The 56497-nt window shown below is 38.6% G+C and overlaps 1 protein-coding gene and 1 non-coding gene across 2 annotated transcripts; both read left to right on the forward strand.

Annotated features, from left to right (window-relative positions):
• The first annotated feature begins 1309 nt into the window (after positions 1-1309).
• npr1b (natriuretic peptide receptor 1b) lies at positions 1310-53030 on the forward strand. Its single transcript, XM_053628584.1, has 23 exons — positions 1310-1720; positions 1904-2145; positions 3756-4553; positions 15416-15603; positions 16766-16879; positions 22892-23027; positions 33675-33769; positions 36004-36139; positions 36363-36447; positions 36577-36697; positions 36805-36879; positions 37024-37101; positions 37423-37527; positions 41904-41975; positions 42236-42395; positions 43457-43612; positions 46324-46492; positions 46736-46882; positions 49302-49425; positions 49660-49728; positions 49973-50147; positions 50391-50489; positions 51890-53030. Exons 3-23 carry the CDS (start codon positions 3791-3793, stop codon positions 52036-52038), a joined length of 3216 nt encoding a protein of 1071 aa, XP_053484559.1. The 5' UTR covers positions 1310-1720; positions 1904-2145; positions 3756-3790; the 3' UTR covers positions 52039-53030.
• Positions 53031-54540: 1510 nt separating this feature from the next.
• Positions 54541-54612, forward strand: trnaq-uug (transfer RNA glutamine (anticodon UUG)). The gene has a single exon. It is a non-coding gene; the product is annotated as a tRNA-Gln (tRNA).
• Positions 54613-56497: the final 1885 nt, after the last annotated feature.

Here is a 56497-nt window from a genome sequence, read left to right on the forward strand (position 1 = left end):
AGAATTCAGTCAATGTTAATATGAATTAATAACATTCAATAAGTTAAGAAATCTTACTTTAATCTTCAGAATGTAGTTCATGTGTTAATGTTAATGTGAGTAATGTGTTTTCTGTTTATGAGACCAGTTACTGTGAAACAACTTGTTGAAATGGTGAGAATAAAGATTTTATTTGCATTATTTCAGAATTGTGGAATTAATTATTATTAATTTAAAAGAAGGCAGGACTATCGGTATCAGTTATCGGCTGATATCACTCTAAATAATCGGTTATTGGTATCGGCTGAGAAATTTAGTATCGGTGCATCTCTGCTTTGTATTGTTTATTGCATGTAGGTGTCACAAAGGTATATCGGGTTTAGGGGTGCAGTAGAAGGAGCAATCGAGTAATATATACAATTTTTACCGTGCCACTACAAATTTAATATATTGTTTCTCTCATTTGTTTCTCTAATGTACATGGAGGAGAGGAGAGGAGGAGCGTATTTGTGCACAAAGATCATCATTTAATAGTAGAGCAAACACATTAAACACTCTCAACCAGAGATCGTAACTATGCTTTCAGGAAACTGCGCCCTGTTCGGCTACAGTAAATGAGGACGTTTACCAAGTATTGTTTGTGTGCCTTTTGGTCTGGAGAAATATATGAGCTCAGGTCAATGTCAGTTTAGAATCTAAGGAGATTTAGTGCAAGGATCTGACCCTAGGGTTATGCCATCTTTCCACTGTAACTGCTCTCACAAATGAATGGTTTTATGGCTCACTAGTTATTACTTAATTGATTCGTAAATGCCATGTGTAGTGGCTAACAGCAGAGCAAGAGGGAAGGATTTCGATGGAAAGAATGACAACACCTTCCGGGTAAAAGAAAAATATTTTGCATTTTACTGACCGAGAAAGCTTGAGTTTACATATATAACATCTCTTAAAACACTTGCACATACACAACACGGGCTTACTTTATTTTACACAATTCAGACTTGCATACAGAGGAGTAAAGAAAACATAACCACAGTGGGAAATTTAAAAAATTGCAATGAGAATTCTTTTTTTTTTTTGTCCTAGAGTGTTTAGCTGATGTGAAAGATACAGAGCAGAAGCATAGAGAATGCTCATTTATCATTCTCTTTCACAACCTCTCTCCCTTTTCCTCTCCCTCCCTCTTGTGGAAAGAGAGAGAGGACATTAGAGGGAAAGATATGTGGACTTAGGTGAACACACACACACACACACACACACACACACACACACACACACACACACAGCGTGTGCGCGTTCTCTCAGTCTTACAGTATTACTCAGGCATCTCTTTCTCAGTCTGACGCCAGGCTGCTGTTCAGTCAGGATGCTCCAGCTTGTAGCAGAGCCAACATTTCACTGCATCACTATAGTATATAGCCGTGTTGAAGATTTTGCCCCAGGTCTTTACTGCAGGTGATGAAGTGTTCTCAACGCTGTTACTTCAACTCTGGAGCTACAGGAATGATATCAGCATGAGAGAGCATTTAGCCCAGATCTTCCATGATCATAATGAATGATTGACTCTTTGGCTCTCAGTATGTCTTGTGTGGATGTATGGATTTACTGGCTCCTGTGGATGATTTAGAGGCATATTCTTACACTGTTTGGAGGTGTTTGTCATTGTGCGAGCCACCGGAGTGCTTTACTACCAAAGGAACACACTCAGTTTTGTTCTTTCCAGCTTACTTGAATGCTACAGGTGAAACCTCACTATGGATCATTTACTTGATTCTTCAGTCTCTTATGTGTCTGAGGAGGATTCTCCTGACAACTGTGTATACTTCTGAAATGTGGGACCACTCCCCCGCTGTGATTCACTGACTCATCTGATCCTCTCTCTCTCTCTCTCTCTCTCTCTCTCTCTCTCTCTCTCCTTCACCAGCTGTAGTGACAGCAGCAGTGGAGAGCCATAACCCCCCCAGCTGCTGCACAGAGTACAGCCTGACATGGAGATAACCTGTGCTTTATTTTAGGTAATGTAGTTTGAAGAAATCAAGCCTGGTTTAAGAGCTCTGCCTGGGCAGGACACACACACACATACACACACAGAGCAATAGAACAGTCTGAAAGTTAGTGAGAAGCTGTAATGTGCTGTGTACACTCTCCTCAGAGCTGCCCATGCGGGTAAGTGGTACACTGTAATTGGATTGAATTGGCTGATGGATAAAAGGCTAAGATGATGGAAACTGTAGTGATAGGGAAGTGCTTTTGGACATTCTTCTACACCATTACTTCAGGACATTACTATTCAAAGTCATTTACAGTTGTTTGGTTTGATTAGTGATCACATTTTGCATTTCTTTCGCATGCATCCTTGGCTTTAGAATGTTGTTTTTTGATTAGAAATGATACTGTGAGGTTTTCTACATTAAGTTGTTAATTTGTCCAGCAAATCTTTAACCCTGAATGACAGATGTACAAAAAGAACAACTGCAGCTTAAGATTAGTGCAGCTATTTTTTTCCTGTAATATTTTTTAATGTACCTTAAAAATATTGCATATAAGCTAACTGAAATTTAAATATTAAAAAACAGAAGTTATTTATCAATAGCCATGATGCTTTTCACTTTTGTTTCACATATGTCACATTTTGTTGGCTGAACTCAGTAAAGCTTTTCTTGGAGCAATCCCTCTAAAGAGCCTGTTAGTGTAGAAGTTGCATTCGACAATAAATCTTGTGTCGTTGTGCCCCTGAGAAGCGACAGTCAGTCACAGTTGCAGGAATCCGTTATAGTCAGCTTGAGAATTTTACAGTCACATTTAGGGAATAGCTTATTAACTAATATGCTGTATTTGTATTATTTTATTTACTGATACTTGCAATAACAGATAGGGACAGTAAGGAAAACTGAAACAAACATAGCTATGGTAAATGAATTTTTGCACAAATCCATCAAATTCTTTTTGGTTTACAAGATTAACCTAGCTTGTTATTTGCCAAAAGGATATTCTTCACAGGGAATAAATATGTAATGAGGTAGTCAAGCTTGAGCCATTATCAACAGTGAATAATTAGTGTGGCTTTGTGTTTACTATTAAAATTTTATAGCATGTGTAATTATTATGGGCTCTGTTCAGACATCTGTCTGATTCAGTCACAAGCTGGAGAGCAGACATGGATAACTGTTCTCACCTCGAGTTTCCGTGTGTTAAAAAAGCATGACTGCTTGTGACCGGATTTCAGGACTAGCCGTGTTGCTAGGTTTGCTTCATAACACATGCAAAATTCAAAACAAATATAGTGTACCCTATTTTCAATATACATGTTAAACTGTCCAGCATTCAGACTAGTCACTAAAAGCTAAATGTACAGCGTCAACTCACAGACTGCATCTTTACTGGCACTTTTTTCTTACCTGATCACGCGATTAAATTGCCTATGTATACTGGGAATTAAAATCAAGCAAATCAAATTCGGTTCAACTCTGACATTTATGGTTATTTTCACACACTTTTTGAATTCACAGCAAAGCAATTCCTTTTTCCATTTATTCACATTTCATTTCATTTTTTTTCCAGTTCATCTTTTGGCATAATTGTAAAATGAGGATTGAGAACACAGCATAAAATTAAGGAAAATTACATTCAAATACGTTCAGAATATTTCATGAAAGGAGCATTCATATGTGGAGATGTAGTGATTACCCCCTGTGTGCTGGCATAAAGATTTGTGTGTGTGTGTGTGTGTGTGTGTGTGTGTGTGTGTGTATGTGTGTGTGTGTGTGCGCGCACAGTGTTTCAGACTCTTAGGTAAGTGAAGTGTGGAGCCATGAGGCAGCTGTGCTGGTTAAAGGGAGGCAGGTTCTCTGTAACCCCGTTGCTGCTGCTCCTGCTCTGCTGTCCTTCTGTTTCTATCCATCCCAGATCTTCTCATCCCCACGAGCCTCACAAACCCATGCACAAACAGGAAAACATTACACTGGCTGTTATTCTGCCTAAGGACAATACCTCATACCCGTGGGCCTGGCCACGTGTCGGACCTGCCCTACTGCGTGCAATAGCACTCATCAACGCCGACTCTTTGCTCCTGCCTGGGTACAGACTGCGATACGTTTTTAACAACAGTGAGAATGCTGATGGTATTTGCTCTGAGTCTGTTGCGCCACAAATGGCTGTGTACCTGAAGTTCACTCATGAGCCATGGGCTTTCATTGGCCCAGGCTGTGACTACACAGCCTCTCCAGTGGGCCTCTTCACCACACATTGGGGTCTACCTATGATCACGGCAGGAGCACCAGCAGTAGGCTTCCTCCGCGCCGAGGTCTACACCTCTATTACTAACACAGGCCCTACACACAAAAAGCTGGGTGAGTTTGGCCTTCATGTGTGTAGACACTTTGGCTGGGTCCAGCATGCCCTGTTGATGTTTGGAGACAGCAAAATGAGTGAGCGCGAGTGCTATTTTGCCATCGAGGGTCTTTATGTGGAATTGCACGAAGCCAACATCACCACGGTGGACCTTGTGTTTGAGGAGGACAGCAAGTCCATTAACTACTCTGAGCATCTGCATAAGATAAAAGAAGAGGGCAGAGGTGAGTGGCTCTGATTTGTCTTCTGTAGCAGCAGATGTGAGGTGTTGTTAACTTCTTAATTTCTGGACACAATTCCATATGAATTACATGTTGACTCAACTGAAGTTATGTAATTACAAACCTAATATTGAATCATGATTTCCTCTCCAGTGGGATATGTTATCCTTCTTTATGTTTCTATACCTCATATGCAGTCAAGTAGTCTAATGGCTCATGTCAAACTTTTAGGAAAAGTATTTGTTTTACGGAATTTACCTAAATCTTTTAGATTGTTTTGTCCATCCTATTTCTTTAGAACAACATTTACTTTGTAGTCTGTTATCTATAATTACGGACTTGTTTTGTATTTCCTAGATAGAAAACTATAATGCAGTGCTTTACAGTGAGATTTGGTCATTCAGAATCGCAGAACACAAAGTTAATATCTGTCACCCCACAACAAACCGTACCTCTGGACAGTGATATAAGTGAGAGAGAGAGAGAGAGAGAGAGAGAGAGAGAGAGTGAGAGTGAGAGGGAGTGAGAGAGAGAGCGAATGAGTGGGAGAGAGAGACAGAGAGTGAGTGAGAGAATGAGAGTGTGAGAGAGTTAGAGAGAGAGTGAGAGAGAGAGAGAGTGGGAGAGAGAGAGAGTGGGAGAGAGAGAGAGATTCAAAGTTTGTACAGCATTTTTCTGTTATCCTTGATTATACAACTGAGTATGATTAATAAATACAATTTAGTTTTAGCATTGCCCCACACTACTCATCCTTAGATATCTTCTATTCATGTCCATAAAACTCTCTGTAGTTGTATAGAAACCAGGGCACAAATATGGCACAAAACACTATCCTTTCAACACATTTAACACTGCTCATTAAATCCTTCTTCCTCATCATACGCAAGAACATGCACTTTGCGTGTATCATTGACTATGAAGGGCAATCTGCAGAGTGAGCTGGTAGGACAGCTGTATAAATCAGGCATGCTGGACGATCTGCTCACTGAGTCAGAGGACATGGCACAGCGTGGCAAGGAGGTCACAGACATGCTGCAGGCCTTACAGAAAGCCAGTCAGGTCATTGCTGAGATCCGGGAGATGCACATGTGTTGAGGATTCGTACCCATTCCACAGCCTCGTCTCCCTCAGCCCCCTGTCTGCATCCAGCCTCTGGACCTTTCAGACAGGGAAACTTGAAAATGCACTGGTGTTAGCTTATGTGTATTCATAGTGTCAATAGTTTGATAGTCACACACACACAATAGTCACACACACACACATGCCATGCATCTGCATCGGATTGGCTTCATTAACCCTTTCATGCATAGTGGTCCCTACAGTGGACAGCTATTCAAAAGCCATTTTCTGGCTATTGGAAGGATTTCAGTAGAACAACTGCATAACAGTCGCTAGAGTGGGCACTAATTCTCCATTTGAACGCATGCATCAATAACTTTTTGAAAAATGTATAGTGTGTAAAAGTAAAATTATGTTTTTATGCTTAAAGAAGAGTGAAAAAACACAGAAAAAAAATCCATGATCATAATTTCATAATTCATGCCTGAAAGGGTTAAAATGCCCCTAGATGTGAACACGTGTTCACCCATCCAGGGTGTGTTCCTGCTTCAGACATGCATTTACTGAAGCTGAATAAATGAATTAACATATTATCCAATAACTACAAAGAACTTTGAGTAACTATACTGAAATTAAAATGAAAATGTATTTTAGACTGAAGACTGGCTGAACTCACTGGAAGTGAGTTTATGGGGTTATTTATAAGACTTTGTGACTCAAAGACTTGGATGTTTACATGAAGTTTTTAAAGAAAGGAATTTCCGTGATTTATTTGCCCTAATTCTAATGGTTGTAGGTTATAGTACAGTAGGAGGACCCAAGACTGCCCTCTGCAAAATCTGTAAGGCTGCCAGATCCACAAGGTCATGCCTATACGATGAGACAAAATGAAGCATTTTACACTGCCACACACACATTTGAAAAGAAAAACAGTAGATAGAAGATATGTTTTGAAGCCCCATTGTGTATTTTTACACACAGTCAATGCAGGACTAACTAGCAAGTTTTAAATCAGAGAAAGCAGAATACTGTATGTTCATAAAATGGTGGAGTCCTGTTTCGGAATTAAAACCAATATTTCAGACAATGAATTCATTAATTATAAGGAAGGGGTCCCTTTTGAATCTGGTTTTTCTCACCGTATCCTCCTCGAATGCTTTGTGCATTTCCATTTTTGGCATACAGTTACATTTTTATTCTGTTTATCTAATTTGTCACTTTTCTTGCTGTACAGCTGTACACTGGAATAGGATTTATTTCTCCACTGGGGAGAACACACTGCTCATGGAATCTTGGTTATCATATGATTAATGTATGATTCATATCATTTGCATAAAATATTGGCAACAAGGTTGTTTTTGCTTGCGATATATTGCGTAAAAGGATTTAATAATGAGATTTTTAAATGTAAATAATCTAAATACTTTTTTAAAAAACCAGTGTATTCTTATGAATGCTTCACATTATATCACTACCAGTCTTATTTACAATTCTATAATGAAAGTTTGTTTATATATATATATATATATATATATATATATATATATATATATATATATATATATAAAATATTTTAAACGTTTACATTTTTCACAATACAGTAAGGTGGTGCTATTCAAGGTCATCATGAGAAGAGAACTGACACAGACCCTACTCCAAATGGTGCTAGAACTCCAATTACGTACATTGATGATGTTGACAAAGTGAAGACCTGACCTGTACATAAGACCTGTACATAAATCCTAGACATGAATCAAAAGCAAAATCTTAACTAAACTTAAAGCCAGTGTCAGTTTCACCCCCTTTTTATTAGCCAGAATCAAAAGTAACCAGGCCAGCAATCCCCTGACGATCTGACAATCTAGGGTCTACATCTTGCAGGTACTTAGCTTAAGAAGCCTTGTCATTCTGCTAGGACCGTATACCGTAGCTTCCACAGTTGGTTTCAGTAAAGCTAAAAAGGCTAAACATGAAAAACTAGCTCCTGTGTAGCTTACATCTGTGAACCTTAGATGTTGTATTAGATTCATAACCCAAGAAGAGGATTTTTAATGATGACTGTGTAACTTTTGTTTAGGTCCCAAAAGAATATAAAAATATCCACTCAACCTTTATAATGAGAGGTCACCATATAAGGAAGTACAGCACTTTGTATCAGATCCATCGGCATTTCCTGTGAAAACAGACTTCGTAATTTGCCAACTTTATCCCACTTTTATGGCTATCTGCTTCATGCTGTAAAGGCAGAGCTGAATTACATACGGTAGAGCTCTGCCTTTAGACAGCGGTGTCAGAGTATTTGCTCTTTTTATTAAAAATTATATAGTTTAGTGAATTTGAAATTTACTACAGGCAAATCATGGACCTTCCATAAGAAATCATATTATTTCACGAAAGGTGATTTACTCTATAACACATACAAGCAATGCAACAGAACCTCAGCTAAGAACAGAATTCTCGGCTGACAAGAAACACTTCTCAATATGGCACATGAAATACATACAACATTCACATCTGCAGGAACAGGGCAAGAGATGCCCCGCCTTTCTGCTCCAAAATGTTCCATGTTCTCTGTTCTGTAAGCTATTCAGTCTTAAAACGTCAACTGTGGATTTCGCAGTTATTATTTTGTAAGACTTTACTTAACCTTTGTCTCAGGACAGTTTCGTTTTCTAGGTGTATAGAAGTGTTACAGTATATTGCCATTAATTGTGATGATAGCTGCCATAATGTATAATGTCATAACCGCTTACAAACTGTCACATGCTCATTTTTGGTAAGTGTGCCGCTAAGTAGTATATATTTTGTTACATGCTTTACGATCAGTTTTATGACATGCGTTATTAACAGCTGCCATAATACTTGAAGAAATCATATTCTCTGATATCATAAGAAATGCCACTTGACATACATGATTTCCTATAAGAGATTCTATAATGACAGACTATTGATGAGTCTATAGCTTCATAAAGGGCCTCTCATGCAGTTTTGTCCATTTTAAAGCATATTCACATACGCACACATACACACACACACACACACACACACACACACACACACACACACACAGGTCTCTTAGGTAGGTGTTATTTTATCTAACACATTCACACAGGTAGACTGGACCCTATGAAGTTCTGTAAACTATTCCTTTGTAAATTTGTTGTGGTTGCATTTCAACAATGTCGACAGTGATGGTGACAGTATCAGACACATTCATTTAGAACTGGATTTCATTTTTGATCAGTTCTCATGAGGAACTGTTTATAACTGTAAAAAAAATATATATATCACAAACCCGCAAGGTACAGATTTAATTTTTTACCAACAAACTTTTCAAAATATTTAAATGTGTACAGTGATATTTTGGCTATTTATTGCAGCCAAAGCTTTTTTTGTTTTCTAACGTTCCATCAATGAATTGTCATTAGATTCCAGTGTAATAATGGTGTAGTAATGGTGTAATAATGATGGGTTGTAATTTCCACAATTGTAACAATATTAAAAAATTATGGACCCCATGACTAAACTTCACTAAACATAGCACCAGAGTACACTTGGTAAAAATGATTCTGTGACATAACATGTCATGGCATCATTATGGTATCATGACAATTACAAGTACTGATCAAATATATTGGTCTTATAATATTGGTCTTATATCACTGAATGTATCACTGAGGAATGTGCTAATTAGAGGAAATCTGTTAAAAGAATTGCCTGTACTGGATTAAAGCAGGTGTTGAAACAGTTACTTCCCTCAGTGGAAACATCATGATGAAGATTGTCCCTTGCACTCAATGCCTGAATCAGCTAAATTTTCAGTCATGACCAAGAGTTGTTCTTCATTCATTCAGTGGATCAGTGTTTCATTCAGTAATTCTTTCACTCATGCTTGATGAAAGAAAGATTTACTTTTTTCTCATTTAGTGTTTCATTCTCATTCAGGTCGAGCTGGAGTTATATATCAGTTATTATATCATATCAGTTATTAAATATCAGTTATTATATCAGTCCTAAGACAGAGGGTTAGGGTTAGGGTTAGGGTTGGGGTTAGGGTTGGGTTAGGGTAAACTGTGTTCATTGTGTGACACAGTGACATGTCTGGAAGAGATAGTTCTAGAAATATGTGATTTGTGTGTGAATATGAATGTCTGGACACAGGGCAGATGCTTTTTTATATATGCACATACATTTATCAGTAATCATCTATCTCAATCGATATCACTGATCAGCCCTGTCTTCAACCCAAATTAAATCTTTTGACTCGTTTAGTTTTCAAGCAAACAAAAAAAAAAAACCTGTATAAAAATCTTGGGACCTTTTGGACATTAAAACCAAATGCACACACCAATAGTACTCATATGAGGTCTAATGTTCTCATCTTTCACCTCTGTGTTTTTTTAAAGAGCATGAGAATACATTGATTGATAGACCCTGCTGCTGTGGTCCCAATTTAAGTCGGTTTGTAGCAGAGCTCCTTTCATCAGGGCTGCTAATAGCCAAGAATCAGCATGAGCTTCAACATCAATACATCTTATGCACACACACATTATTGATAAAACCCATCATGCTTCTCAGATTTAAGCTTGTCTTGTTTCAAATCACTTCATTCTCACTCAGCTTTGTACTGCTGCACTAGAAGGGTATTTTGTTCCATAGACATGCACACAGCAGGGGAACCTCCCACCCATTTTTATGTTTCCACCAAATTAGCTTTAAATTGCAACACGGAGCTGTGTACTAAACTTCCATAAATTGTGTGCTTTCCATAAATATTTACAATTTAGATTTAAGATTAGATTTCTTTGGCAATTTAGAACTTCCTGCATTTGATCTACAAGTAAAGGTTAAAAAGTCTTGCGCTAAAGTATAGTCGCTGAGTAATTATATATATATATATATATATATATATATATATATATATATATATATATATATATATATAATTACTCAGCGACTATACTTCTTGAATGAGTCTACCAGCAGAAGATTGTCTCGAAAGACCCTCAGACTCTACAGGATGTCTTGATTTGGTCTTCTTGGAAGACTGCTTATGCCCCTATGTGTAGGTTCAGTCCCTGCCATCACCATGGTTTCAAGCTGGAGGAGCACCCATGCTGAACTAAACTGGCCACAGCACTGAGCTAAGCGTTCCCATGTGCTCTGCTTACATATGTCCAATCCATCTGGCCTTAGTTAAAAATTAAGCTGGACTGGTGAAAACCATGGGGACACAAAGGTGAACAACACACATTCCTCTAATTAATAGAGGAGGAGGGGGTAGATGTGCATGAATAGTCATGCACATTACACATATATGTCTCTGCTAGAGGAGGAATGTGCTGATGAGAGGAAATCTGCTGAAGAACTGCCTGTACTGGACAAACAGTTGGTGAAACAGTTACTTTCCTCATATATCATGATCGACATTGCTCACTCCTTTCATTGCTTAAATAAGCAAATTGTTAGATCATGACCATCCTCTCATGGTCTGCTGGTCAGTATCAGCAAATCTTTCAGTCGTGCCTGAGAGTCACTCTTCTCTTGCTTAGCAGATCAGTTGAGACATGTTCAGTGAATTCCCTTCAAGCTCGTTCGATCCGAGTTGGAGATTTCCACCATTTCAGTTTGTGGAAATATTTTCTTTTAAAGACAGATATAGAAGTATGTTATTTTAAAAATCTGCAAGGATTATTAACCTTTTTTGCTTTCAAGGTTGTTATCTGCTTTTCCTTGTGTTTATGCTAGCAAGCAACAAAGGGACAGCTGACTGTGGAGCTGTAATTGACCGAGACAAGACACATTTGAGTTAATATGCAAATTAGGTGTGATATTGTAAATCCAAAAGACTGGCTCCAGAGAATTACTTGAACCACTACTATGGGCCCTAATATCTCAACTCTCACAACTTTAGTGCCTACCTGCATTTAGGCCCCCATTCACTCACATTTGAAAGAACTGTTAATGTCTTTCTAGGTTTAACTGAAATTTTAAATAACATTTTAAACAGAGATAACAGTCATGTGTATAAATATTATAGTATAGTGTATACAATTTGTCCAATGCCATGTCATATCAGAAACTAAAATAACTAAACTGTGCTACAAGTGACAACAGGATCAGACTCTGGCATAATCAAGCTGCACATTTGAGCAAATCATTTAAATGAATGGACTTAAATGACTCATGTCACTGATTTCAAGATGAACTTCGGATCATCCTGTGGCTACATCCATACCACATCACTCATTAGTGATTTTGTGGGGTTTTTTTTGTTTGTTTTTTTGTTTTTTATAAGAAAATGGCTAATTAAAGTGGAAATGGAGAAATGAAACTAACTAAACTGAATACATCCCTGACCCAAATAGAGTGGGAAGATGAAGATTTAGCAGTATTCAGACTCTGGAACACTTGGGTAGTTACACAGTTAGTGGAGAAGTCAATGAGCTGTGTCTGGGCAAAGACGTGCATGTGTGCAAGCTGGAGTGTGAGAGAGAAATAACTGATGTTGGGACTGGTAATGTTGTGTCACTTGGAGGTTGTATGATTGTCTAATATCTACTTTTGCCTAGGAAGATAATACTGCCCTGTCAACGGGCAATGAATATATAAAGCATAAAAGCAAGGAAAATATCATGAAGCAGATGCAGGTGGATGTAAGAATGTCAGTGTATATAAAGAATCCCAATGAATATTCAAAGCTTTCTTTCTGACGTTACAGCATATCAAGATTGTGTTTATGCCTAATGAAACCTCTCTGCATAATACATATTCTTTTTATGCCTCTGGAACTGGGGGAGTGGGGGATGCATGATGTTTTTAGGTTGTGTTGTCCATCTGTCCATCTGTGATTCTCGTTAGCACAGTATCTGAAGAATGAGTGGTTGAATGTTTGTAGGATTCATATGGAATTATCACTCTAACCAGGAGAGGAGAAGTCTCAGCAAGGTCAAATGTCTTGAAATAGTTTGTCTTCAATAGCTTCCTTCATGTTTGTCATATGAAGATGTTGCTTACATCTTTGTGGGCAGGAACTCAAGATTGGAATCTAGAATTTTTGCCATCGGTCCATCTGTCCGTCCATCCGTCGGTGTCTCTGTGTACGTCCACCAGAGATTCTCGTTAACCCGATATCTCAAGAATGAGTGGTTGAATGTTTGTAGGATTTATATGGAATTATCACTGTAACCCTGAGATGAACTGATTAGCTTTTGGAATTGATTCAAACAGGGTGACGTTCACAGCAAGGTCTGCAATAGTCTTTCTTCAATAGATTCTTTCACATTTGAAGTATATTTTAATGGTATTTCTGGCATGTAATTTAGTAACAAGAACGAGTAGCCTTGGTGGTGGGGGCATCCTTGTTGACACTGTTGGCATTGAGTTCAGCTTGTTTGAAATAAAAATGAAATTTCTGCACTTAATTTCAGTAGATTACTGGTCCTTAATGAGGTGAAAATGTTTCTAATATGGAAAGTAAAAGCACTAGCAGCAGCAGCTGTATTTAGAGATTTGACACTTTCATTGCAGCTTGTGCTTCTACTACAGCTACTGTATTTCTGCATAATTGCAAGGACTCGCTCTTTTCTAATTTCCCACTCATTTTCTCTGTCTCCAGTCCAGACACAGAATATTGATTACCCAGAATCCAGTTCAGGCAGTTGTGTGTCTCCACTGTGTAGTTGATTCTAACACTGGAATACAGTGAGAAACTGTTCACCTTCCAATGAATATTTAAACTTAATCTGTTTATCCAAACTATCTGAAAACTACAGTAAGATCAGATCACAATGATAATGCCTAGTAACCGGGAGCACTACTGTAAGTTCTGATCATTTTTTTAATGCATTCATGACTGTGCTTTTGTCTATCTACTGCTTTTTTTTATTATTTGCCTGTTGGTGAAAGCTTTAAAAATGTACCCTGCTCGCTGTGTGCTTTTTAGTTTGGTTTGTAAGAGCTTTACTACTCTAATGGACTCTTGGTTTCCAGGAAATTTTAGATAGATGACTGCTTTTAGAGGAAAGAGGTTGAACTTTCCTCTAGCACACATTACTTTGCTATTGCTCATTGCTTTTAATTAGGTATAAAATAGACATAATGCATGTCTTATCAATCTTTCAGATCATTTTGCCAACAAGTGTTTCTTAAATGTTTTCATCCAAGAACCGATTTAACAGTAATTCCAGAGATCTATTAAGTGCAAACAAACAAACAAAAGAAAATCATCCTGTGAGATTCATGTGTGTACTACAACTAACCTTTCCCTAACACCCACACTTTATAATGTTATATATTATATGCTCACACACATCTCTCTACCTTTTTTGTGATTTGACAGTTGCAGCCTGTGTGTGTGTCTGTGTGTGTGTGTGTGGCTGTCTGTCTGTCTGTCTGTCTGTCTGTCTTTCAGCCTTGAACATAATGGTGCAGCTCTCCTGAAGCACACAGCTATTAGGTTTTCTTTCTATCTTTCTTTCTTTCTTTAAATAAATAAATAGCAGACTATAATTGACAATCTTGGAGCAGCTTAGACCTCGATGAATGATTAATGCAGAAATCATTTTTGTGCCGTTTAATTCGAAATATTTCTCTGTACTCGTAATTTAGGCACAAAGGGATCTTAGAGCTTAAATTGCTTTGTGACCTCTAATGATGTGACCTCTAATCAAATATTGCTTATAATTGTTAAAAAAGGAGTCAAAGAGTGGCACTGGTATGAAAATGACCTTTCAAATAAGTGCTTACTGTAGTATTTCCATGACCGAATTTCAACGGAAAATCACTGTGTCAGTGTATTTTAAAACCATTTTATGGACATAGTGTATCCTGCTCTCTCCGAGTGTACTTAAAAATAAATGGGACTTCAAAACATAACTTCTATTTATCTGTTAATGTTCTGTTATTTTTTCTGAATAACTTCTGTTCCTCTGTTTTTCTGTTCGGGTGAAAAAATGCTCTGTTTTGTCTCCTCCTGCATGACCTTGAAGCATGTATGACCTCTAAAGTATGAGCTTTGTGGATCTGGAAGCCTCACTGACTTTCATAGGGCAGTCCTGTGTTGCTTAGGTGGCAATTGTATGTGAATGTACAGAAATGAACCTGCTTCCAAACTTGAAATGATTATCCTAGTTCGGAATCACACTCTCTTGTTCATGCAGCTTTAATGGAGCCTTTTATAGATGCTACTGTATGTACGTGTGTAATTGTATATTATTACTTTTTTGTCCTTTTATGGCATTAAGCAGACTTAGAGACTATGCAGACAGGGACATTTTCACACTCCCACTATGTTTTGTGTGTGTGTTTGAGAGAGAGAGAGAGAGAGAGAGAGAGAGAGAGAGAGAGAGAGATTGATTTGCACTGCTGGTCTTCTGCTTTCATAGTTTTAAGCATCTCTGTCTTAATAAAGCATGTTAATAGATCATACATGGCAAGCTAATTATCAGAAGTGCTTTTTTTCTTTGACTGACATGTCCATATGTGTTACTTTTGGGCGTGCACACATATGCATGCAGACACACAGACCACAATTTCCAACCTAATAGTGTTAAGATGACATTTTGCTCTTGCTGTATGCTGAGGTAATCTCATTAGTCTATTGAACAGCCAGTCAGTGCTAGGAAATGGGCCTAATGGGACTTATCTATATTTAGTCTAGCGATAGAAACAAGTAAAGCTTATGATATTATGTCTGACATATACAGAATTGGGGGTCACAAAAAATGCTGCCTATATTTTGTGCTTAATAACCTATATTCTTGCTTTCTTGTTTTTTTTCTGTTTTTCTTTTTTTTTTTTGGTAGTGGTGTTTGCATGCTGTACTCCGGATATCTTTCGACAGCTAATGGTGAACTTCCGTAAGGCAAATCTTCCTCAGGAGGAGTTTGTCTTCATCTACATTGATGTTTTTGGACGCACTGTGGCATCACAACCTGCCCGGCCTTGGGCCAGAGGAGACCCTGATGATGACCTCGCAAAAGAAGCATACCAGGTAAGCTTGAGGAGAGACTTCATAGGAGAGATTCAATGTGCCTGCAATGTATCAAATCTTATTTTAGAGTGCAAGGTGGAAAAAGTCCATTGGGACAAAAAAAAGGGAAAGATAGACTGAGAAAAGAGAAAAAGCAGGAGAGAGAACACAGCAGCAAGCAGGTTCAGCATCAGGGATTTGCAGCTCTTACTTTAATTATGAACAAATCAGAAAAGAACTTGTTCTCAAACATTGGATAATCAATAACAACAAAAATACAAGAGCCACTTGAGTGAAAGAGAAACTTTGTGAAATATAAACTCTGTCTCTGTTTGAATTAAAAAATGTCTTTGCGCTTTGCAGGAATTTTATCTGCAGCTAATGATGGTTCATGATGAATTTGCCATTTGATTGAAGTCGCTTGGTCATATGGCGTTTTTCGTTATGCATTGTGTGTATTCTCATTATGTGTTCTGCTTTGGGAAGTATATCAGCATCCAGGCAATCTTCCCCTGTTGATTCGCACCTGACGCTACACGTGTGACTGCCCAGTGCCAGTTACAGTGCTTCCTTTTTTCCACACAAGGCACAGAACACCTAGTAGTGTAAATCTATAAATCTTTAAGGAAGACTGGTTTGCTTGTTGGCATATTTGGAGCAAAACTCATGTACAACTGTTAGTCACTAATATACAATTCTTTAGACTATCACACTGGCTCCTCATCCTTTAGTTTCCAGTCTATGTGAGGTCCAAGAAAGGGTTATGGGGTCTAATGGGGTCTAATTTCATCAGTTTCAGCAGTGGATTCTGCTTGAGCACTTCTGTTTTTACAGTGGAGGAGTTCTGGGAAGTAGTGGCAAAGCAGCACAGGAGGCTTTTTGATAAATTAATTTTGTGATATAGGTTTATTTTAGTTATTCATCAACTACTGTATCTCCCACACTAGAAGTTGTATAAGACAAATATTCTCTGCCTTCCTCCTCCTGTACCACTGTAGTGTGTTCATTCACTCTTCTGCTGAATTCCTGGTGGCCAAGTGCTTGCAAAAGATGTATTTAGGATGAAACCACGATTGACATTGTCTGTGATATCCTTTTTTAAAAATCAAAGATATGACTGAACAGTCTTTGGGTCTTCCATGTGACAAGTGTTTTATCAGGGACTCTACTGTTTCTTTTTCAGAGTGTGAAAATCCTGACGTACAGAGAGCCACAGAATCCAGAGTACAAAGATTTTGTCACTGATCTGAAAGCAAATGCTAAGAAGATGTTCAACTTCACAGTGGAGGACTCTCTGGTAGGTTACATCAGCTATCAGGATTTGGATATGAAAGATTTGAAGCCTTGTGTCTGTGTGGGTTTCCTCCGGGTTCTCCGGTTTTCACCGAACTCCCAAAAACATTCCAGTAGGTGGACTGTCTATGCTAAATTGCTCCTCGTTGTGAATGAGTGTGTGATTGTGTGTGTGTGTGTGTATGGTGTCTTGCGATGTATTACCCAATTGTATTCCCACCTCATGCTCAGTGTTCTCAGGTTAAACTCCGGATCCGTCACAACCCTGACCAGGATTAAGTGCTTACTGAAAGTGATTGAGTGAGAGTGAGTGTAACCCAGCATGACTCATCATGCTGACAAATATGAGAATGGCTGTGATCTTTTAAATGACTCATAATTCTATTTATCGTGTACGTCATATATGTGACTAAGTGCAAATGGCTTTACTTAATTTTCTCTTAAAAATGTATGAACATGCAGAAGACAGATAAATGCTATGCATGTCTAGATATGTATACATAAACATACATAAATATTCAATACTCTTGTCAAATCAATGTCACTCCTCACACCATCTGTGCTTTTGTCATAAGATTGCCTAACTACCACATGCCCTGAGAGTTTAGCCTTTAGCTTTAGCTGTGAGTGGGAGTGATTTGTGTGTGCCAGCAAGTCTGACAGAGAGATCAAGAGAGAGGTCTTGGGTGCACACTTTTTATAGGGCTTTACATTTAAATTTTTATTAGGCACACTTAGACTCGGGTGATTAGAAAGTTTACCATAAGCTTAGGTTTTTATTGGATGCTTAATTGATTGAGCTCACTGCTGACATTTAGTTCAGTTAATTAAAATAATATATATGTCACACACAACAAAATATCTTTATGAGTTATGAGTGAAACTGACAGGTTATCTTGTGGCTGGGTCAGTCCATCTCAAGTGGTCCAATAATTATAAAGTTGGTTGCTTGACCGTTTTTAATTGTGTGTGTGTGTGAGTGTGTGTGATTGCCTCTATGTATTGCCACTGCAAAACCATTAGTTTTTGTTTCATGGCACACAACAAATTTCTGTTATACAGCTGTTTACAGAAATCTCAATATCTTGGCTCAGGATGGTCATAGCTCTTTGGAACAAAACCTGATCTATAGAGCACATTACAAGGTGCATGTATAAACATTTTGCACATTCATGTTCCTTAGACTTAGAACTTAAGTCCAAATGTAATGCTCAGGATTGCCTGCTTTACTCATGCATTTTGAGTTTTGAGAAATGAACAAATGTATTATAAGCATAACAAATAATATAAATGAACAGTATTTCACAGTAAGTATGTAAATGATGGATATACAATAGCTTATGCTCGTCAATGAGGTCTATATTGGCAAAAGTGAAGTATGATCTATCGCAGGGTTCTTCACATCTGCATGCTAAGATTTTGCCAAGAGGCACATCTTTAGGATATTATGTTGAGTAATCCACCAGGACTAACACAAAGTGATGCCCTTGTGTATTCCATTCCAATACCAAATAATAGTCCATACCAATTCTTTCAAAGGGGACCTTAATTAGTGGAAGAGGGCACAGTAATGCTTTTGGGGTAGCCAATTGGATTCAACAGCTGACATTTGCAACATGCAGCACACCGCCTGCAAACATTGCCGCAAATGCCTGGACATTAGATTATGATGAGCTGTCTGTAGTAACATTTCCCAATGACTCTTTGGGACCAATTACTGGGTCATTTCTGCTTTTGTCTGAGTGTCCTGCATAACTTTTGATGATGTCTTGCATCATCTTTCATAACTGCGAAATAGGGGAAGGAGAGTGCAAGGTTGAGCTGAACCCGCTGACCATCAATTACTTTCACTTGGACTAAGGCATGCCTGAGGGTTTTGTCTTGTGTCTGCTCCTGAAGGTCAAGGGGGCAGGGCCTTCCTGACACTGAGCTGACATTGACAGGCCAGGCCAAACCTCCCCAGCCAATGCTCATCCCATACCATGGTACACTGTTGCAGGGCCCATCCACACACATTGCCCTCAACAGTGTCTGAAATGCCAGCTAATTTGTTCCCAAAATCAGTGGATAGGTGAGATGAGGAATAACCACCACCTCTATTTAATGGTTTTGTCCCCAGAATTAGATAGTGATGGCCAGTGATGGTTTGATTACAGTGTTAATCCACCAATGGGAGGTATGTACCCCCCTTGAATACTCACCGGTATACGGTACGTCCCAGGTTGATCATGGACAACCTGTGGCATGTCTGGTATCCGGACCAATTCTCCCACTTGGCATTAGACTTGGAAATTCCCAGGTTCCCAGCAATGCTTCCACACTGACCCTAGGCCTTACTCCCGCACCTGTGCCCCACCAGTTAAAGACAAAATTACACTGCTTGCTAGGCTTTAATAATGAGTGTTTATCAAAATTATGCCCCAGCATATCGACATGATCAAAAGGTTTCTTAAAATCATGACTTAAGAGTACAGTGGCAAAGTTGGTTTCATATTAGATATTTGCTGTACATTCACACGTCTAATGCCAAGAGGATTTGAATACAGACTGTGAAAAGGTTTTTTATTCACACTGTACCTACAAATATTCATGTGTGGAAAGGTTTGTTTCAGTTTGACTCTTTTGGGAGAACTGAACTTGCCATGATGAACAAACAACACACAAAAACGGAAGGTTACAAGGCTCTATGACTGAGTAGAGGACTGGCAGTTTTCCCATTTGCTTATTTCAGTGCCGAATACCAATAGCAAATTGGTCACCTCATGATCATGACCTTAGGTGTGCAGTCCATAAAAGGTCCTTGATGTGCAGAGCTGGGTAGAGTAGGCAAATATTTTACTCAAGTCCAAGAAAAACTACTTATAAATATAATTACTCAAGTAACAGTAAAAGTAATAATGTTAATAATTACTTGAGTAAGCGTAATAAAGTATCCAATGAGAATACTACTCAAGTAGCAAGTTACCAGTTACTTTGGATCTGATTAAAACGAATGTGTTAGGATTTCCATTGTCCTCAGCTGTTCTGAGTTTTCCCGTTGATTATGTTTGGTATTTAAACCCCTCGTGTGTCTTTGTTCAAAGTATTGAACAAAGTATTGAGTGTTCTCACCGTACCAAGACTTTGTCCTGTGTTCTCGATACCGTTTTTTTGATCTTGTTTCTAGTTTCTCATTTTGTGCTTTGCCTTGCCTGCTTTATGCCCTTTTGCTGATAGCCTGACCTTTGCCTGTCTTGCTTTTTGCCTTGCCCTTTGGATTACATGTTCTTAATAAAACTCTAAACTGCATTTGTATCCGCCCCAAGACTCAATTCGTTATACCATGAAAGTCTGTCTGTTCTGTTTATTTGATATAAAACTGGGTTCAAGATGAAGCAGCATATGATGGGTACAATAACACATAACCTGTCTTTTTCAACACAAAATCTCACACACACCTCAAAAACAAACATCTTCCCAACAGTTTACTTTTTTGTCTTTTTTTCGCACCGTGTTAACAACACAAACTTGTCAGCATCTGCATTTAATCAAGACAACGGAGAACAAAAGAACAGACTATGGAACATAGAAGAGAAAGTGTGTGTGTGTGTGTGTGTGTGTCCTGCCTCCGATGCTCACTTCAGCCATTATCTTACCTCCCGGACTGAGACCACTAAAAAAGTGAGCGGTTGTTATGTCCGCATTCAGACCAATGCAGCATATTGCGAGACTCGCGACCTCATTATACGTGATATAAATTATTATTTATATTACTAATTATTAAAACTACATATTCATTCATATTTAACAGTAATGGAGGAACGCCAAAGAATGTAGCGAAGTAAAAGTACATTTCTGTGTTTAAAAATTAACTTGAGTAAGAGTATAAGTACGGCCAGTTAAACTTACTCTTAATTTTTTTCAAAAAGTTACTCAAGTACATGTAACAAACTAAATGTAGTGTGTAACTACCTACCTCTGTTGATATGTTATACTTGTCCTTTGGTTATTCTCATTAACCTGAATTGTGGTGGCCCTACCAGTCCTTCACTCAGTTGTGGAACCACAGTTACACACTTAACTTTCTGTTCTCCTTTTTATGTTACAGACCATGAGGGTATCTTTCAAAGTGCAGTGAAGGCTATATATCCAAGTCCTCACATAATACATTCAGATTATTCAAACAATAACAGATAGTATTGATACCTTTTGCTGATACTCATGTTTATTCAAGATAGGAATTGCTCAAATCATAATGCTGTACTCTATAAGCCCCTTTAAGGTGCTTCCCAAAGAACACAAACTGCTGGGCATTGACCTGCCAGCTGATTAAAATAAAAATGCCATGTGTCTGTTGGAATGACGTTCAATTATAGAACTCTTTCTTAATATATTGTGTGTTGTTTTATTAGCCTCACAGCTCCTGGGTCCCTGGTATAATTCCTGAGCTCAGGTTATTGTTTGTGTTAGGGATGCACCTAAATGAAAATTCTTGGCTGAAGCCGAAACCGAATATAATGAAAAACTTGGCCGAAAACCGAAGGCCGAATACCGAACACGTTTTTTCGCGTTTTTTCCATTTATTTTGCCATTTTTTTCACCATTGCATAGATTAAATAAATAAATGAGTAAAATAAAAATATTTTGATGTGGTCATCCTCGGGCCCCCCTTGAATAGCCTATGTTAGGCCTATAACTGACTGCTGAAAGAATGTAACACTCTGTAGCCTACAACTAAAAACGTGCATTAAAAGGTGCATTGACAAGAGTGTAAAAAAATGGTTCTATTCAGTTCTATACGGCTGATTATATTGGGGATATATACCGCTCATGTCCCTGTACACCTCGTGGAGTATTATAGTAGATATAGTATAGTTAGATACGTTGTTAATGTTATTTACCGTGATAGATTTAGTTAGTTTGAACTATAGATTAGTTCATTTAGTCCCCGCTGGTTTTTCCGCTCCCAGTCCATAGTACTAGTTCATGTTTCTTGTGTTGTGTTTTGACCCTGTTTTCTGTGACCGCGACTTTGATTCCTGGTTTTCCTCCGTTTATGCCTGTTTGCCAATTGCCCAACCCTTTGCCTGTCTTGACTATGTTTTTTGGATTACGATTTGGATTTGTCTGCCTGCCCTTAAATAAATACGTCTTTACCTGCTTCCGTACTGTACTCCCTTATGTCTCGCAACGTGACAGAATACTCCGGAACAGAAACAAAACAAATGCATGTCCACGCACGTTTACTGTCCACAGTAAACATCCGAAGCGCACGGAGCTCGTGCACGTACCTCGTGCTTGCTCGTGCCCCCTCATCGAGGTCGTGACGCGTCTCACTCTGTTTGCTAGGCTATTTTGTCGCATCATCAAACACGTCATTGTTCGGTCAAATTTATTTGGCCTTTTCACTTATTCGGCCGAACACCGAAAATGCTTTTTTTGCTATTTTCGGCTGAGTAATTTCGGTTGCCGAACGTTCGGTGCATCCCTAGTTTGTGTGAATGTTTGCATGTTCTTCACATGTTTGCACTGTCCAAAAACATGCAAAAAGGGCAGCTTGGCTATGCTAAATTACCCCTAGGTGTAAATGACTGCCCTGACTAGCACCCAGTATTATTGGGATTGGTTCTGGATCCACTGTGACCCTGATGAGGATGGAGAATGAAAGAATGAATGTATTGTGACCTTGAGTACAGTATGATTTATTTGGGTTTTCCTGTATGATGGGGATAGGACATTTGTTAAACAGGACCTAATGTGTTATTTTGTTCTATATTTATTTCTGTATACTGTATAAAAGGGTTAAATGTTAAAAAAAAATTACTAAGTATAATTCATGGTGGTGTAAGGCAGACAATGTATATATATATATATATATATATATATATATATATATATATATATATATATATATATATATATATATATGTGTGTGTGTGTGTGTGTGTGTGTGTGTATATATATATATATATATATATATATATATATATATATATATATATATATATATATACTGATTTATGAATTTGTTTTGCAGATGAACATAATATCTGGAGGCTTCTATGATGGCCTAATGCTGTATGCTCACGCGCTAAATGAGAGTTTAGCAGACAGTCAGGGCCGACTGTCAAGAGAAAGTGTCACCAAAAGGATGTGGAACCGAACATACTATGGTGAGCTACTCCATGATAACCTCATGATTTGTGCTAAAAGCTGTTAGAACACGCAGGGTCAGCTTTACCTTGAGTCCAGAATTAGCTTAGGTCTGGGAAAAGTATCTAATAATTCTTGTACAGGCTGCTTATCTTTACACATGGTTTGTAAAGTTTTTGTTTCCCATTGATCTGATAGATAAAAGAAGCCTAGTAGTCATAGAAATAATAATAATAATAATAATAATAATAATAATAATAATAATAATAATAGGTTTTGGTATTTTGTAATTATGGCTTCCAGTTTTATGCATTTGTTTACGAATGGTCTTGCTTTTCTTTTTTCTTTTTTTTACTTTCCACTTGTATGATTGCACTAGTTGTCAAATTCAAAGCATCAGCAATCATACCGATAATCACTTGTATCTAATTTTGGTGTGATCTAAGAGATAGCCCAACCAACAGTAATGGTTTGATTTGAAACTATGGCATGGTATTACTTTCCTGTTTACCCATCTAAATGCATCTCATGAGAAAATTGCATGACATATTCGAGAACTGTCAGGTTTCAAAGCTATTTTTCTAGTGCCCTTAGCCAATCTCTCTTTCCTTGTGGCTCTCTTACCCCTCTCAGTGTCACTGTCAGGTGCATATTTTACCTTACTTTGAGGCTTTAAAATCCCACTCACACACCAGATATCTTTTAGATTCTTTTTGAATGAATTTCTTCATTGATTGATTGTTTTGTGTTCCAAGTTGTGCTCTCCCCACAGAGCAGAATGAATTATTGTGCGGTTATTGGCTATTTTGCACCTGCTACATGCTGTCAGCTTCACCCGCCTTCAGATCAGTGGCAGTTGCTCTGTGTCATCTGCAGATCATTATTTTTGTTATTTGTCTTTATGAATTTTTGCTGAATTTTTTTTGTTCTTAAATCATTCACTGTACATCAAAGCTAACTAGAAAGTTAATTATGCTAAATGTACAGTGCATCCAGAAAGTATTCACAGCACTTCACTTTTTCCACATTTTGTTATGTTACAGCCTTATTCCAAAATGGATTCAATTCATTATTTTCCTCAAAATTCTACAAACAATACCCCATATTGACAACTTGAGAGAAGTTTGTTTGAAATCTTTGCAAATGTATTAAAAATAAAAAACAAAAAAAGCACATGTACATAAGTATTCACAGCTTTTACCATGACACTCAAAATTGTGCTCAGGTGCATCCTCTTTCCGCTGATCATCCCTGAGATGTTTCTACAACTTGATTGGAGTCCACCGGTGGTAAATTCAGTTGATTGGACATGATTTGGAAAGGCACACACCTGTCTATATAAGGTCCCACAGTTAACAATGCATGTCAGAGCACAAACCAAGCCATGAAGTCCAAGGAATTGTCTGGAGACCTCAGAGACAGGATTGTATCGAGGCACAGATCTGGGAAAGGGTACAGAAACATTTCTGCACCATTGAAGGTCCCAATGAGCACAGTGGCCTCCATCATCTGTAAATGGAAGAAGTTTGGAACCACCAGGACTCTTCCTAGAGCTGGCTGCCCAGCCAAACTCAGCGATCGGGGGAGAAGGGCCTTAGTCAGGGAGGTGACCAAAAACCCGATGGTCACTCTGGCAGAACTCCAGCGTGTCTCTGTGGAGAGAGGAGAACCTTCCAGAAGAACAACCATCTCTGCAGCATTCCACCAATCAGGCCTGTATGGTAGAGTGGCCAGACGGAATCCACTCCTCAGTAAAAGGCACATGACACATGAGATAACAAAGGAGTGGCTACAGGACAACTCTGTGAATGTCCTTGAGTGGCCCAGCCAGAGCCCAGACTTGAACCCGATTGAACATCTCTGTAGAGATCTGAAAATGGCTGTGCACCGACGCTCCCCATCCAACCTAATGGCGCTTGAGAGGTCCTGCAAAGAAGAATGGGAGAAACTGCCCAAAAATAGGTGTGCCAAACTAGTAGCATCATTCTCAAAAAGACTTGAGGCTGTAATTGGTGCCAAAGGTGCTTCAACAAAATATTGAGCAAAGGCAGTGAATACTTATGTACATGTGCTTTTTTGTTTTTTATTTTTAATAAATTTGCAAAGATTTCAAACAAACTTCTTTCACGTTGTAATTATGGGGTATTGTTTGTAGAATTTTGAGGAAAATAATGAATTTAATCCATTTTGGAATAAGGCTGTAACATAACAAAATGTGGAAAAAGTGAAGCGCTGTGAATACTTTCCGGATGCACTGTACATTCTTAAGATGTCAAAAAACATATCCTCATGCTAGTTCACTGGGTCAGAGACTAAGAAGAGCATCGACTTGCTGGAGTTAGTAAGACATGAAAAGAAAACACACATCAAGATATTTTCTCCATACTGAGGACAAGTTTTTTATTTTTAGAAGCCACATATTAAGTTGTACAGATGCTTCTTAAAAGTCATTTCTGTACACATACAAGTGAAAAGCATTTTCCCTTTGTATACAATCAAATTCACTGTATTTCTATCTTTACAGTATATTTGATTGAAGGGCATTACAGATTAGAACGCATTACATGTTTAGTTCTTAATCTTTTTCATGAAGAGATCCATGGTTCATTCATTATGAATGCGTAATGCATGAATCTCTCTACTGGCAGTGAGTCTAATCAGTTCATTTGGTGTATCTCAGCCTTGACACTGTCTCCTTGAAACATTGCTTTCTGTCTCCTTCCCTACTTATCTCTGTCCATGCATCTGTTCCTACCTCTCTGACTTCCCTACATTAATCACTTTGTCAGGCTCAACTCTTATTTCTTCATTCTATGTTGCCTTCCTCATAGTGTCTTTGTGAATCTTGCTCTCGATGTGCTTGATAAGAGGAGAGCTGTACTTGGTAATGGTTGACTATAGCCAGAAATCACAGTTCACAGTGATTCACAGTCACAGTTCCTGCTCTTCATTTACTACACTAATGTCATGCTGCTGCCATTCTTTTTGTGTTCTTGTCACACTGCTACTGTCATATTTATATGTATATTCTAATAACATATTCTTACATAATAATCTTACTATCATGCTGCTGTAACACTTTCATTTCCACATCACTTTGTTTTTGTAAAGTTTTATTTTTCTTATCATAGAGCTGAGCTCTAGCACTATTATACTAGTTGTACTATAGGTATTATGGAAATTATGGAAAAGTATTTACTTACTGTCTAATGTACAGTATTAGCAGATATTGTTACAGAACTACAGTACAGTGACATTTTATGTCTAACAGTTACACAGTATGGGAGAGCCACCATTTCCACACATAATTCTTCACATGGAAAGACACAACAATACAACAAAGCTAAAGACACCAAGCTTTTTTGTTTTTTGCCACTCTCTGGCAACTGACGTATCACATCTATCTTTCCTTTCATCCCCTTTTCCCTTGTTGTAAAAGTCAAGACAAGTAATTTAGATAACAGTAATCAGATCCATATATCACCATCAGAGCTGTATATCTGTGCTTGGCAGAATGTAGGGTCATGCTTTCTATTCAGACATGTTTTTATTAAACACAGAGGGGAAATTACACCTTCTGTGTGCTACATGCAGAAGAGATGAAATAGATAGCTTTATTGCTGCTTATTGTTTCTTTTTCTCATCTTTGCTTTGAGTGAGGCTCAGTAATTCACCAGATAACCATGCAGGTCACAGCACAGCTGATCACAGCTGATTTGTGTATGTTTGCCAAATTGTTAAAAGGTATTGTTAAAAGATAGAATTAGATGGTGAAATAGAGGCCATGATTTGGTATTTTAAGTGCTTATTTGCATATGCAGTGGGATAACTTGTGCACACAAGAAAAGGCTGTGTTGCAGGTGATAACAATATGTAAATGTGATTGCTTTGCACACTAAATGTTTCTGGTAGTTTCGGTGCATATCAAAAAGACAACAGGAAGTGTAACAGTTGGGTTTAAATTAGTATATTAATAAGATGTGTGATTGGCTGTTTTGTCATTATATGCCATCAAAAGAGTTTGTGTACAGTTTTTGTAATGACATACGATTAGTCTCATTCAAACTTTATAGACATTTTTAGTGGTAGAAACAATCAGCTGGCTGACAGAACTTACAGCCAATATATTTCTGTCTTCGCTGTTACTATATTTTATGGGCCGTATTCAGAGTGGAGGCGAGTGTTAAGTCCAGCATCACTGACTGACAGTTTGATGTAACGACAATATGTCACATTGAAATTCATGTTGTAAATACATTTTTAAAAATAATTTGTTATTTGAGTCCAATATTAAATAAACATTTGATCCTCCATTTAAAATGCACAAAAAGAGATCAGCATCTTAATTAAAGACAGTGTTTATTTTGAGGAATTAATCTTTTATCATTTTTTTATGGATAAATGTATTAATTAAATTAAGGTGAGCCATAAGTGTAGCAGATGAGTAAATGGTCAGCTTAACCTTCATATATTTAAAAACATTTCTTTATAGCAGAGCACATTGAATTAACAACAAATTGTCATTACTTTTGTGAATTGAACAACTCAAAATAGCAAATTAAAAATATGATAAAATAGATTACATCCTGCACATACAGTATGATTTTATGAGCTAGATTATGAATATTCTTAAATTAAACCAAATTTTCAGGGATTACTGTGATAATTACAACTTGGACTATTCATGCAGCAATATATTGGCATTATACTTGACTCACATTTGATGCTTATTTCAATACCTGCCATCTTCTTTATACTATATTATCAAATTAGTCTTTATTTATTTATTTGCTATTATATTGCATTGTATTACACTGAAACCAGTCTGTATGTTCTATGCCGAATCTTAAATCTGGCTTAAAGAAAAATGCATGTGTTTAGAGGAGGTGGTCTACATGCTGTCTCTTTTCTATTCCATTTAAGAAAAATATGGCAACTTCAGAGATATGAACTACATGCATGTAATTTGCATAATCTGCATGGTGCACCCAGAAAATCAACTAGAGCAGGTGCTTAGCACATCTCTGAATATGCCTAACTTTCCCTGTGTAAATCTGGTCCTATGTTGATGTCACAGTACATGCACTGTAAAAAAAAAAATAATAATAATAAAATTGACTGTAAATTTTACAGTAATTTACTGGATGTTGCTTTTTAAAAGAACAGCTTACAATTGATGCAAGGTACAACTGATCTGAAGGTTAAGGGTCTTGCTCAAGGAGCCAACCTTGGCAATTTGGCAGTGCTGGGATTTGAACACACAGCCTTCTGAACTTTAACTCCAAACCTTAACAATTGAGCCACTGCAACTAACACAGCTACTTTGCATTGATTCAATGCAATCTTTTAGTATGAGTAAATTCAGTGGTTGGGTGATTCAACTGGGTGAGCTAGTTGTGGTAGCTTTGTACTACAGATCATAAGGTTATGTGTTCAAATCCCACCACCAACAATCTGCTATGGTTGGGTTCTTTTGCAAGACCCTTAGCCTTCAGCTCAGTTGTATCCTGTGTCAGCCAAATGAACAACTGTACTGGATTATGTGTTATTTTATACTCTGTAATGCTTTACTACAAATATGTTTACTGTGGTTCATTGTAAATTTTTACAGTACTTTAATGGCAACCCTGTTGCCAGTAAATTACTGTAAAATATACACATTTTATTTTAACAGTGTGTTTAAAATTTGAATGCTTACAGTCCAAAAATCACCAGACCAAAAGTCTTTTAAAACTAAGCAATGGATTAAATATGCAGACATCAGGCTGACGCAGATAGAAAGGTATTCAATAGAAAAGGTGTAGAAGGTCAGTGATAAATATTGTCTGAATAATTGGTCATGTGCAGTGTTCACAAAATACTAAATCAAGGTTGCAAAATGGCAATGTGTGCATGGGATGTGGGCTATTTTATTTTGCATTCATTTGCAATGTTTTTGTTAATTCGCAGCACTTATCTTACCATTTTAACTTTTCATGTATTTTAAATGGACAATATTATTAATTAATTAATAGTGTTGCATTTATGTGTTTAATAGTGGCCTGAAATGGCATTCCATGTTTTTTGTGTATTAAGAGCCCAAAACATATGTTTCTATGTGACATATTGTGTTTTACATCAAACGGTGGAGATCCATGGAGGTCTCTGGACCCTACTTTGAGAACTACTGCTACAGTGGGGGAAATAAGTATTGAATGCGTCAACATTTTTTTCAGTAAATATATTTCCAATGAGACTACTCACATAAAATTTTCACCAGACATCAGTATTAACTCAAGAAATTCACAAATATTTAGAATTCACCACATTAAAGCTCAAAAATAAAGTTATGTGTAATAAAGTGGAATGACACAGGAAAAAAGTATTGAACACAAGAAAAAGCAGTTCTCCAAGGTAAGGTAAGGAACCAGCTGAAATCTGTAAGTAGTTAGAAAGTAATTATACCTCCTATCTGTGCAAATTAATATCAGCTGGGTTAGTAAATTAATGGTCTATAAAAAGGCTTTTCATTACCAAGGTGTCACACAAGAAACATCTCATGATGGGTAAAAGCAAAGAGCTCTCCCAAGACCTTCACAACCTTTTAGTTGCAAATCATATTAATGGAATCAAATACAGACGTATTTCAAAACTTCTGAATCTTCAAGTAAGCACCATTGGGGCCATTATCCACAAGTGGAAGCAACATCACTCCGTCATCAACCGGCCACACACAGGAGCTCTTCGCAAGATTTCTGACTAGAGAGTCAGAAGAATAGTCAGAAGAGTAGCCCAAGAGCCAAGGACCACTCGGAAAGAGCTACAGAAACACTTGGAGGCAGCAGGTGCCATCGTCACAAAGAAAACAATAGGCAATGCACTCTACTGGTCACGCTCATCCCACAAGACTCCATTACTAAAGAAAAGGCATGTCAAAGCTCGTTTAAAGTTTGCTACAACGAAATTTGGACAAGCCTATGAAATACTGGGAGAGTGTAGTCTGGTCAGACGAGAGCAAAATTGAACTTTTTGGCTGTCATACTATACACCATGTTTAGAGACGAAATGGCACTACACATCACCCTAAAAACACTATACCAACAGTGAAGACTGGAGGTGGAAGCAGCATGATGTGGAGCTGTTTTTCATCACATGGAATGACGAATGGAGCCCTTTACCTTGGAGATTCTTGAGAAAAATTTGCTGCCATCCACCAGGATGATGAAGATGAGATGTGGGTGGACCTTCCAGTAGGACAACAATCCAAAGCATACAGCAAAGGAAACTTTCAATTGGTTTCAGAGAAAAAAAATCAAGGCGTTAGTATGGCCCAGTCAGTCACCTGACTTGAATCCAACTGAACAAGATTTAAAGACAATATATTTAGAAGACTGGACCAAAATCACACCTGAATACTGCAGCCAATTAATTTCTTCATACAGGAAGAGTCTTTAAGCTGTCATTACAAACAAAGGCTTCTGCACTACGTATTAAATATATTTCAGTTAGTGTGTTCAATACTTTTTTCCTGTGCCATTCCTCTTTATTACATATAACTTTATTTATGGACTTTAATGTTGTGAATTCTTTATATTTCCGGATATCTTGAGTTAATTCTGATCTCTGGTGAAAATTTCATGTGAAAAGCTTCATTGGAAATATATTTACTGAAAAAAAATTTTGACGTGTTCAATACTTCTTTCCCCTCAATGTATATGAAACCAGTAACATCTTTCTGATTATTTTTGTAAGGAATTATTTAGTGAATTAGGGATAGAGTGCACTGTTGGACATCAGACCACTGACAATCAAAAACTGGTGTGGCATAATTCGATCAACATTGATCAGGATTTTGATTTGGTGGCTTGTCCATGAACAACACACTAACTAATGAGATGGCTTTCATAAGGACGTTTAAGGACTTTTCAGAGAGCTATGACTAACAGAGGCCAGTGAGTGGCCATGCACTTGATAATCTTGATACAGTACATGTTTTAATTCTAGAATGATGGTTTTTTTCTGCATTCTGCATTGCTATTATTTATGGCCTTTATTACTACTTTGCTGAGTGGATATAAATAAATTGTCTGTGTGTGTGTGTGTGTGTGTGTGTGTGTGTGTGCATATGCCACTGTTTGTTCTGCCAGCTGCAGACGTTGAAACAGCTACTGATCTTTAAAATGATCCACTAACCTGTGTGTATGACATTCACCCTCAGCAGGATGACTAATCCAGCACGTCTTTCACTGTGAAAGGTTACAAATGCAAAGGCAAGCCACACTCCCGCCTTAATTAGCAGCAGTGTTTCACTTCCCTGTTACGTCTGAGTGCTATTTCTGTCATAAGCTGTAATTTTTTAGATTGCTGCCTTTGCCCACACTGTATTTAAGAAAAACATTACTTCCAGAATGACCATTAGTGCAAACTGCAGAGATGAGACATAGCTAGTACAGGATGAAGCCAGCCAATTTCATCTTTTCAAACTGCTGCTCCTGTTGCATCACGGGGCAGCGTAACATTCAGAGGAAAGCATTATCTGTCCTCTTCCACATACATGAGCTCATAGACGTGACTGTGGTTGTCTAGGGGAGAGAGTATATGGATTCCCTTCCATGCGGAGAGAATGGACAATTTTGCTTCCTTGGCTCCCAGCCGTAGATAGCTGTGTCATTGTCAGGATTCAAACTCATGCCAATCAGGAGCCTTGCATAGTGATTTTCAGTGGTAGAATTTACTATCTAGCTGACAGAATATACAGCAAACATATATTTTTTAGTTATATGTCCTTATATTTTCATCACTAGAATATATGTTAATATCTTAGTGTCACAAACATGAGATGTTGGATTCAAGATCATGCATTTTTGTTTGAATACCAACAATCCAAGATTTGCTTGTATTTTCTCATTTGTAAGTCTGCTAAATGAATAAATGTAAATGTACATAAATGTAAATCTCAGTGGTAACTTGGTGGTTAAAGTTTTGGGCTTCTGCTAAGAAGGTTGTCAGTTCCCAGCACTGCTAACCTTTAACTGTTCCTAAGATGCCTAACCTTAAACTGTGCTGTTGTATCCCATCTTGGGTTTTATTATTATTAATAATATTCTTATAGAAATATCAGGCTAATGAAGAGATTGAATAATATAAACAAGAAAATGATATGATCAGAATGACACAATTCACACACATGTTTTTCTACTCAGTGTGGAATATGCTGTAAACAATACAAATAAAATTATGGTCATATAATTATAAAATTTTGGGACCATATTTTGAAAGTGGTGCTTGCAGTAAGGAAATCAGGAAACCACCATTGTACCCTTGTGTCTGTGCTAAAAGGGGGTCTTTTTTGGTACCAGAATGGGTGTAGAAATGGCTGCACCGGTGCATTATCCAGCAAATTATGCTTGCACAGACACAACAATAGAGCCTTATGTTAACAATAAATGTCCCCCTTCTACTATTATCCCTCCTTTATTTCACTCAACATCCATTTCTTACTATGCTACATGCAATGTTCACCATTCACCAGAAAAGACTGGGTGAGGGAGTGAGTACGTTTGTGCCCACTGCCCCTAATAAGAGTATCACAGTCCACATCTCCTCTACCTTGTTCAAGTGTCTGTGTCTCTTATTCGCTCTTGTTCTCCTTCTTTCTGTCAATCCAGTTTTTTTTTCCTCTATGGCTTTGACATTTGCAAGCTGATAATGGCTAAGCTCTTCATATCTGTTTAAATGTCAGTGCTGGTTTCCCTGGAGCGTCTGTCTTCTGCCTGCTCCTCTCACACCTTAATAGTGCCAAGGCCAATCGAGCAGGGAATGAGAAGTCTGCCCCATGGCCTCTTCACATGACCCAGTGTTTCATCCACAGCAGGCAGACATACAGTAGTTATATTTAATAACGTTGCTGTATCTACAAGCTAATCTAAATCTAATACTAATATATAGTTCTAGTTCACTACTAAAGAAAGGTCCTACTTGATAAAGGGCCTTACTTGAAAAACCAAAAAGTTATGAAATGATGAACAAAATTTTCAAATGAATCTATGTATATATATGAATATACTATTTGAAAATGAACCTGTGTCCTTATAGCCCTCATAGTGTCCTTATACTAGCCCTCATAGTGTCCTTATACTAGCCCTCAGAGTGTCATTATACTCATAGTGTCCTTATACTAGCCCTCATAGTGTCCTTATACTAGCCCTCATAGTGTCCTTATACTAGCCCTCATGGCAAGTTAACTGCTAGTAAAGTTCTCATAGCTAGATATGGGTAGAATTTCAGTATTCAAGTGTCTATATAAGTGTGGTTAAACCTGTCAAAATATACAGTAACAATGATAAGAACTTTATCACTGATATTAGCTAAGTTATTTAGGTAGCTAGCTCAGCACACAGGTTTGTGGCTAAAACATTTAGGTTAATTTGCACATTAGATGCTTAGTGGGCCAGGGCCATTGAACATATTTTGTGATTTTGCAAATTGTGTTCAATCTATTATACTATATTAGAAATCTATTTTTATACATTTAAATAATGAAAGGCAAGCCATTGCAGAGCTTGTATTTGACTTTATTCTTAGGCAAATGCAAATCAAATATGAATCACAACATCAGTTCAAAGCTGTGTAAATGAATGTCTGGATGTTATAAGCTAATAACTATCCTTGCACTCTGGGGTCTGCAGGTGTGACCGGACTCGTGCAGATAGATGATAAGGGAGACAGAGAGACTGACTTTGCTTTATGGGACATGACTGATACCAACTCCAGCATCTTTGAGGTAGGGGCTGGTCTCACACACCACACACACACACACACACACACACACACAGAGAGAGAGAGAGAGAGAGAGAGAGAGAGAGGTCTCTTAGGTAGGTGTTATTTTATCTAACATATTCACACAGGTAGCGGCTATTTCTCAGAAACAGTGTGAAATGAATTCTCAGGAGGGAACTGGCATTATCCAAATACAAGGTAATTACCTCACTGCATTCAATCCAGCAATCCAGTTCTCTCTCCCATATCGACCAGTTAGAAAGTTAATTACAGATTGTTATCCCTTGGTGCACTCATGCATGTGTGGAGGGGCATGGTGTGCTCTCTCTTTTTTCTTGCTCTCTCTCCCTCTGTGTGTGTGTGTGTGTGTGTGTGTGTGTGTGTGTGTGTCAGACAGAGAGAGAGAGAGAGAGAGAGAGAGAGAGAGAGAGAGAGAGAGAGAGAGAGAGAGAGAGAGAGACTGAGAAAGTGTTGGATAGATTATTGAGGTAATCCAGCATTGCATTACATATTTAGTCCTCTCATATTGCAAATGATGTAGATGTAATATAATAGAAATAGACAAAAATGATTAGGACTCTATTTAATTGCTGACACAAGTGTAATTTACTGGTTAATGCCAGAGTTTCTGTTTTGGTTAGCTGCAAGCTTTTTTGTCCTTTTTTTTTTTTTGCACTTTATTCATATTTTCCTGATTTCAAGCAGAGGAGTCCTTATGAGTCCTGCCCCATTTCTTATTGAATGAACACAAAAATAAAATAATAGTATGAACTTGTGCTTTGTTAAGTTTATACACAGAAAATTAAATGTATGATGTTCACATTAGATGATCTCCCACATGTAGGAGACACAAGACCATTATTTAGGTTACTTATCAGAATTGCACTTTAGAGAACCATTATGCGGCATCTTGCATTGCGTTACATCATTCGCGTTTTCCCTTAGCATTTGCATTTCCTAGCCTCAATTAGCTGGTTATATTTATTAGATTAGATTACATTTATTGCCATTTGCACAGGTACAAAGCAGTACAGGAACACTGGAATTTCTGTGCATAACTCTTTGAGTCAAATTTTATAACAATGACATAATAACCACAACATTGCAAAAAAAATCTATATATACATATTAATTTAATTTAACAAATAGCAAATTTAAAATAAATTATTATATAAAAACTCTATGTGGCATAGCCAGTAATATAATAATAATAAAAAAAAATACAACCCATTCATAGACTGCCGAGTGTATGAATTAAGTGTCCCTGCTATGAGTAAGATGTGAGGTGAAATATTCCCTGCAGCCTCAATGTCTTTTGCAATCAGTCTGACAGTGGCTAGAAAAAAATCTATTATGAAAACATGCCTTATGAGTGGCAATCCTCATTGGCCTTTGGTGTCTTAGGTTATATATTGAGTTATTCCACCTATTAAAAGAGTGAGCTGGGTGATTTTGATCACTAAGAATGCTCTGGGCTTTTCTCCTGGAACGCTGTGTGTCAAATATTTCCATAGAGGGTAGCTCAGAGCCGATGATTCTCTCAGAGCCGATGATTCTCTCTGCAGTTTTAATGACCTGTTGAAGTGACCTTCTCTTAGCCTGGGCAGTATTTCCAAATCATATGGTAATACCGCTGGTGAGAACACTTTCAATAAGTCCTCTCTAAGCCTGAATGAGGGGATGATGGCCGAGTCTCCAGCAGCCTGATGAAGTAAAGCCTCTGCCGTGCTTTCTTCACTATGGCCATGGTGTTATCAGCTCAGCCCAGGTTTACCGTCATGTGAAGGCCTAAAAACTTGCTCCACCTCAGACCCTTTAATGATAAGGGCCTGAAGAGGGGGAGCTTTCCTCCTAAAGTCGATAATAATTTCTTTGGTTTTTATCTATGTTAAGAATGTTAGCTATATGTTTAGGTATTGTCTCTGGAATGCATAGATCTAGAGCAAAACACCTCATACAGATTTATAGACTATGATTCACTGAAAATGTTTCAATTGATAGTTTTGTTTCAGATTCCTAGTATCTGGCTGTATTAGCCAATGCTGAACATAATATCAATTCATGTAGCATAGATTATTTAATATAAAAATAAATCAATATTTAAATCATCAGTACTTACTGTAGATCCATTTTCTTATGTTTATAACAGAAACATAATATTGAGCCTTGATAATTGCTCAGTCGCCTCATGGCATCAACTCTCCGTCTGTCAGTTCATTACTGCTGTTTTTTGTCCAGATTGTTGCTGTGTATAATGGTACTAAGAAACAGATGGAGACACTGCCTGACATGGCCTTTCACTGGCCCGGAGGCAGTGTTCCTCCTGACATGCCTTTCTGTGGTTTCAAGAATGATAACCCTGCCTGCATTGCACGTGAGTAATGCACTTTTCCCCATTTATATGAAGCCTTTACCGATGATGTCTTTTAATTACCATTTTCAGCATTCATTTCTTTTCTTTTCCTTCATAGTATGCAGCATCATCACCGGTTTTCGTGTATTCTTAGTGCAGATTTTTCTTCTCCATTCTTTAGTGTTAAATTTCATTCATTAAAGAAAGTATTTTTCTCACACACTCGTTTTTGGGTTTTTTTCAGGGACCATCACAATGCACCAGATGGTGTCAATTGTCGTGTTCTTTATTCTTGTCATCATCTTTAATGTCACCATCTTCATATATAGGTGAGTGCAATGTGGGATTTGGTGAGTGATATTAGCTCTGTGCAAACAGTTCTTCAGAAAGTTCTGCCAATTTTTGACTTTGTCTCATCACTTCCACTTTCTTTATCGTCTTCTCTCTGTCCCACACAGGAAGCTGAAGTTAGAGAAGGAGCTGGCTGCTCAGCTCTGGCGGATCTTTTGGGAGGATTTGCACATGAGCAATCTGGAGAAGGTGCTGCGCAGTGCAGGCAGCAAACTGACCCTCTCCCTGGTGAGTGATTTGGTGGTGTTCAGTAAACCACTTTAGGAAGGTTGTAAGATCATCTGTAAGACTGATTCTCTCTCTCTCTCTCTCTCTCTCTCTCTCTCCCCCCAAAGCGAGGCTCAAACTACGGCTCTCTGCCGACTGCTGATGACAACTTCCAGATGTTTGCTAAGACTGCCTACTTTAAGGTACACACACACACATACACGCCCCCCCTCACACACACACACACACACACATAAATTCTGTTTCAAAATTGTTTCACTACTCTGCTGGGGTTACCTTTGGGTACATGCCACTGCTGATCCTCAACATGTTTATCACATCCCCAGGGAAACATTGTGGCTATCAAATTTGTCAACAGGAAACGCATCGAACTGACCAGGACAGTGCTGTTCGAACTGAAGCATGTGAGTCAAGAAAGAGACATTTTGCTTATGGGGATTAGACTGTGAGAGAAAAAGGGTTCTCAATGGTACTTTAGATAAGTCAGGGTTCTAGCTTTCTAAATGGGCCTTTCCTCTATGAAAGAGAAATCCTCAGGTTTACATACAACTGTTGAGATTTTCCCCAGAATGTCAAATCAAGTCCTAGACCTCTGTTTCTAAGGATGTAATACTTGTGTTTATTCATATTTTATATGTGTCTTATTTATAATAATAATAATCATCATCATCATCATAATAACCTTTTCTCAAAGTTTAATTCGGTCTCTCTCTGTTGTTCTTCAGATGCGGGATGTGCAAAACGATCATTTAACTCGCTTTATTGGGGCATGCATTGATCCTCCCAACATCTGCATAGTCACAGAGTACTGCCCGCGAGGCAGTCTGCAGGTACAGCCAGCCTTCCCATAAACGTTTCACAATGCAGGAAATAAAAAACACATCTTCAGGTCTGAGTGCTCCATACATTCACCACAAGTCCTTTAATGCTGTTTATCAGTTTAATGGTTACCATGTCATCTGCACTAAATGGAGAAATGTCTGCACAGGCAATAATCATTACGCACAGTGGTGGAAAATGATGTTCTACAGTGACTTCTCCCAGACAAAAGTAATGGGAACCCAGTTTAAGAATATGCGCTTTTTTGTACTAGTGCAAGCATTGCTTTTCTGATTAAACTATTTAAAACTTTTATTTATTTGGCCAAATTTATTGCCATTCTAGAGATGAGGAAGTAGCCCATATAAACACTCCATAGAAACACTCCAGGATTGCTTACATATAAATGAACTCTCACAAAAACAAGAAGAGATAACATGCATTAATTAAGCAATGAATGCAATTAGTTATGCCAACCAGCTGCCTATTTTAACCTGAGAACATTGGGCACAAAGCAGGAATAGACCTTGGATGGGCCAGTTCATCAATGGGCACCATGTACACACATTCGCACACTCATTCAAACCAAGGACCAATTTTAGAGTAGCCAGTCTACCTACTGGTATGTTTCTGGGAGATGAAAGCGGATGAAACTGGTGAAACAGATGAAACTGGAGAATGTGGACGAAACCTGTTTTTTTTTTTTTTTAAATATTATTGTCATGATTCCCCCTTGAAGCAGCGTGCTCTAAGCGCGAATGCGCGAGCACCTGCTTTTCCGTTGTTGACCGTAGTGACATCTGGACACGTGTGTTTTGTTTATGTTTCTGTCATGTCTCCTCCCTGTTCTGTCATTGGCTGGGATTTCACGTGGGTCTGTATTGCTCTCAGCTGCTAGCGGTTTAGACGCTGATCATGTCAGCATATATACCGCGCGCCTCCCAGCACACGACGCGGAGGATAGTCATAGTCATAGTCATAGTCATAGTCATAAGTTCCTCATCATAGTTCGTTTCTCGTTTTGTTTATTGACCCTGTTTTCCGTGACCACGACCTAGATTCCAGCCTTGCCCCGTGTATGCCTGTTTGCCAATCGCCTGACCTCTTGCATGTTTGCGGATTACGTTTTGGATCACGTTTTGGATTTGTCTGCCTGTCTCTCTTTCAAATAAACAACTGTTCATCCTGCACTTGCATCCGTCCTATCTCTGCTCTGTCATGATTCGTGACTGAATCCTCCGCCGAAACATGGATGCAGCAGGAGAACGGAGGAAACTCGGAACCCGGAAGTCGACGCCAACCGTCCCCGCTATGGACTTGGTCCACTTCCCACAATGGACATTTATGGAGCTTCCTGATCCATTTGACGGATTTTTTGGTGCCCCAGAATATTTCCTGGTAGACTGTCAATTCTATTTCTCCAGCCTGTCAGACCCTAAGCCAGAGGAGAAGCAATGGCTCCGATTCATGTGGTCCCGGTTCTTTGGACCGGCCCGTCAATGGGTGCAGCTCAAACTGGATAAGCACTGTAGGAACCTGGACAGTGTAGAACAGTTTGTGGGGGAATTCATGATGTGATTCGGGAGTCCGGAGGTGAAGGATGAGCTAGAACAACTTCTCAGGGGGGTAAGTCTGGCAGGCAAACCTGCCCTGCCGTTTACCCACTACTACAGGCAAACTCATGCAGAGCTCAGTCCCTGAGGTCCAAGCCAAGCCTCCAGTCCCTGAGGTCCAAGCCAAGCCTCCAGTCCCTGAGGTCCAAGCCAAGTCTCATGTCCCTGAGGTCCAAGCCAAGGCTCACGTCCAAGCCTGCTGATCCAGTTGACCAAGCTCCGCTAATATCTAAGCCTAATGACCAAATTTTGCTCACGCCCAAGTCTACCGACCCGGTCACCCAAGTTCTATCCACGCCCAAGTCTACCGACACGCACAGCCAAGTTCTGCTCGCGTCCCAGTCTGCTGACACGCACAGCCAAGTTCTGCTCGCGCCCCAGTCTGCTGACACGCACAGCCAAGTTCTGTCAAAGCCAGAGTTTGCTGAAACAAACAACCAAGCTCTGCTCATGTTCCCGTCTGATGACCTGACCCACCAAGTTCTGCTCGCGCCCCAGTCTGCTGACACGCACAGCCAAGCTCCGCCTGCGCCCCAGTCTGCTGACACGCACAGCCAAGCTCCGCCCGCGCCCCAGTCTGCTGACACGCACAGCCAAGCTCCACCCATGCCCAAGGTTCACCTGGTGACCTCAGAGCCTCAGTCTTCCTGGTCAGCTGAGGTCGTCTCTCAGTCTTCCTGGTCAGCTGTGGACGTCGCTCAGCCTTCCGGCTCCATGGCAAACGTCGTTCCCCCCTACTGCTTCGAGGAGACCCACGCTCCTCTCCCTGGCCTTACAGGGGACTTCGCTCTGCCTTCCAGTTCAGCTGGGGACGTCGCGCCGCTTTCATGCTCCGACGAGGACGTCGCCCTGCTTCCCTGCTCTGCTGAGTACAGTGCTCTGCCTACATGCTCCGCCGAGGTCGTCGCTCTGCCTCCCTGCTCGGCTGAGGTCGTCGCTCTGCCTTCATGCTCCGCCGAGGACTTCGCTCAGACTGCCTGCCCGGCTGTGGATGTCGCTCAGCCTCCCTGTTCAGCTGAGGACGTCGCTCCGCTTTCATGCTCCGCCGAGGACTTCGCTCAGTCTGCCTGCCCCGCTGTGAACGTCGCTCTGCTTCCCTGCGCCGCCAAGAACACCGTGCAGTTTCCTGGCTCTGCTTGGGACATTCAGCCCAGGGGGCCGGGGCCGCCAATGAAATGGGATGACTCATGGCACTCCGGGAGCAGTGCCTTTGGGGGGGGAGGGGGTTCTGTCATGATTCCCCCTTGAAGCAGTGTGCTCTAAGCATGACTGCGCGAGCACCTGCTTTTCTGTTGTTGACCGTAGTGACATCTGGACATGTGTGTTTTTGTTTATGTTTCTGTCATGTCTCCTCTCTGTTCTGTCATTGGCTGGGATTTCACATGGGTCTGTATTGCTCTCAGCTGCTAGCGGTTTAGACGCTGATCATGTCCGCATATATACCGCGCGCCTCCCAGCACACAACGCGGAGGATTATCATAGAGTTAGTTTAGTTCGTATCGTAGTCATAGTCACGTTCCATGTTTAGAGTTAGTTCGCGCTGGATTATCCGCTTCCAGTTCCTCGTCATAGTTCGTTTCTCGTTTTGCTTATCGACCCTGTTTTCCGTGACCACGACCTGGATTCCAGCCTTGCCCCGTGTATGCTTGTTTGCCAATCGCCTGACCTCTTGCATGTTTGCGGATTACGTTTTGGATCACGTTTTGGATTTGTCTGCTTGTCTCTCTTACAAATAAACAACTGTTCATCCTGCACTTGCAACCGTCCTATCTCTGCTCCGTCACGATTCGTGACAATTATTTGTTTGTTTTTTTATTTATTGGGACAGAGCAGTGACAGAAGTTACATATTTATATACATTATATATGTATCTTAAAGTTGTGAAGCTTTTGCATGACATATAATAAAAATGGTCACTAAACAGAAAAAAATCATGAATTAATCATATACTTTATCTGTCACATTAAAAGCATTATTTTGCTCTAACTAGGGATTTCCAATATTTGAAAATACTTATAAATAGCAAACTGCCCCACCCAATGTTTACTGCAGGGTCGTCATGGTAACCTTTTGGTCACTGGTGGTGCTGGGTTCCTATTTTTATCCATCCTGTTCCCATCCTCGTCCCCCACACATTTCAAATCCTGGCCAGAGCAAAGCTCAGAAAAAAATAAGAAGAAAGGCACAGATGTACACCGTTGAATTATTTTATCCAAATTTCTCATGAATAAGTAGCTCTTTTAGTTGTATTTAGAGTGGTTCTATAGTTTGTAGTAATGAGATGGCTCAAGTAAAAATGTAAATAAAAAAAGTAAGTAAACTGTAAATAAGATTTTGGTTAATACTAGCCTATATAACAAGCTGTCACAAAAATATTCTCTCTTTTTATCTATTGTCCTTCAGAAAATTAATGATATCATAATTTGGTCATAAAGGATTAGGGCCAATCATGTTAATTATCAACGATATCTGATTACATCGTCATCTTTTGGCCCAGTCCTACTAATTAGCTATAGAGCAAGATTCACAATCATTATTGTGTCATGTGTCTGTCATCCAGTGTACTTTTTAAGGGGCTTGCACTACTTTAACTATAGAACAAATTGCATTGTTGAAAAGAGGCATACTTTTTTCGATGGTTATCTGCTTGACCTGTACTAGACTTCACAGATACCACTGACTCTCATATTACAAATTTTAGAACTTTATTTTTTTAAAAAAAAGACAGAATATGAATGAACAGTCATTCCTTCCATATGTTTGTTTGTGTTTAGGACATTCTGGAGAATGAGAGCATCACACTCGACTGGATGTTTAAATACTCTCTCATCAATGACATTGTGAAGGTATGTGTGTAGACATAATTATTTGTTTTTGTTATTGCCCTCTTCATTCCTTCATCCTATTGTTCAAGACTAGCCAATATGTTTCACAGATGGCATTGAGTAGCTTAGATGAACTGGTAAGCTGATGCCTTTGTGCAATATCACAAACCTTTTTTCAGTTATCAGCCTTAGCATGTAAGAACAGTTTCAAATAATAGGTGAGCACTTCTTTCCCCTTCTGTAAGGTCCAGCATTTTTCTCTTCTTTTTTTTTCTTTAAAGGGAATGGCCTTCCTTCATAACAGTGTGATTGTATCCCATGGTAATTTGAAGTCCTCAAACTGTGTGGTGGATAACCGCTTTGTGCTGAAAATCACTGACTATGGGCTGTCAAGCTTCAGGGCTGAATCCAACAGCGAGGACGCTCACTCTTACTACGCACGTAAGTCTGCATGTAGTTATACACAATGCCAGCAATTCTTCTGAACTGCCTTCACGGAGAACTTCTCTTTCTCTCATGTTATAATAGACACTGAACAACAGATTAATGAACAAAAAGGAGCCAAATAAAACAGAAAGAGAACAGAAATGAGTTGCAGTTTTCATAAGTGTTTTTTTTTACCTAGCCTACTAGGTTTAAATGTTATAATTTTATTGTAACAGTATGAGTATACAGTGTTTTACTATCAAAAAATCTTTAGTTGTGCTGTCCGTTTTGTCTCTCTAACAGTGTTATTGTGGAGAGGTGTGAATTGTTTGCCCTGCATGGGGCTCACATCCCACCCCTTTCCAATTGCCTTGCTCAACAGCATCACAATACTCTACACACAGAAAAACCCAACAATGTCCTGACTAATCTTATAACAGACTTGTGGCAATAAAATAATTCATTTGTTTATACTGATTGAAAATGTCCGATAAGTCGATTCCACCGGCAAAATGGAACACCAGTGTACTGTGAGAAAGAGTTCAAATGGGCTAAAATCAGTGAGTGAGAGACAAGACTGGCTGTTGAGGAATATTCCTGCTTGCCCTATTAATTTATTCATTCATGGAAATTGTCATTACTTCATTTATACCTCTGTTATTTGTTCAATGAAAAGGGCACAATTAACTAAAGAATAAAACACAACAGGACATGCTGTTATACGAAAGCAATCAATGTTGGGATGGTCTGATGTGACCTAACGAGTAACTGTTTGATTATTTGATACAAGGATAATAATTATTATTTGTTAAGTAATAAAATTTTTTAATCCATTTATTTTTAGTCTTAGATTATGGTAAGCATCTGCTATACAACTCCCTCTAAATTAGTTGTAGAAATGCTAATGCGAGAGCACTTTAATATAAACCTGACATTTCCATTGCACTGATATCAGAGCTGCATTGTTTAACAGATTTGAAAATTCAACAGTGCTCTGGTATAATGCATGTTATCTCATACCAGGTGTAGGAGATTGTAACAGCACCAGTGTGATATGTTTGTGTACCTTATTGTAGGGAAGTTGTGGATGGCTCCGGAGCTGTTGAGGATGGGCAGCCCTCCTGCAGGCGGCACACAGAAAGGAGATGTCTACAGCTTTGGCGTCATCCTGCAGGAGGTGGCACTGCGCAGAGGCGTCTTCTACATAGAGGGCGAGACACTCAGCTCTAAAGGTCAGACCTGCCATATAGACCCTAAATCCTAAGCTTTAACTATATACATCTAAATCTACAACTAAGACAATAAGAGAAGACAAATCGAGTTTGAGAAAACTATCAAGACATCCTCTAACACTTGAATTAACAAACACGTGTTTAGTATTGTGCTTATCTGCTTTTGTCTTGTTGTTAGCAACCTAATGTTATTTTAGGTTGATTATTTTCTATAAAAGTAGCTCAAATGTCGAAAAAGCTTAGTGATTTGGCATCTGTAATGGATCTACTGAGTGACATGCTTGTCTTTCCTGAGATTACATTTCAGAGCAGTTGATATGGGTTCAATGTCGAGCTGGGTAGAGGTTAAGAGCGACTGAAATAGTGCCGTTCTATCAGCTTGTTATCCACAGTGCCTTTGTGACAGTTGTCTCCATCTTCACCTCAGATTATAGGCTTTATTCCTCTCTTAGATCTTCTGTCTCTCAGACTATATGTCTCTGGCTCTACTGCCAATTACACTTGAAGAGTGCACTAATGGAGAAGAGCTTTGTCTGCTTCCTGTCCATAAGGGGAGGTCATGATTCACTCACTCAAAAACACATGCCCACACATTAAAAAATATCAGCTTCAATTTACTCCTTCACCACAACTCTAGCATCTAATGATACAGCTCTACACAGAAACATCCTCTTAGTCATCTACAGAGGGAGGATGTCAGTTTAGCCGCCTGCTGCATTACAGCAGTTGTGTATCACAACTGTAATTTACAAATTATGTAAAACGTCATTACCAAATCCTCATTTCAGAATCTTTGCTTTGTAATATGATAATAATGATCATAAATCTTTGCTTGGTAATATGATGATTGTACTCAGACGTAGCATCTTAGCACTGGGGCTATAAGTACATAATTAAATAGAAATATAATTAAATTACTAGATTCATTGTAGCTGTGATGTAATTTAGGGAACAATGACACATCAGTTTATTTATATAGAAAGACTATTTAGCACTGTAGAATTATTATACTGCTTGGTTTCAGAAACCGTATTGAAGTTTACAGTTTTAGGGAATTTTCTTTTTTATTTAAGAAAGTAAAAAAAAACAATGTTGCAATGTGAACCTTCCATCCCTAAAAGTATGGTTGGTTCAGAGTTTGAATAAAGTGATGCAGAGTAAACACTCAGCATCTTTTGTAATTTATGAGTTCAGGATCACATTTTGGTGAACAATATATCCTTCCATTCATTCATCTTTAGTAATTGTTTTCATTGTTGTGGTGGAGCCTGAACCTGGGAAAACTGAACGAGGCAGGACTATTCTTTGGAGGTCGGGCCATCGCAGGATATTACAAACTCACATATTCATTCACACCTACGAGCAATTTTAAGTAGCCAGTTCAGTTACCGGCATGTTTTTAGGAGGAAACCCAAGCTGACAAAGGAGGAACATGTGAAACTACAGTATGTGTTTGTTACACCAAGTTATGCCAGGTCTGCTGAAAATGGCTTTGTTCAACAGTAACATAGTCCATAAACAACCAAAACAGTATTCCCTTTATGTATTTTATGTGGGTAAAAGGATGATTTTCCAGTCTAATATTATGCTCAAAAGATAAAATTACATGTTAAAGCGTTTCAGAAAGTGTCTTGATTCTTAAAATGTCATTGTGAAACAGAAAGGTCAAGTTCCCTGTTACTGCAAGAAAACAGAGTATTAGGTTCAGCTGCCTGTGCTAAATCTGGCTTTCAGCTATTTGCCCTCCCTGACATTGACGCTCTACTGATGCTATCAGTCAGTGAGGCTCAACATTTACTATTGTAACACACACACCAAGACTCTGATATGCACATTCACACATATTTATTACACATATTAAATCATATGTAAGTGTGGTGCTATTACTGAGGGAGCAAAGGAGCAAAGATAATGATTGTTCACTCCAGTGCTCCTCATTATACACACCTGAATGTGTCATACAAATTTCCTCCATGAGGCTGACAGCAACAACATATGCTTCCCATAATAATGGTATTAAAGGCAGAGATGCTGACAAAATGGCAGAGAAATAGAAAGATAGAGAGAGACGGATGTAAATACACAAGAAGCGGGTGAGAAGATGCTGTCACTGCACTCCCAGTGCCGTTCAGAGCTTTGACTACATACAGCTGAGACTCGCTCTCGTATCTAATATAGCACCATTTCTAAATGTGTGAAGACACAGAGCTTTTATTACTTTTCACTGCATTTCAGTCTTTTAATAAAAAAATCTACTTAGAAGTAACAATTAATTAGGGCTAAATTAATTAAGATAAGATCGCACCATTCAGACACCATTTTCCTCTTACCTTAATGACAGGCTGTGAACACTGTATGAAACAGTTTACGTGGGTTAAGAGGATAGAACGATTGGAAAATGATATAAAAAAAAAAAACAATTAAAAAATGAAACAGATGAAAATGTTGCATTCCGTATGAAAATAAAATGTGAGAGCTTAGCAAAATGTTCTCTAAGGGACACTGCGACTCCATAACTGTTCATGTATTCACTTCACTTTCAGTATATTGTCTGAGACTTGGCTGTGAATGAAAGTCTGGACATTTTTCTCAGCTTGTCCGTTATATCATAGAGTTCAGGAAAAACAGAAAAAGATATGCGACTTGGAGTTTGATCTCTTTCTCTCTCTCTCTCTCTCTATCTATCTATCTATCTATCTATCTCTGTGTAGAGATAGTGGACCGTGTTGCTCTGGGTGAGTGGCCGTACCTGCGGCCAGCTGTTAACACCCAGGCACACAGTGAGGAGTTGGGGCTCCTGATGCAGCGCTGCTGGGCAGAGGAGCCTGCAGAGAGGCCAGAGTTCAGCCACATTAAAGTACTTCTGCGTAAACAGAACAGGTACTGCTCTCATTTTTATACATACACACAATTCATTTAGTCTGCTTGATCTCAAATAACATTTTGCAGTTCACTCACTTGTTGCCATTCCAGCTGCATAGAAGATATTGTTCTTGATATTCATATTTATATATTTACATTCATTAGAAGTCACTCAGATTTGACCATCTTCATAGCACATATAACACTCAGTTTATGACTCTGGTGCTCACCTTCTTCCTGTTGTTCTCTTCTTTGTCTCAGGGAGCACAGCAGGGATATCCTGGATAACCTGCTGTCTCGGATGGAGCAGTATGCTAATAATCTGGAGGAGCTTGTGGAGGAGAGGACACAGGCTTACCTGGAAGAGAAGCGCAAGGCAGAAGCCCTACTCTACCAGATATTGCCCCAGTTAGTCATTACCACAGTTATCACATACATAACCATAGAAGGAAAATACACAGCCTGATTTTGCATTATTACCATTGAAGAGACATATATACATATAATAATATTGCTCTACCTAATAATGCCATTACTGTATTGAACAAATCCTGGTTAAATGACGTGTCACTTTATCTTAAAATGTCAGAAATCAATATTATTGAGGTGACATAGTGTTGTATATTGATTGATTAGTGACTATAAATTGCCCCAAGGTGAATGAGTGCACAAATGTGACGTCCCTGTCACGACTTCCCCTTTAAGCAGCGCGCTGTGGAGCATGTGAGTGCGCGTGCACGAGCAGGTGCGCGAGCACCTGCTTTTCCCTTGTTGACAGTAGTAACATTTGGACACGTGTGTTTGTTTATGTTTCCGTCATGTCTCCTCCCTGTTCTGTCATTGGCTGGGATTTTCAAGTGTGTCTGCATCGCCCTCAGCTGCAAGCATTTATGACACTGATCATGTCCGCATATATACCGCGCGCCTCCCAGCACACAACGCGGAATATTATTGTAGCTTAGTCTAGAGTCCTTACGATAGATAACCATAGTCATAGTTCATGTCATGTCATGTCATGTCATGTCATGTCATGTCATGTCATGTCATGTCATTTCATGTCATGTCTCGGTTCGTTTGTTTAGTTCACGCTGGTTTCTCCGCTACCAGTCCCACGCTATTGTTCATGTTTCTTGTTTTGTTTCGCGACCCTGTATTTCCGTGACCGCGACCTTGATTCCTGCCTCGCCCCTTTATGCCTGTTTGCCGATCGCCTGAACTTTACATATTACTGGATTACGTTTGTGGATCACGTTTTGGATTTGTCTGCCTGTCTCTCTCTTAAATAAAACTGTTCATACTGCACTTGCATCCTACTTTATCGCCGTTACGTCACGATACATGACAGTCCCATTCAGAGTGTGTTCCTGCCTCCTGCCCAGTGTTCCCAGAGTAGATTCCTGACCCAGTTTGACCCTGACCAGGATAAAGTGATTACTGAAGATGAATGAAAAAATACATTACATTGACGAAATAAGAAAACATATACAAGCGTAGTATATGCATACTCTACCACAGTTTTAACATTTAAAACATTTTAAATGTTTTAAGAAAGCTTAGTGTTATAAAATGTTGTACATTAGTACAAATTGAAAGAAAAATAAAACGAGCATAGCCAGATCATAATGTTGGTCTGGTTCACTAGATAAATTGGGGCATAGCTACTCAAGAATTAAATGTCCTGCGACCAACTAATGTAAGCTTGCATAATTTATTTCATTAAATTGGTTTTATTTGTGGGGCTTAGTTTATAATTTGCATTCATTCACCTTGCACAAAACCATCGGTTAGAAGCAAGGGCAAATAAAATGAACGGAGCTCCTTTAGCTTCAGCAAGTGATGCTGAGTTCTAGTACTATATTGTGATGGAAATGCAAATCATATGGTGTAATTGTGACAATCATAATGATTACATAATATAGATGCCAAAACAGACTAACATACTGAAACCCTAAAGCAGGTAGGTATTCAACTAAAATTTGTGATGGTCCAGCTTTATAAAATTCTGCGCTTACAAAGGTCGGGATTTGCAACTTACATGACTGAATAGTGGCAACAGTTATCTTTTAATACTTATCATTACTGATTAGTTTATGCCTATAAATAAGACACATCGGTTTTAAATGATTTGTTTTGTTTTGCAGTGGCATTTTACGTTACATCTAGCGCCACAGACTTAGAATAGATGAGACATCTGTTTTAACATTAAGAGAAGAATGCATGCAAAATTTGTTTTTGAGCCATGTTGTCACTTCACTAATTAGACAAATGAGGGTAAATACTGGATATGAACATCTTTGGAAACTTTTACCTGTCTCGATAAGTTGCCTTTGGATAAATAATTGACATAAATGCATGTAATTAGCTGCAACAGGGAAGCCATGATGGTTCTTGTGTAGAAAACTGGAATCACTAAATTATAGCCGGTTTTTTTAACTTTGATTGGTTCTGCTAGTGTTTTTTAGAGCACCCAGTACCACCAGTTGAAGACTCCTGCCCTAAGGCCTGGCTACTAGTTCAAGAAAGCGATTAGGGCAGAAATAGATATATCAAATTTTTTTAATTGCATTTCCATGTTAGTGGGGAATGTGCCTTACAATAACATCAACAGTATTTTTCCACATGGCTGGCATCTATTAAAAGAATGGTGAGCCCTAAATCCCTCTATAACCCTATGTATATATCATTATCATTATATCACACAGTGATGCAAAATCTAGAATATAACACAATGTGTGTGTGGGTGAGATGTTGCATTATATGCTGTGGTACTAATATTTGTGTTTGATGATCCATGTGTATAAAATCTCAGTTGTCTCTTTTCCTGTAGTTCAGTGGCAGAGCAGCTGAAGAGGGGGGAGACCGTGCAGGCTGAGGCTTTCGACTCAGTCACCATATACTTCAGTGATATTGTGGGTTTTACTGCCCTGTCTGCTGAAAGCACACCTCTGCAGGTATACAACTCACACTGAAGTTACACACCTCCCTAAGCTGTATGTCTATTATTATTGCCTTAATTGTCACTCATTATCATATGTACTGCATGTACATATAACATGTATTATTCTTTATTGATCCACATGATGAATATTAGAATGAATAATCATAATATATAAGAATCATTTTATCCACTGTTATGAAAAGCTGAAAGAAAATGTATCATGATTTGCTGTTTTTTTCTCATTTAGATAGTGACTCTCCTTAATGATCTCTACACTTGTTTTGATGCTATTATCGACAACTTTGATGTTTACAAGGTATTTCTGACACACCACTCTCTTTTCTTCAAACATTTTACAGACAAAATGTTCAAATTTCTTAGGATTTATTCTTCTGCAAACCAGTACACGAAATTATAAGTGAACCGCAGCATTCAATATTTTGTACCACTGTGTGATATAATGATAATTTAATTATCTAGAAAAGGGCATTTTTCCCATGTTGTCTAATTGAATGTGCAGGATCCGCATTTCTTGACTCCGAGTGTCGGTTGTCCTGTAGGTGGAGACGATTGGTGATGCCTACATGGTTGTCTCTGGCCTGCCAGTCCGTAATGGGAAGATACATGCGTGTGAGATTGGCCGCATGTCCCTTGCTCTGCTTGAGGCTGTCAAAACATTTAAGATTTCTCACCGACCGGACCAGCAGCTCAAACTGCGCATCGGCATCCACAGTGGTGAGCATAATACAAGCTCCTGTATATGCTGAAAATTTACTGTAAAGCTCTATATCCATGACTGGGACTGATGCTGGTTTGGGTAGAGCTTGCTAAAGCTTTTTATTAATAGAATAATTATGTTACTATCAACCCCAGTATAGGTCAGCTGTCTAGAACACAAACCCCAAACTGCCTTTCACTATTTAAATCCATGAGTTTGTGCATGTGTGTGTGTGTGTGTGTGTGTGTGTTTATTTTCAGGCCCTGTGTGTGCTGGTGTAGTAGGCCTAAAGATGCCTCGGTACTGTTTATTTGGAGACACAGTGAACACATCATCACGCATGGAGTCCAACGGCGAGCGTAAGTTATGTAACACGGTGAGCTTCCAAATCTCCATGTAAAAAAGTACATGGATTTTGTTCAACCACAACAAATAACAATTTCTGGAAATAAAAGTACTTATAACTACTCTTATGGTTAAAGCTTGTAATTTTATTTGGAGTGAAATAAAATGAGCTCCTCTCCCTGTGTTAAGAGATGGATAGAAATGCAGAAAGAGAGGATGATTATTAACACTCCGGCCAAGAAACTTGGCATACGTCTTTTAATGCAAGACCATGACTCATGGTGTTACATGGTGTAACAAACCATGTAAACCATGTAGAAATACTTGTATTTGTTTTTTTATGCACTTTGTTTGCAGACTTATTTGAGATTTGGACGACTAATAAATAGTTTTATTTAAATACAAATGCACACTGTATTTTTTTTTCATCAAATGCATGCATATGGGAGGTAAGTAAAGTCACCTTTCTGCTAAGCATGGTGTAGCCCCACCTTGATGGGTTGATTGACAGGTGAAAGGCTGTGAAAATGATGACAGTCTTTGTTTCCCCTAATTTTCTCCACAATTTGGTCATTTGAAAATTCCCACCCACTAGCCAGCTCTTCCCTACCAACTGGGGAGGGTTGAAGGCTAACACATGCTTTCTCTAAGACACATGAAGCCAGCCAACCAAATCCTTTCAAACTGTTGCTCATGCTGTATCACAGGGAAGCATAATACACTCAGATGAAAACTCCATCTACTCTTTTCCACATATGAGCTCACACATGCCCAAAATTGATTGTTGTTATTGACAGTGGAGTCAAACACGTATGCCACCCACTCCCACCCAGAGAGCATGGCCAATTTTGCTCCCATGGCTCCAGTCTATGCTACCAACTTGGCTCAAACCCAGGAATGGCTGTGGCATGATTAACTTGTGATTTCCTGACCATAGGGCAAACTATCTTCTGCTGCACCACTCAGGAGCATCTTAAGTCTATTTTGTCACAGAATCAACACAGTAGTGAGGAAATGTTATGGCTCAATTTTGATCTATTTCTTGTATGGTGTTTTTGATAATGGGATTTCATATGCCTTATTGGAGAGGGCAAATGGCATAATAAGGTAAATGTCATTTCAGTATTCATTTTGAAGCCAATACTGCATAACTGCCAAAAAACATATCCATGCATAGTAGGGAAAAACATTTTTAGAGTCTGTATTTGTATTTGAATAAAAGCTTCAAAAGCTGCCCAAGTCTCTCTGTCAGTGCTATTATACCACAATGATGAATGCAATTAAACTTGAGTTTTCATTCTGAGCCAAACTGAGGAAATTTATTGTCATTCAAATATGTAGTCAGAATATGCTTCAATATTTCATTATACTTTAGTAAGAATATATATTGTACTAATGACATATTTATTGACAGCCTTGAAGATCCACGTGTCATCTGCCACACATGATGTGCTGCAGGAATTTAACTGCTTCCATCTGGAGCTGAGAGGAGATGTGGAAATGAAAGGCAAGGGCAAGATGAGGACCTACTGGCTGCTGGGAGAGACAAAAAGCAGTGAGTGAATGGAGTCAGGTGCTGAACAGGACCCAGACAGTACACCTAAATCCCTGCTGCCAGGACGTCCGCCCTCCGTGTGCACAGTCCTTCACCTCTATTGCAGTATGCAGCATTATTAGAGTTGAACTCTAGCTTTTCTACTGATGGAGAAACTAAGATGTTTTATACAGTGTGATCACCACTTATTGATATTTGGCTTTTATAAATTAAACATGTAATGCCATTAAGATCCTGAGTGCACATGTAATCCCATTAAACAAATCTAGTAGTGTATATGTGTCTCAACATTTTGAGGTGTTTTAGAGAATGGGTGCCATCTGAGTCTGAAAATTGATATTACTATAACTTACAGGATAGAAATTCTGTTCAGTTTTAATTGTGTTCAGTTTTTATTGGGATTTTGTCCTAATTCAACTGTGTAATGTGAAAATAATGATCAATTATACTACTATATAATTTACATGAATAACATCTGAATTCACATGAGTAACATCTGTATTTTCTTAAAGATTGTACAAGTGGTTATTTTCTGTGACAGGTACACCTGGCATTGCATCTAACTGTTGAGATTTGCTATTGTTTCTTCTTTTTTTGACAGTAAATCTAAATTAATTCTCCATATCTCATTTTTTGTCAGTACTCAATTTTTGAGATTATATATACATATAATGTAAGAGAATCATTTGACAGTGCTTACACGGTGTATAATTACACAGTGAGCCGAAAAGACATTTGTTTTTTTACTTTCATTTGAAATGCACACTGTTAATCACAGTTTGTGCTTTGGGGAAAATGGTTAGTAAATGTTTAGATACATATACATCTGAAATACCCGAAACACTCATACAATGTTTTGCAAAGTGTCATTTGTTTTATAAAAAATAAATAAATGCTGAGCAATATATGTTTTTAATATTGATGTTTCAGAGTTGAGTTTGTTCTAGATAATATAAAAGAAATCACAAAAGTGATACTTCTTCCAAGTGGAACTCAGCACACTCAGATTATAATCCCAGCCTATAAATTGATCGTATTTTACTAATGCAAGATGTCCCTGATTTTTAATAGGCGTTTACATTGTTAACCAATTAAAATCCCCCCCTTCAGAAGAGGGAGAACTTGGCATCAAAAACATTGTAATCTTTGTTTAATTTTAAATATTTATTTTTCTAGTATATTAGCATGGCCTCGAATAGTCGGAGTATATGAGGAAATTGTTGGAGCTTGGAGTTTTTTTCAGAGATTTTTCCAATGATATTCAGTGTATTTTTGTAATAAGTATTAATTTGTGGATTTATAATGGAACATTAACCGCCCACATAACACCAAGTGCACTAAGTAGTAACTACAATTTAGTTATTGTACACTATGCTGAATAATATACAACATGTCATAATAACACACTGTTTATATGTGATTGCGAAATATATGCTAGTGCACTTGATTTAATACAAGTGTTGGTCAATTATGTTTATCCACTAATCACTAGACATACTGATACGTAAAACGATATGCTGAGATAGATTTACATGATCTACACCGCCATCTGTTGGTTGTATGAGTCCTTGACTATGAGTAAAAAACAAAACAAAAAAAAAACAGTTTTTTAACAAAATACAGTGTTTGTCCTGAAAGTATAAAGAACCTTTATGCGGTTGCTTGTATTCTTGTAAAAATATTCAGCTTTTTCTATAGTTGATGCGGATGGATCTCCTGACACAGTGGTTCCATGGTGTGATGGTTAGCACTTCAGTCCTACTTCTCCTTGGGTGACATATTTATTGTTCAATTAATTATTTATTTATGTTCAATAAATAATTTAATGTATGATTAAAACTATTCGCAATAAACAATTCTTCAACTTCTATTTTAATGTGCTGCAACAGGTCAAACTGTATCTAAGTGAGTATATCAAAAGCGACTCAGCTACTGACTGTAAATACTGTATGGGGTTGGACAGTGTAACAGGGATTTAAAAGTGAAGTCTAAATGTCTCAGAGGTCCTCTAGTGGCTGACTTTAGTCCAGTTTTTTAATTTTACTCCAATATTTTTAAATAAACGTTTTAAAACGTCTTCTGACATAAAGAGAGACGTCTGTTCTTTGCTTTTATCACAAGTCTTATTTATTGTATGTCCCACCAAGCCCCGTTTTATCCAGGATGTTCAGTTTTTTCTGGGGTCGATGTTGGTGGATCTCCTGAAATAATTAAAGTGTAGTGGTCCCATGGTGTAATGGTTAGCACTCTGGACTCTGACTCCAGCAATCTGAGTCCAAATCTTGGTAGAACCTGCATTATTTACTGGGCAAAGTACAAGAGATTCACAGGAAATGCTAAAAGGTTTAAAACGTCTACTGACACAAAGAGAGACATTTGTTCTCCGCTTTTACCACACATCTTATTTATTGTATTTCCGACCAAATGTACTGATCCATATTCCATTTTCATTATGATATTCAGTTTTGTCTTGTGTCGATGCCAATTTCCTGAAGGTTGCTTTGCAGTGTGGTTCCATGGTGTAATGGTTAGCACGCTGGACTTTGAATCCAGTGATCTGAGTTCAAGTCTCGATGGAACCTATATGTGGTTTCTTGTAGTAAAGTTGTTCAGCTTTTTCTATGGTCGATGCAGATGGATCTCCTGACACAGTGGTTCCATGGTGTAATGGTTAGCACTCTGGACTTCAATCCTACTTCTCCTACAGGTCCACAAGGTGAGAGACCAGCAAAATGGACTCAATGGAGCGCCATATACCCAAAACTTGGATCTCGGCTTGGTTATCATTGGTGAATCCTGTCTAGATGCAGCTCGCTCACAGACCAACCGATGGAAGCAAGAACGAGCACCACTCTCACTTCATGCATTGCCTGATTCATCTCACTGTGAACAGTCAAATCTCTTGCACTCTCTACAACCTATAAGGCTCACAGCTCACTTGTGTTCCAGCACCATGCTCTGAAGATGACTCCTTGGGGAGAAAGATCTTCCAATACACAGAGGATGACAACAAGGTTGCCTCCTCTATATAGGACAAGCAGTTCATCAAGCAAATGGATAAGGAGATGCTCATCGATGAAGGAAACAGCTGGGTAGCCCCACTCTCCTTCCACACATCAAGATCACATCTGCCTAACAACAGAGAGCAAGCTCTGAGTCACTTTAACTCTCTTTGTCGTACTCTTGAATGAAAGGCTGAGATGAATTCCCTTCAGGCAATAGATCTTTGACCAAGATCATGCACAGCTGGCTCCACCACTGGCAGAGTGCTGGTACCTCCCTACATTCAGACTGTCACCCCCACAAGCCAGGTCAAATCCGACTCATGTTTGACTCTTGGAGTGTCTCTTGATGATATGTTGCTGACTGCACCAGACCTGAACAATGGTTTGTTGGGAGTTCTGATGTGTTTTTGGACATGAACAGGTCAAATACCGGATGTGGGTCCACATATTTGGCAACAGCCCCTCTCCAGTGCTAGCAACCTATAGCCTCAGATGAGCTGCTCTACACAGAGAGGATGAGTTTGGCAATGCAGCAAAGGAGTTCATACATGGAGAGTTCTATGTAAACAATAGCCTCAAATCTCTGCCCTCGTAACTGAAGCCGTCAGCCTACTCAAGATTTGATAGTGCCTATACCATCAACCACCTACTGTATAATAAGTGATTAACTGTGATAAAAATAAAACCCTCTTACCCATCAGAAAAGCACTGTAACCCATGGCCTCCAGTGGCTTAATGCTTTTATAAAACGGTGACAAAACAAATTTTAAATACACCATATCAATAAAATAGATTTTTTAGTTTTATTTGTATTATTGCTAATATTTGCAATTAACAATTCCTCCATGCCGATAAATTTCCTGAAAGTATCTGCGCTCAGGGGTTTCATGGTGTAATGGTTAGCACTCTGGAATCCAGTGATCCAAGTTCAAATCTCAGTAGAACCTACATCACAACTGCTTGAACTTGGTTATGTTTGGCCAGTACTCTTGCCTCATTCAGATAAAAGCATCAGTCACAGGTCTGGGGAAATTATAGTGCCTGTAATACCATATGCCACCTACACTATAATAAATAATACTTAGGTTTCTGCAGGTGTGAGAGCTAGAAGGAAAATCATCAAGCGCAGCAAATCTTTTCCTTAGAAACAGGTTTGTTCTAATCTAAATGTTGACTCATTTAACTCTGTATTTTCAGTTGGTACCCTTCATTGGCTACATTACTTAAATTGACATTATGGATAATATCAGCTCACTAGCAAATGGTAGCTTAGTCCAGGGGTTCCCAAAGTTTTCCAGGGCAAGGCCCCCCAAATGGCATTAACATTTGACCGAGGCCCCCCTTTTGCAAGATGTCTTTAAAACATATTAAAAATACAGACTTCTGAATATATCCCCCTTTTTTATTAATAATTAAATCTTACATCTTTACATTACATTACATTAGGAATTGATTGTGTGTG

The sequence above is a fragment of the Ictalurus furcatus genome, chromosome 1 (genome assembly GCF_023375685.1).
Source record: "Ictalurus furcatus strain D&B chromosome 1, Billie_1.0, whole genome shotgun sequence".
Classification (NCBI taxonomy): Eukaryota; Metazoa; Chordata; class Actinopteri; order Siluriformes; family Ictaluridae; genus Ictalurus; species Ictalurus furcatus.

Coding starts and splice junctions, on each gene's coding strand:
- npr1b (XM_053628584.1), top strand. CDS start 3,791: ATGAGGCAGCTGTGCTGGTTAAAGGGAGGCAGGTTCTCTGTAACCCCG. Junction 36,140..36,362: donor TAACCCTGCCTGCATTGCAC/GTGAGTAATGCA, acceptor GGTTTTTTTCAG/GGACCATCACAATGCACCAG. Junction 36,880..37,023: donor CTAAGACTGCCTACTTTAAG/GTACACACACAC, acceptor TCACATCCCCAG/GGAAACATTGTGGCTATCAA.